At 36.5% G+C, this 72,089-nt stretch overlaps 4 protein-coding genes across 4 annotated transcripts in view; 1 reads left to right on the top strand and 3 right to left on the bottom strand.

Moving 5' to 3' along the window:
• LOC113108115 (collagen alpha-1(VIII) chain-like) overlaps positions 1-899 on the bottom strand; it is a 9,400-nt gene extending 8,501 nt beyond the window's left edge. Inside the window, exon 1 of the mRNA XM_026270939.1 lies at positions 765-899. The gene's annotated coding sequence lies outside the window, so the exon portion shown is untranslated. The remainder of the gene's footprint in view (positions 1-764) is intronic.
• An 18,653-nt stretch (positions 900-19,552) lies between these two features.
• On the top strand, positions 19,553-37,242 carry LOC113108114 (discoidin, CUB and LCCL domain-containing protein 2-like). The gene is made up of 15 exons (XM_026270937.1): positions 19,553-19,869; positions 21,887-22,111; positions 22,602-22,739; positions 25,110-25,161; positions 25,253-25,325; positions 29,512-29,645; positions 30,629-30,669; positions 30,902-31,117; positions 31,204-31,325; positions 32,263-32,410; positions 32,492-32,620; positions 33,281-33,374; positions 33,944-33,990; positions 34,070-34,183; positions 34,273-37,242. The coding sequence occupies exons 1-15, from the start codon at positions 19,764-19,766 to the stop codon at positions 34,644-34,646; spliced, it is 2,013 nt and encodes a 670-aa protein (XP_026126722.1). The 5' UTR covers positions 19,553-19,763; the 3' UTR covers positions 34,647-37,242.
• A 2,934-nt stretch (positions 37,243-40,176) lies between these two features.
• LOC113108112 (cell cycle control protein 50C-like) lies at positions 40,177-44,133 on the bottom strand. The gene is made up of 7 exons (XM_026270935.1): positions 43,819-44,133; positions 42,848-42,964; positions 42,116-42,223; positions 41,857-41,947; positions 41,268-41,417; positions 40,975-41,187; positions 40,177-40,507 (listed from the first exon to the last, which is right to left on the bottom strand). Exons 1-7 carry the CDS (start codon positions 44,014-44,016, stop codon positions 40,320-40,322), a joined length of 1,065 nt encoding a protein of 354 aa, XP_026126720.1. The 5' UTR covers positions 44,017-44,133; the 3' UTR covers positions 40,177-40,319.
• Positions 44,134-44,476: 343 nt separating this feature from the next.
• On the bottom strand, positions 44,477-54,588 carry cmss1 (cms1 ribosomal small subunit homolog). The gene is made up of 9 exons (XM_026270936.1): positions 54,463-54,588; positions 48,242-48,375; positions 47,208-47,285; positions 46,736-46,871; positions 46,594-46,653; positions 45,510-45,612; positions 45,277-45,425; positions 45,077-45,165; positions 44,477-44,723 (listed from the first exon to the last, which is right to left on the bottom strand). Exons 1-9 carry the CDS (start codon positions 54,509-54,511, stop codon positions 44,640-44,642), a joined length of 882 nt encoding a protein of 293 aa, XP_026126721.1. The 5' UTR covers positions 54,512-54,588; the 3' UTR covers positions 44,477-44,639.
• Between the last annotated feature and the right edge of the window lie 17,501 nt (positions 54,589-72,089).

Here is a 72,089-nt window from a genome sequence, read left to right as displayed (position 1 = left end):
AGATTGTCATCACACAGTCTATTTCTGAAACAATGAAAGGCTGCCCTCCAGAAGTCAGATCTTATTGTGCATCTAATGGATGTCTGCTTTGTGTTCTTACAACTGAGGGTTAAGAGTCCACTATCAGGTACACATTATTACAATCACACTTATAACATGCAAAGAAGACTCCATATGGCTGCCACCAGGAGAGGGAGCTCACACATTAGCTTAGAAACTTCCCACCAAACTTGCTAAAGCTGCTCAGTATTTCTGTAATACATTTGATAAATAAAATATGGATGTAAACTGTCATGTATAACCACCCATAAATGATTGAGCAAGCTACAAGATTATATACATCACATTTCATGCAGTAAAATTCGTCAGCGTCATGTCACACAGAGATAAATAGTGTATTTCCCCAAAAAATGAAACACAATTTAATATCTTTGCCTGTTACGATCAGTGCAGTAGGGAGGCTTCTAAACTCCCTGACACTGATACAGAAATATGCTAAATAAAATGATCAAAAGACGTAATTTTCTGTGTGTGTGTATATATATATATATATATATATATATATATATATATATATATATATATATATATATATATATATATATATATATACTCATTAAACAACAGTTTCCCTTATTTGTCATTGCTTGTCTGCTTTATCATCATTTTGCAACAGTTTTGCAAATTATAGTGTGCATCAAAAAGCACTGAGACAAGCAGTTGCAGACAAATTAAATTATGAATATATAATTGTATTTCCTTACCTTTCCTTTGAACGGCCGTAGGAGGAGATATTCTCAAAGATTCTCAAGCTCACACTCAGAAAGACCCTGAAAAACACTCCTTGACCAACTGACCAATGCAAACTGGACTTAAACAAGAAACAGTCTGCAGACGGTGACCTTTTATCCACAGCAGGGTGGAGTCAGAGAGCAGGGGAGGGAGAAGAGAGGTTGATAGAGAGAGATTGCTACAGTATGGATGAACATATGTGACAGTATAAAGGTGCAGTGTTTCCAGGGTAGACACTCAGATTTGTTTGATTTTCCAGAATCGCTGTCTAGTGATGGGCAGCTTCACCCGTACTGTGGTGCAAGAAGTCTATAGACTTTCCTGCTCACTGATTAGTCACCACATTCTCAAATGAGGTAGGGCTGCACTGTTAGGGTTACAACTGGAAAGTGACTCGAAATGTGGAAAAAACATTTCCACTTGAGATAAGTGGAGTTAAATATTGGTGCATCAACAGTAGTAATTCACAAAAATAAATCTGAAGTTGTATTTAAACTTATTGAATATTTTCAAGTATCGAAATATGATATGATATGATATGATATGATATGATTTATGAGTTTTTGGAGTCTTTTAGTTTATTTTTGAAAGCCTCTTATGCGCACCACGGTTGCATTTATTTGATCAAAAATACAGTAAAAACAACAATATTGTGAAACATTATTGGTTTAAGACATCTGTTTTCTATTTTATCATATTTAAATGAAATTCATTCTTGTGATGGCAAAGCTGAATTTTCAGCCGCCATTTCTCCAGTCTTCTATGTCACATAATTCTTCAGAAATCATTTTAATATGCTGATTTAGTGCTCAAGAAATGATCAACTTTTGTATTTTATAATAATTTTTTAAACCAGTTCTGCAGCTTATAAATTTTGCAGAAACCATGATAGGTTTTTTTTTTTTTTTTCAGGATGCTTTCATGAATAGAAACTTCAAAAGAACAGCATTTATTACAAATAGAAAACATACTTAACCTTTAAGCTACCTTTATATATGTCTTTTCATCAATTGAATGCATCCTTGCTGAATAAAAGTATTAATTACAAAAACTATACTGAACACTAACACTGTACATAGTGTTATACAGTCTTCCATTTATTTATTTATTTTATTTTTTCATTCTGATTTTATGTATTGTGCTTTAATAGAATAAAAATGAAAATGGTTTCATGTCATTGTGATTTATCATTAAAATGAATACTGTACTTATGCTATACAAAAATCTCAAGTGAACAGAGCTCATTAGAGCAGATATGAGATCTGAAAGTTTGGTACATAACGGCACAAGCACATTAGTTTGAGAGGAGTATTGGGTCCCTATGGGGACAGGTACAATCAGTGTGCTTAGCCTTTGGTAATCAGTGTGGGAAATAGGCTGATATTGCCCTCAACCCTGTGTTAATGAACAGTCAATTACAGGGCTTTGCGGACTGAAGTGGGGGTAAAGTGTGTCCACAGTGACGCCAACATGTGAAACGAAAATGTTTTCCAAACCTTCTTCAGTCTGTTATAACAAAATCAACTGTGATTACCTTATGAGCATTTCATTCATGCCTGCATTTCCAGTGCCAAGAATGTGTTCAACTAACACGTCATTAACCTTTGCAACAACAGCTGTATAAAGCAAACCCACAGGGAAATGTGTTATTTAGTGCTGACATTGTGCACATGCAGAAGATCAGATATACAGATCATTTACAACCCTTTCAGAAATGGATGTTCAAGTCTGTTCAAGTGAATGACTTCAAAATCAAAACTGATTACAAATCTTAAATTATTACAAATCTTCATTATCTTAAAGTTTTATCACTACCACTTAGCTAAAATAGCACCCCAAGGTAGGACTCTTCCTAATACTGTGTGCATTCACACACTTTTTGACAAAGGCACAAAACTCAATTAGCCGTGAGCATGTTTGCTAATTCAACACACTGTCCTGGCATCTGTTGCAGGGTTCCCCCCCAAGAAAGAAAAAAGTTTTTGAAAGGGAACTTATACTGACATGAATTAGTGCTACTGTTGTGGCCTTTTGTTATTAAATACATATTTTGCTGACAAGCATCTGTCTGAACTCTTATGTGTCTAAAATTATAGACTAGAAATATATAAAAACTAAAACTGAAATAAAATCAAACAATAATGTTCTATTTGTTAACATTAATTCACTTCATTAGTTCAAATGAATTAACAACAAAACATACTTTTACACCTTATATTAGTATTAGTTAGCTCATTTCAAAATTGACAAATACATTATTTAAAATGTTCTGTCTGTTAATATCATTTATTGGACAAGAGCTAACATGAAGTAACATTATCAAACACATTAAACCTAAACAGTAACAAGGGCATAGAACACAATTACTAAAAACTAAAATAGTATATAAATATAATATAAGTAATATAAATAATATAACACTGCACTGCATTGACAAATATTTATATGATTTAATAAATACAATATTATTTAATTAAATATTTTCATGAATAAATGGAGATTCCTTGTTATGCTAAAGCATGTTATTAAGCATAATGTTCAATTATGCAAACAAACAAATTAACATTTTTAAAAGGTGTAGGTTGCCACTGCAGCTGGTTAGCGTCATACATATCTGTAAATATTTGTACAGTTTACGATTAGTGATGTTAAATGTGTTGGTTGTCTAGGTGACAGGGTCTTCGTAGATTGTGTAGTCAACAATGGCAGTAAAATTGCCACATTCCCACAGCTGCTGTTGTTCGGTATGAAGGCCTCGGAATGCAGGAAGCATGCAATCACTACCACGGAAACCTATCACAGGACGTCAACCCACAAAGGGCAAATCAAAAGAATCTCAAATCATTCTTGTAAATGTACCAACACCGAACACATCATCAAAATCACTCCAGCCCAGGTGGCTCCGCCAGTTTTTTTTAAAGGGAAAATCAAGCATCGGCACATTTTCAGTGTGTGTGTGTGTGGAAGTGTGTGTCTGAACGAGTGTGTGTGAGGTCTGAACCCCCCCGGTTCTAAGATGCTGACCTGACCGGAATCTGTTCTCGCTGTGGAGACCTGCGGCTGATTGGCTGTTCCTTCAGGGACTTGTAAATTCATCGCCATGGAGACCTAAACCCGTCACCGGTAAGATTTAGGGGTCCCAGAGGTTGTTTTAAAAGTTTCAGTCTGACAGCAGGCAGCAAAAGTCTGTTTCTCTGAAATAACTTGTTATTGAATTGTACACATGTTGTCATCAGATTAGATACTAAGATATTATTAGGTACTAGGTTTGTGAGCTGTACGGCTAAAAAATAATACATTTTAATGCTTTTTTGATCCACTTGCAGTCTTTGAATATTGTCAAAATGACTTCAGTTTACTGATTTTCCTAAATCTGCGATCACAGTGACTTCCAGATCCAAAGTTCAAAATTGCAAAGTGCACAATTGAAAAAGTGAAAATTGCATTAGCATACAAATAACAAAAAAATGTAATACAGGAAGAGTGCATTAAATTGACCAAAAGTGACATTAAAGGTTTTTTTTGTTTGTTTGTTTTTTACATTGTTATAATAAATGACTGTTTCTGTTCTTTTGAACTTACTATTCAACAAAAATTATCATAGCTTCCACAGAAGTATTAGCAACTGTTGAAACATTGATACACTTTTAAAAATAAGCATTCTTTATTTGTATCTTTCTACAGTTCCATGAAGTACCTTTAACATCCATGGAACATTTCAATTGCACAAAAGGTTCCTTATCATGGAAAAGGCTTCTTCACACTAAGGAAAATTGGTTCTTTTAAGAACTGTTCACTGAAAGGTTCTTTTGAAAACCAAAAATGGTTGTTCTATGACATCACTGGAAAGCCCATTCTGGAACCTTTACTTTAAGACTGATTTCTGAAGGAACACGTGACACTGAAAACTGGATGAATAATTAATAAAAAATAAAATAGAAAATAGTTATTTTAAATTGTACAATATTGTCTGCAATATTGTTTTACTGTGTTTTTGATTAATTTCGGAGAAAATAAGAGACTTCGTATGAAAACATTGAAAAAAATACTTACTGAGCTGAAACTGTTGAACGGTATATAATATAAGAAATAGAAGGAGAAGAAGATGAAGACGAAAAAGAAAAAGAAAGGCAAAAAATCTGCACATGTTATATGGAAGCCCATATTAAATAAAATAAAAAAAAGACAAAATGTCTGTGGTTGACTGTGTACATTCACTGTAAATGATCACATTATAACGGATAACATTTTTGGATTTAAATAATTTGTTTAAATTTTCCCAACACCAATATATCCATAATCAGTTTATTTGATATAAATATAGCGCTAACACCCACAAATAATGTTTTGTGTGTGTTGAGTCTGAAAGAGCTACGAGAAAAGGTCACTGTGGAGGATTAATGTTGTAATAATGTGTCTGCGTGACTGTGTGTATTTGTGCATGTGTGCAGTGTACTTCACATTACTGTGTTACTGTCTCCCATCATGCACACATACTCACTGTCTGTCTATCTCGGGACTCGCAGTGGACATACAGTCAGTTTAGTACCAGCATACCTTCTTGTCAGTAAGTTATCGCAAAACTATCTGACTCTGTGTGTGTGAACTTGTCTAAATGTCCTGCATACAGTATTGCCAGTGCCATCGTGTTTGACCTGCTGTGCGTGAGTGTGTGTGCAGTGGGTGGGTGGCTTGTGTGTTTAGCTGTATGAGTTTACTGTGAGTGTGTGAGGCAGATGGCTCACCCCTTACACCTCCATGTTCCTCCGTACACAATACCCACAATCCTTTGCCTCGGTCAACAGCCTGTAACATTCCAGCGCCATGAACAGTCGTGGGGTAGGTGACATCATCGTTCTGCAAAAGTCAGATGGCATTATGACTATTGGCATTTCTGCGTTTATAAAAAAAAAGCTTTAATACAGTGGCTCTAAAATGGAGTAAAAATAAACCACCTGGTGGGAATTTTTCGGCTGATGTATGACAGTCTGTCACCTTTGCCTCTGAGACATTACTGTCTATGTGTCTGTGCTCACACATGTGTGAAAACCTATTACTAATAGTGCTGGAGCCATTTCGATCTACACAAGATAAATGACAAAGTCATCAGAATATATTTTGACAAAGAAATTCAGAAAGGCAAATACCATGTTCATGTTAAAAGCAGCACACACCTCCTAAGCTTGTGACTTTGTGTTTGCATGCATGTGTGTGTGTGGCCTGACGGTTCTCAGGGAACCGTGGAAATGGCTGCAAGCTTCATTTAAGGTGGACAGGCAAACCCTCTCTATAAGGGCCCCGACCCCACACGCCTCCCCAAATACAGACAAAAACTGCAATTTGTGAAGTTGCAACACTGCCAGACGTTGTATTCAATCTCAACCAGTGAATACAGAATGACAAGACGAAAGATAACAAATGACATCTACTGTACCTAAAGACAAAACACCATTCTCTCAATTATTGTTAATTTATTATGCTTTTTCATTTATGTAATATATTTAATATATTTCCATTATATGTTATATAAAAGTCACAAAGATTTAAATTCAAAATAAAAGAACTTTGAACTTTCTATTCATGAAAGAATCCTGAACATTTCACATTTCAGCGTTTCACTGATTAAGAATAAATATTTCTTGAGAACCAAATCAGCATTTTCTTCTGATCGTGACACCGAAGACAATTCAACTTTGTCATCACAGGAATAAATTATATTTTATAAGAATTTAATAAAATTGTTATTTTAAATTGTAATAGTTCACAATATTACTGTTTTCACTGAACCCAAACTTTTGAACACTAGTGTATATATATATATTAGTATGAAAACGGATATGTTCATTATAATCTACAGTATATTTATTTATATTATACAATCTAACATTAAAATAATACATTTAGACATTTTTTAACAGCTTAAATCGTACTTTTCTGCTAAAATACAGAGCAAAACAAATCATATATGTCATTATTTTAAAGCGTAGATCCAGGAATATAATATTTAACTTTGTCAGTGATGCATTTTCATGTATGTTAAAAGAAGCAGCTGAGTTTAAAACTATATGGTGTTACCTTTTGATTGTGGATGTTAAATATGGCTCAAAACACTCTGCTGTACTTTCACACCCTAAAGCCATTTGTGACAACATAAATGACCTCTCCCACGCTGAACTGTACCTGCACCTTGGGCTCCTTGTCGTCTGTCTACATGTGTATATTATGTCTGTACTGTGGGGTGTTATGGTCTCTGAGAACATGGTTGATGTCAGATTTAAAATGTGAAATGTTTGCTCAACTCTTCTGATTCACTGTTTTGGTAAGCGTGTGCCAGATCTGCCATTTTGACATGACGGGGGAGTTTTACCTTCATGAACTCTTAGTCTTAACTAAAACGCATTTGACTTTTAAATGTGCTCAGAATGTTTTTTTTTTTTTTTTCTCAGGCCCAGTTTACACATAATGTGTTTCACACATGAACACTCCCATTACACGCTTAAAAATAAAAGTTACAGTCTAAAGAAGGCCTTTTAAAGTTGATGCTTTAAATAACACACAACCAAATCACTGATCAGAAGAACTCAATTTCATATCAATAATCTCAAAAGAACCAACTGAAGAACTGAAAAACGGTTAATGAACAAATCTGTCTGTAATGCAAGTTTGTGATACACAGCTTTGTTGATGACAATGAGAGCATTCTAGGCTGGCTTCCTTGTGTACAGTAACTTTCTCTCAGTATAGACAGATTAATTTTGAATATGCAGAAACACCCAGTTTAAGACTTCAGAAAGTCTCATAAAGCGGAGAGGACTGGTTACTGTCTTTTATAGGTCTAATATTTATGAACAGGTTTGCAAACTGATTTTAAATACTGCAAAAGTAAAAATTTATTTTCATTATATTTTGTATTATATTCTTGCAAGATAACTTCATTTTTTCAGTTCAAGTTTAGTTTATTCACTATTTATTTTTCAAGAAAAAAAAAAAGGAAATAAACCGAACAAAGAAATGCATATACAGTCAGGTCCGGAAGTGTTTCAAGTTTTTGTGCTTTTGCCTTTATACATCACTACAATGGATTTGAAATAAAGCAATCAAGAAGTGACTGAAGTGCAGACTTTAAGCTTTAGTTCAAGGGGTTGAACAAACATGTAACATAAAAAGCTTAGGAATTACAAAAAAATTTAAACACAACCCCCCCCATTTTCAGGGGCTCAAGTGTAATTGTACAAAGTTTTTTATATTTTGTTGAGAATCCTTTGTATGGGAATATATTTCAGAATATATTTTTTCTGTTTTGCTTTACTTTGTAAATGCAGGCTTGGTGAACAGAAGAGACTTATTTAAAAAATATTAACAAGCTTACTGGTCAAAATCTTTTGACTGGTAGTGGATAGTATAGGCAACTTTAATTTTTCTCAAATTTCTAGCTTTTAAATGGCTTAGAAATCTATAACTGCTGGACAATAACAAATAATAATGATTTGTTTATATGCTACAAACATTTTTTTTTTTATCACATAATAAGGCAGAATAGTTTATATTCTGTAATAAATGCTATAACAATTGGTACTGCATTGTTCATTCTTTATTTATCACCTGCAGGAGACAGGAGACTTGAAAAACCATATATTGTTGCAATCGTATGTTTAATGTCTTCGTGTTTTTGCAAAAGTTTCTGGGTTTTTTTTTTCAGTGTAAAAAATGTTTTCATACAGCGATAGCTGGACGCTTTTGCCCATATTAGGATCTTCCTGAAATGAATTTCTGCGAGAGACCGCCCTCCGGCTTCGAGTATGAATGAAACGCACACTATAGGAGTGTTTTCTGCTCCGAATTAAATATCAAATCATATGCAGACTATCCCGTCTCTTTGAGTTCAAATCTATGTTTATTCACACCAGCTCTTGAAAACCTCTTTGAGAATAACTTGACCGAAAAAGTGCTGGGGACGAATTTCCATGATATTAAAAGTGTGTGTGTGTGTGGGGGGGGGGGGGGGGGGGGGGGGGGGGCACGTCCCCCGCGTCCCCCGCGAAATCTACGCCCTGGCACAGGTGTTCAGAATTCTGGTGATTGGGGACGTAAGTGTCTGATTCCGGGAGTGTAGAAGGTGTGGCTGTGACAATTATATATAATAATGTTTGAATTTTTCAAATAAAAAAAAATTAACAATAACATCTAAAACACCACAAACAAGATTAATAGTACCAATAATAAGAATTAGGTAACATTTTAATAGAAATATTAAAATCCAAACTTGTGTATTTGTGTGCGCGCACATGCATACATGTTCTCCTTGGAAAAAAGTAATTTGCTAAAAAACAAAAAATTGAATTAAAGGTTGTATCAGCGATTTCAGGCCCAAAAAAGGCCCAACCATAAATGATCACATTCATCTAATCTTTCCTAACGATCCGCTAGCTGCCTGCCCCATAAGCAGGCCTTCAAGAAAACGCATCTCTGCGCTCATGCACGGCTGCACGCGAAGTCGGAGAACACAAGCACAAAACCTCACAACGCCCTCCCCCTGTCGGTGATTGGTTGGAACACTATTTGTTTTGGTTTTGAGTGGTGGTGAAAGCAACTGTTTTTTGCGTGCAGATCTCAGGGCCTAGGCTGCCAACAGAGACATGTTTTTTTGACGGCCTGCTTATGGGGCGGGCAGCTAACGGATTCATAATAAAGAACTAAATAAAAAACAACTGTGCTTATCATGATGCCTGATAAAGAGCGCTGTAGGCCCATTTCTTTTTATTTATTTATTTTACGTTACTTTTGATGTATGATTTTTTTCACCCACTATATAGCAGTGACTCAAGGGGGCCCTCTGCTGGCCACGCAGCTCTTTGCAATTGCAAGGGGCGGTTAGTGGCTTGGCCGGCTCTGGATCAGGAGATTGACTTGGTCACTGCAGAATAATCCACTTCTTTAACTTTAAATTCCTGGGTTGCTTTCTCTGTATGTTTTGGGTCTTTGTTTCTTTGTATTATAAAGTGCCATTTGATTGAATCTGGGCAGACAGTACCGTATTTTCCGGACTATAAGGCACACTTTTTTTCATAGTTTGGCTGGTCCTGCGACTTATATTTAGGTGCGACTTATTTATCAAAATTAATTTGACATGAACCAAGAGAAAATATTACCGTCTATAGCCACCAGAGGTCACTCTATGCTGCTCAGTGCTCCTGTGTCTACACTGAGCAGCATAGAGCGCCCTCTGGCGGCTGTAGACGGTAAAGTTTTATCTTGGTTCTTGGTTCTAAATAAATGCGACTTATAGTTTAGTGCGACTTATATATGTATTTTTGGACTGATGCAACTTATATTCAGGTGCGACTTATAGTCCGAAAAATACAGTATTTCCCTATACACTTCAGAATTCTTCCTGCTGCTTCTGTCCTCTGTCACGTCATCAGTAAACACCAGTAACTCAGTGCCACTGGAGCCATGCACGCTCATGCCATCACACCGCTCCACCATGTGTGAAACATGATGTTGATTATGTTGTATGCTTTGGATCATGAGCTGTTCCAAGCCTTCTCCATACTTTTTTCTTCTCATCATTCTGGTAAACGTTGGATCTTAATTTCAGCCATCTAAAAAATGCTTTTCCAGAAGTCGTCTAGCTGTTTTCGTTGTTTTTTTGTTTTTTTTTTGTTTTTTTTTTACAAAGTCTAATCTGGCCTTGTTTGCACCTTGTGGTGAACCCTCTGTATTTGCTCTCGTGAAGTCTTCTCTTGATTGTAGACTTTGACAGTGACATGTCTACCTCCTGGAGAGTGTTCTTCACTTGGCTGGATGTTGTGAAATGGTTTATCTTTACCGTGGATATGATTCTCCGATCCTCCACCACTGTTGTCCTCCGTGGACGTCCAGACCTTTTTATGTTGCTCACCAGTCCATTCTTTTTTTCTCAAGATGCACTAAACTGCTGATTTGGCTGCTCCTAATGTTCCTGCTATGTCTCTATTGGGTTTGTTTTGTTTCTGAATCCTAACAATTCTCTGTTTTACGTGTATGGAGAGATCATTTGACCGCATGATGTGGGTTCACAGAAACAGCTTCCAAATGAAAATTTCACACTTTGAATCAACTTTTCAGTGTCACACGATCCTTCGGAAATCATTCTAATAGGCTGATTTAGCGCTGAAGAAACATTTCTTATTATTATGATTAATGCAGAAATTAATGTTAATTAATGTTAATGCTTAATATTTTTGTGGAAATGGTGATCTTTTTTCGTAACAATGTATAAGTTATTAAAAGCATTAATGTCTTTCAGAAAACAAAATCTCACTGACACAAAACTTGAATGGCACTTGAACTGAATTGTAGTGTATTGATATATCTATGTATTAATACGTATACATCTATATGTATGTCTTGATTAATTTAATCCAACTTTACCTTAATTTTTACTGCAGAAAGTAGAAATTAAACAGAATGGTCCAATTGGTCCAAGAACATGATGCGATCTAGCAAAACATATAAGAAACATAAAAAAGTAAAATATTATTTTATAAATAATATTTATAAAATAAACTAAAAATAAAATATGCATGTCTACTATTTCAGGAATTTTAAAAGTACATTAATAAATATGTGACCTAATTAAACTAATATATGTAGTTTTGAAAATTGAATATATATATATATATATTGTAAGAAATTACCGTAGTTTAGTAAATTATATGTTTCTGTATATTTGCATTCTCAATGACACACTTATTAAATAATTTAAATTTACACATACACATAACCACCAACCCACGTGCCACACACACACAGTGGATAATAAACATGTTCACTTGGAAAAAAAGGAAGATTGCGAGTAACACTGAGGTGCAGAAATGTGGAGAATGTCTAGCATGTTTACCTGGGACAAACATGCACACATACACACAATCACCCTATCTGTGGGATTATTATACACTCAGAGATTAGTGACTGACAGAATATTTCACCAAAATACTGGACTGCAATAGCAACATAACCACAAATCAAAATACAGTACCTGTTACGAACATTGTAATACTGAAACTGGTTTATAAGTTGTGTGGGTGTGTGCGTTTAAAGAATATTAAGCACAGTGGCATGTGTTTGGTCTTATCAGCCCTCTTTGTTAGTGTTTATATGACGGGGTTAAGAGTTATCTTTGTCTCTAGTTCTTGAGAATGTTGCCCAGAAAATAATATTTGCTCAGATGTTGCTCTTTCAAAGACTTCTCAGTATTTCATTTACAGCACATATCAACTTTCTCTCATAAAATTAATGAAAACACACACAAAAAAACAGACACAAAAGAGACAACTGTGGACCTACTTCACATTAAAAGCGGTAAGAACTATAAAACTAAAGTTGATAAAATCGTTTTTAGATCACCAGGGAATTTTGTCAGTTATATATGAAACAATACATGTTTAGAAGATTTTGTCTCACCTTTATGTATCTACTTCATATAATCCTACACTGGATGAAAGCATGTAGACACAGTGTTAATGTAACATGAAAACATCCTAAACTCCAGTTGGTCATTTTCCAGTCATGACCAGACTTTTGCTGATGATACACGGGGCAACTTTTTGAGCAATGTTGCCGGGCATCACTGTGAGACTAGAGGATACTGTGCTGCAGAGAAACAACCTTTGACCTTTTTGTACAGTTTAGTTTCAGCCTTTAATTTAATCACCCTGAAAACGGCTGTTGGATACACACTTTTATATATGCATATCCTTATAAACAGTCAGAAATAACCTCTGTGACCGCTATAAACCATAGACCACCAGACAAGTGCTCTCTCGATCATAATTCATGTTACACACTCAAATACACATTTAAGCAAACTACTTTCAGCAAATTGATAAACTATAAAATAAATCTTACATTTTAAATGATACATAGTGGACACATTGTGGTTGACAAACAAGAGTGAAAAATCAAGTTCTGAGAAAATGTGTTTGCAGACACCACTTAGTCTGATAAGTTGTTACTACATGATATAATATAATATAATATAATATAATATAATATAATATAATATAATATAATATAATATAATATAATATAATATAATATAATATAATATAATATAATATAATATAATATAATATAATATAATATAATATAATATAATATAAAGTTCCTAACTGTGGTCTGCTTAGACCTCAGCATTCAGGAAATGTTACAGCATGGTGGTCAGACTTTTCTCTTCTGCAACCCATAAAGTCTGAATCCAACCAAATCTCCCCACAAATTAAACAAATGCTTCCACAGTGAAAGTGACTGACAGGTGGACACTCTCTGACCTTAAGGTTAAACAGGCATACTGTTTATTGGAATGAAGGGATGTGTGTGTATAGATGTGTATATGTGAGTTAAGGTTGACTGAATCAAGGAAGACATGTGTGTTCAGAGGGCTGCGTTTACAGTGGGAATCCATGCTTGCTGGAAAGGAAAATACACATGAAGTAGGAATGAAAGAGTACTGAGAAAATCATACAGAGAAAGAGAGAAGAAGAGAAACCAGATGGACCAAGGGGACAACTGGTCTATCTGCTTCAACCAAGTCTATACAGAATTCTTATTAGGAATTTCAGATGTTCAAGCAGGACTGGCGTTCAGAGTAAACGTGACCCTGGACCACAAAACACAAAAACAACAATACATTGCATGAGTAAAAATTATTGGATGTTCTTTTATGCCAAACATCATTAGGAAATTAAATAAAGATCATGTTCCATGAGTATATTTTTTTAATTTACAACCTTTAATTTATCAATAATACATTTTTTATTAGTGATACACATTGCTAAGAAATTCATTTGGACAACTTTAAAGGCGATTTTCTCAATATTGTGATCAGATTCTGACTGGTTTTGTGGTCCAGGGTCACAATGGTCTATTTCTCAACTCAACCTGTAAATCCACAGATACATGTACAGTAATTGGAGTATGTTCCCAGATTTTTCTACAATGTTTTAATACTTTAACATGGTTTTCCCATCAGCCCAGAAGCAAAACTAAATAAATAAATTACCACTTTGTTCTCTTATATAGAATATCTTAAATTTGCTCCAAACCTGTTTTTTGAAAGTTTGTGCCATTTTCTGAGCAGATCTTCAGTTCAGCTATTTAATTTTGACATTTCTCCATCAATCCTGCAAAGTTGACGGGTAGAAAAAAATCAACCTGTTATTCTGTCAAATCTGTCACAAACAGTCTGGATAAAATAAAATTATTTTACACACTTTTAATTCATATATTAACCATGGCATCTAACTCCACACATGGTGTCTTATCTATACCACCGGAGTTAGATTAATATCTACAGAAGGGTTTTAGACATCATCTGAACTTATGCTGCAGTTTATCCTCCAGAAAAGACAGAATCAATAAATATTCTCCTCAAGTGAACAGGAAGATACTGTGACACATGAACTTATGAGATGGACCACTGGACCACACTCTGTGAGTAAGTGACAGTTGAGGAGTCATTTTTAGCTGTGAGTGACAGGGACACATACAGGTGGGACACACACACACACACACACACAACTGTGCCTTGACCTTGGGAGTAAATCTGTTCCATATACCTCACACATTCAGCTGGAAAATAAAAATATCATCATAGAATATTGCTTGTTATTTACGAGGTGTGTGTGTGTGGGTGTGTGTGCGCGCATATTTTTCTATTTATATGAGTGTCCTATATGTTCTCTATATCTGCAGTAAAAAACTTTATCCCTTGCCCTCACCCGACAGGTGTGTGTAGAGTGGGGGAATTAGTTGCCTGGGGGTGGCGGCTGATGCATTTCATTTCATTTTGTCCCTCATGACATGGCCTCATGACACGACCCACTGTTTAAATGGCTTATTAGTGGAATTATCAAGAGCTCACCTAAATGCTCCTTTCTTTCATATGGAGTCGAAAAATCACTGGGATGTTGGTTTATGTTGGACCTTTTGTTGGTTTATGCTGGTCATGTGCTGGCAAAGGACCAGCACAAACCAGCAAAAGGACCAGTATAAACCAACAAAGGACCAGCATAAACCAGCAAAGGACCAGAATATACCAGCAAAGGACCAGCATGCACCAGCAAAGGACCTTTATAAACCAGAAAAAGGACCATCATAAACCATCAAAGGACCAGCATAAACCAGCAAAGGATCAGCAAAAAGACCATCATAAACCAGGCAAAGGACCAGAATAAACCAGCAAAGGACCATCATAAACCAGCAAAGGACCAGCATAAACCAGCAAAGGACCAGAATAAACCAGCAAAGGACCAGCATAAACCAGCAAAGGACCAGAATAAACCAACAAAGGACCAGCATAAATCAGCAAAAGGACCATCATAAACCAGCAAAGGACCATCTTAAACCAGCAAGGGACCAGCATAAACCAGCAAAGGACCAGCATAAACCAGCAAATGACCAAAATAAACCAGCAAAGGACCAGCATAAACCAGCAAAGGACCAGAATAAACCAGCAAAGGACCAGAATAAACCAGCAAAGGACCAGCAAAGGACCATCATAAACCAGCAAAAGGACCATCATAAACCAGCAAAGGACCAGAATAAACCAGCAAAGGACCAGCATAAACCAGCAAAGGACCAGAATAAACCAGCAAAGGATCAGCAAAAGGACCATCATAAACCAGCATAAACAAGCGAAGGACCATCATAAACCAGCAAAAGTCCAGCATAAACCAGCAAAGGACCAGCATAAACCAGCAAAAGGACCATGATAAACCAGCAAAAGTCCAGCATAAACCAGCAAAGGACCAGCATAAACCAGCAAAAGGACCAGCATAAACCAGCAAAAGGACCAGCATAAACCAGAAAAAAGGACCATGATAAACCAGCAAAAGTCCAGCATAAACCAGCAAAGGACCAGCATAAACCAGCAGAAGGACCATCATAAACCAGCAAAAGTCCAGCATAAACCAGCAAAGGACCAGCATTAACCAACAAAAGGACCTCGGCAGGGATGACTAGCCTACATAAAAAATGTTTTTTAAAAATGTCATAAAACCATTAACTATTAAATGTTTTTAAAAATCTTTTTCTAAAAGAAAGGGTTATTTCCTTCCAAACTCAGCAGGCCTACGTATGCATTGAAAGCTCATAGTTTTATTGTAGGTTGCAATTTAAACTTCACTGAAAATTTGCATATAATGTAAGATATGAACTGCAATTAGTACTTCATAAATAAATATGTAGCAATTAAACAGCCAAAATGGTCCATCCACCTCCGCATACTGTTAGATGAGTTAAACCTGCAGTCTACATGCAGAAATAAATCATTACACAGCTAATAACTTGTGTCAAGCATCAGAAATGAAGAAGCAGTATTACCACAAAATTCCTTGTTGCTGGGACCTATTTATTTTATTTTTTAATAGAAACCTCACTCATTTTTTAAACAAAATTATTAATATAGGGTTTAAAAGGCAAACTGTCATCTAGAATATGACCTAAATATTTAAAGGTGGGCAAAAAGTGAACTGTATTGAACAGACAGGAGCCCATTAAATATTCTGGGTCCTCTGTCTACTGTTTGATGAAACGCTCAAAGCTCTGAGTATTGTGACTGATGTGCTCGTGTCTCCCAGCTGCAGAGCAGTGCTGAAACACAGACAGTGTGATCTACGTCTTCTGGGCTGCTCTGCTGAGCTCTTTGTTTTGATAGACTGTCTGAATTGGCCACCGTGGTGCTGATGATCAATGTCGGCTCTCAGAGGTCAGGGAGCCAGAGGAGATTCACTCTGTCTCTTCTTTGCTAATGAGCTGGAGTGCCTTAAACAGATCTGAAAGCAGTTTATCAAGTCTTGTGCTTTAAGGCTGAAAGTGTATTGTGGTAACACGGTATCTTTTAATTCCGCTTGAGTTACATGTAATAAGGTATATATGGTATTACACATGCATATAGATATCAGAGTTAGAGATCCAGACCAAGCACAAAAAAAATAAAAATAAAAATAATAATAATAATAATAATAATATTCAATGTCAAAATCCATGACAAGTCTGTTTAAACAGATTAATAAAGCCAATAGAACCATTTGGATTAATTAGCAGGTTTATTTTCAGTTTTTACAATAAACATACATGATTCTCATAAGATCTTTCATAGAATACCATAGTATAAATACAGCATGACTTCCAAAATGTTATGTAAAAGTGCCATTGTACTTTTGGAGCTACTGAAGTGTGAAGTCAAAGAATGGCAGAAATATCTAGTAGGCTAGAAAAAGTAAAAAAATGATGGAATGAACAAAAGAAAAAAATGAGATGTGAAGTTTGTTCATCTGTGTTTGACAAGCACGGCAGGACAGAATAGTGTGAGACGAGAACAGAGACTCAAGCACAAGATTTTTAGTCCAACAATATGCCTCCAACAGACTACTGAACAGCACAAAGATTATAGCACCAATCTGTCAATGTATATGATTGTGGATTTGTCTTTGATACAGTGTCCAAAAAAAGTATATTTAAGCCACACTTAGATTCAAACTATTTTAAAATGTAATTTATCCCAATGGCAAAGCTGATTTTTTTAGCAGCCATTACTCTAGTCTCCAGTATCACATGATCCTTCATTCTAATATAATTTGATGCTAATGAAATTACCGTACGTATTATTATCAATATTGCATATTATTATTATTTTTTTTTTTTTTTTTTTTTTTTTTATACAACGATATACATAACTGCGTGGGTTCTAATTAGCTAAAAATAAATAAGTAATTTGGGGCATTGCATTACCTCGTATTACCACGGTGTGGCAGTCGTGTTCCTAATTTAACAAGCAGCACTTTACCACTAGGTGGAGACATAGCGTCAGAATGAACGATTCTCTGCTATTTCTAATGTCCTTCACAGAGAGAATGTGGACGTGCAGAGCAGACCTTGCTGTAAAATAAAAGATAACAGCCTTGGCTGAAGGACTCTGATTCACCACTGAGTTATCCCAAGGACAGAAAGAAAGGAAATTAGATATAGCGACAAACAATGAGACAGACAGAGAGAGGGAGAGAGAAGAATCTGAGAAAAACAAATACAACCTAAAACCTTCTTAGATATTTCGACCAAAATAAGCAAACTTGTTTACTCTGAGGCATCAAAAAGAGAGAGAGAGAGAGAAAATATTTACATCAAAATAGAAGCCCTACTTATTATTATTATTAATGTTATTATTATTATTATTATTATTATAAAAATATTAATTGTCAGCAAATACTCAGAAGAGATTTTGCATACATTTTTAACTCGTCTTTGTAGAAACATATGCTTCTTTATGGTATCTGTGCTGTTTGACAGTTTTTATATTAAAGTTGAAAGTAACTTAGAATTTGAACTAAATGTATGCTAGTGATAACAATCAAAGTCCATGTTTATGTATTGGCTCTTTGATTCGTAGAAACTAAAAGCTTGAAATGTAGTGTAGCCTATGATTTTCACTCAGTTAAACTCTATAACATCTACGTTTTCATCTGCAATAGAATGTGACATAAAACCTCCAAACCACTGACTTCATACATAATTGATCTTATAATAATTTTAGTCAAATTTCATATTCACAGTTGTGAGCTTCAGTAACACTTTTTTTTCTGTGGTTCTTTGAGAAATCAGACTTTATAAAGCTACCAGCCAAGTGAGCGAGTTCAGTGCTTCAACAGACCTGCATTAAACAGAAGTATAAACAAGTATCTTTGAAAGAAAAAAATATATAATTAAATATCTAACAAATACAAACTCGTTAAAAAACAACAACAGCTCATTCAAAGGTCTACTCAATCTGTATTTTACCAACGAGTTCAACAAGGTCACACAGGGTTTTTTTTTTTTTTTTTTTTTTAATAAATTGGTTTATCATCTTATATCATACAAACATTATATGTCAACCAGAAAAACAAAATAGCTACTCCCACATGAAAAAAAGTAATTTATAGTTAATACTATATTGTTTTTGAACCATACTATAGTAAAGTGTATATTATACAGTATATACTATCGTATTTACAAAACGTTGTTAATGAATTCCACAGCATAGTCTACTGTAGTATTAACTATAGTGAACTAATAAACTGTAATAAATAATGTAATATACTTTAGTTTTTACTAGTAAAATCCGTAGTGTGCCGTAGTACAATAAACCGTATAGTTGTAGAAAACTTAGTACAGTACTGGGTAAAGTAATCTATTTATAGCCTATTACAATTTGTTATATTACCTAATTACCAGTAAAATAAAAAATAATTCTAGAACTTTCTTATCGTATGGTTCAACAACACTATAGTAGGACCTATTTAGCTACTAACTATTGTATTTTTTATTTATTTGTTTTCATTTGGGCTGTGTTATATTCACAGTATGTTAAGACATATTTTCTGTCTGATATATTTATAAGATATATTTTAGGGGAATTCAATTATTTTCTTCATTAGTTTATTTACAAAGAATAGCTTATTTGCAGTTTCTCCTAAGAAGAAGAAGAAGAAGAAGAAAATGTATTACATGTAATTATAATGCACAGCTTTTACAGTCTTAATAGCCTATACAACGTCAGCTAGGCTAATAATAATAATAATTAAATATTTTGACTCGAGTCGTGTTTACATTTTGTTTCGCAACATGTCTTCCCGTAAGGCAAAATCAAATAGCTGATTTCTCCTTATCCCTTCCACAACAATGTATGGAATACCACAGAATTCCCATCTAGGGGCCGCTGTGTGGTGGGAGGAGCGGAAGTTGAGGAAGTCGTGTAATAGATCGGGGAATGAAGAGCCCGTGTTTGTTCCAGCGGTGTGACGCTCCAGAGTTCGGGAAGCGTCAATAAAACCGTCCTGACACTAAACACACACACACACACACACACTCACTGGCGCACTCTTATCAGGACTGTGGCTCAAGACTGGATCAGGACTCTTCTGCATTATGCACTCGGACTGCAGGCTGCTGGGATGGACGCGTCGGTAAAGGAGGGCAGAGGGACCGGAGGGGCTGCGGTCTTCATCCTGATCGTCTTCATCCTTCTCCTCGGTGCCAGAAGCTCGCGGGCGCAGAAGGGTACGTGATCTTCAGAGGGGGTTCAAGTTTTAGTAGTTGCTCAACTTCTCTTAAACTGCCTACCCACCATTGGGTTTAGGACTGATTGCGGTTTCACAACAAACTCTTGGGGTGGTGTGGTGTAGCGGTTAAAGACACAGACTGGCAATTTGACCGTTTATTGGTTCAAACCCGGGCTCGGTTCATTAATATCACACATCGTTTGTTTGATCGGGATACCAGTAGCTAACCAGCACACGGAACGAGAACCGAACCTGTGATTATTTCACTGTGTAAACAGCTCAGCTCAGTAACGGAGTGTGTGTTGTATAGTTACACTGTTGCTGTGCTACAGCTGGGTCAACAGAAGAACGTGATGACGCAACGCGCTGCCCCCGCTGCTCTCCCAAATATGTAGTGAGTTCATGTGCTGTCCAGTGTCAAGCTGTTGTATTTAAAACAGAGAAACTAACAGCACACGTATTGCAGATATAGTCCTTCTCAAGCAATCTGAGCTTAACTCGAGAAGTAGTTTTACATGTAAGGAAACAGCACCTTTGAGAAATATTATAAATTATGCCCTCTCACATGAGATGAAAAAAAAAACTGATTCTGATTCTGCATGAAGTGAGGTGCCACAAAAGGGTGCAGCCACGTTGATGACCAAGGAGTTCAAAATCATCATGAGTACTTATTGTGAATTTTATCCTCCAAGCAAATAATACAAATTCCAGTAGAATTTGTATAGGGGCATGTTGTCACTAAAGGTTTAAGTGTCATTATTATTGGGCAATAATGGTGAAAAAAATAAAATAAAAATGTTGTAGTCAAGTCTTTCAGGTTTTTATTTATACAGAAACTGGATTCTACATATATACCTACCCTGAGAAATGTAGTCAGGAATACATGTGACCACTAGCCTAATTTCAGTCCCTCTTTATGTTAGGTGACCTTAACTACTGTACTTACATTTAAATGAATTATTTGGTACAATGCATTTATTGTGTACATTGTGTTATTGTGTAAATAAAAAAAATACATGTTTTTACATTGTATTTATATTTTTACAAAATACCTATTACATCTGTATTTAAATTTTGTAATTACATTTATAATTACACTGTTGACCCATCGCTTAAACCTTAACCGATCCTTAAAGCTACTCATACCACCAAACCTGTCTCTAACCTCACCCGCATCCCACCTCAAAAGCAGCAAAAGTGTATTGTTTTGCAATACAATACGAAACACAATAAGTATTTTGCACTTATTTTTAATGCGAGTACATAGTAGTTAAGGCCACCGAATATAAAATGTGACCCCAGTTTCTTATACAGATCATTATCTGAAATATATAGTTGACTGTGTCTGAATTAGTCTTTTCGGTGTGACTGTGACAGCTGACAGTACTCTCTGTGCATAAAACTTTGGAAATGTAAGGTTTGTGTGGGTGTAGTAAAGCTAGGGGAAACATTGAGAATAGAGGTGTGTGTGTGTGTGTGTGTGTGGATGGGGCTGTTGTTTTTTGCTCTGGGGGTCTGAATAGTGTCCAGCAAGGATTATGTAACAACATCGCAAGCTGAGTTTCATTCGGTCTGTAAACGTGTGACAGGCAGCGCAAGCAGCTGCAATGCAATGCGATCTCATCACTCTGTCCTCTCTCTCTCTCTCTCTCTCTCTCTCTCTTTCTCCATCTCTAAAGATTCAACGAGGAGCTCAACTTTCAAGCAAAACCTTTTACCAAATGAAATTTTAGTTTTAAGTGGCAAAACATTCTGTGCATAATTAAGACAAAATTCGGAACAGGATTAATAGAGAGTTACAGGCAAGTGAGTCTGATCAAGGTTGGAGATAATCTCTGCAGGAAAGTGGACATCGATGGCCAGAGTTCAGATCCCCTGCCTTAGTGGGTTATGCAAATTTAATCAAATTATGGTGATTGAACCGAATCCAGATTATACTGTAATTTCCATTAAACTAACAAAGAATTCCATGCTGTTATTTTGTTAAATGTATGATCATTTCTGATTGTTTTCAGGGGACGGCTGTGGACACACAGTGCTGGGTGTGGGCAGTGGGAGTCTGGCGTCTCTGGGGTACCCTCTGTCCTATCCCTCAAACTCTGTGTGTGAATGGGAGATCAGCGTGAACACCACACACACAATCCTTGTGCGCATTGCGGATCTTGACATAGACACAAACAACTGCCAAGTTTCTTACCTGCGACTCTATAATGGCCACGGACTGGGGAGAACGGAAATTGGTGAATGCAATGTGCATTTGTTGTTGTTTTTTTTCTAGTCTTCAGTCACATTTATACTTCTAATATAAAATGAGGAAACTTAGTTTGCAATATATATATAGACTTTATATCTCGCAATTCTGACTTTATAACTCTCAACTGGGTGTTTATATCTCACATTTCTGAGAAAAAAGGTCAGAATATATATATATATATATATATATATATATATATATATATATATATATATATATATATATATATATATATATATATATATATATATATATATAACGTTGATGTTACCTTAATGTTAAAATAATATATAAGTTATAAATATAGAAATAATAAAGTAAATACATGTAAATTACTGTATATATGTTGCAATAAAAATACAAGTTTCTGTTTTATACTGTTTTATGGCCTGTTTTAAAACCACCCACTAATGCACACTAGTGCTGATGAGTAAATGGAAAAGAATTTAAAATGATTTCCATTTCTCTTTCTGCAGTGAAGTATTGTGGAGGGATAAAATGGAGAGACGCTGTCATACAGTCGGAGGGGCATCAGGTCACAGTGCAGTTCATGAGTGGACCACACAACAACGGCCGTGGCCTCTTCCTCTCCTACACCAGTAGTCAGCAAACAGGTAAGCAGTCAAGAAACACTTCTCACTATTATCAGTGCTGAAAACAGCTGCTTTATATTCTTTTAGTGGAATCTGTGTATAGACAGTTCAAAGGAACAGCATTTATTTAAAATAGAAGTATTTTGGGACATTATGAATGTCTTTTACTGTCATTGTGGATCAGTTGAACACATCCTTACTGAACAAAAGTATTGATTTCATAGAAGAACGTTTAAATGGTGGTGTACTTATTGTGCTGTATGTGTGAAAGCTTGTGTTTGTATGAATTAGTGTTGAAGCAGGCTTGGATGTGTCTCAAGATCCATAAAGAAGCTGCTATGGTAACTGTGTGTGTTTGTTCAGATGAGACTGAGGGACGACATGTGAACCTGATTACAAAGATTATTTCGGGAGTATGTTTCTGACAGTAAGGGTGTTAGGGTTTTTCCTGGTTCCAGGGTGCGTCCGGAGAGCTTAATGCATGACAGGCAGTTAATTTAACAGTTGAGTCAATAGTTTAAATTAATTTAAAATGAGAGGAAATTATGTAATGGCTGTTGGTTCTTGTGCCATTCAGTACAAAAATGTCACAGAGTTCAAAATGCGTCATGTTGCTAGAGGGTTGTGGGCTTATGCTGGGTGATCACTTATTTGGCCAAATCTATTTTCTTGTCCCAAGTTGTAGCTCAGGCCACTTTTCAATATCAGTTGGATTTACATAGCAAGTCTGATTGCTTAGAACGTCAAGTCAAAGTTATTTATATAGCGCTTTATTAAAAACAAATTGCTTCCAACCAAACAGCTTTACAGTAAAAATCAGTGTGACTATTTCAAAAAATGACTTGTAGACGTTTATTCATAATAGCAATTAAGTAATAGTATACCTGGTCTAAATATGCTGCATGATTAAAAATGATCATCCATGTCCATAAGATAAACATGGGATTGTTATATACTTAGAGACACCTAAAGTGTACTTCAGTTTTGACACTTATGAATGCATACGTGTGTTCATGGCATGCAAAATGACCATAATTACAAGATAATTAATCCTTGTGGAACTTGTCATTATAACTTGTGAAAACTTGAATTTTCTGAAAGCTCTGACTCTCACTCACCTGACCTCTGCGTCACTGTGTGCTGACACTCAAAATGACAGCATCTTCAATGGTTAAATGTAGATTTAATGTTTAATGTTTTTATATTGCTGTTATATAATTAATATAATTGAGTGTCCAATGTCTTAATAATGCAAAAGTATGCAAAAGACCTACCGTAAAATTTCATGTAGCTAGTACAGAGTTCGATAACTATCTAATGTCCCTCTAAAATTAAACACAAGTTTATTATTAATACATTTGCATTGCTTTTTTAGTTGTAGTTATGTCTGGTTACTCAGATGACATGGTTTGTTAAACAGATTTTAATTATCTAGATGTTCCATTTCTCTTTCTACAGTGAAACAACAAACCAGGACGGTTTCGGTCCTAATTAGTACAAAAGTTTTTTTGGAAAAAATGTATCTGCGTGTATATAATATTGCTTCTTGTGTCCGGTATAGACATGGTGTTGGCGGTTTGCTCAAATAGTTCTAGTTCTAATGCCCAATGCATATGCAAAAGTGCTAGTTATTTTTTTAATAATGTCAAATGCTACAGGAAAGTTTCAAACTGCAGTTTAAGCACATTTGTGAATGTGCTTCGTACGCCATGGTACATCCTGAGCCTCCAAATCTGTGGAATCACAGCTGTGCACTTCTGTGTTTGATGTGTCTTAACAATGACATTTGGCCTTTGACCTCTGGGGCTGTCTGAGGTCAGGAGTTCACTCTGCCATGTGGGAGCTGCACCTGTTTACCCCAGTACTGCGAGACTGTGTGTGTGTGTGTGTGTGTGTGTGTGTGTGTGAGAGAGAGAGATCATATTTCCCATGAGTCAGGAAAGAGACAGATGAATCCATGCTGTGGGTGTGAGTAATGGGTACAATAACACCACAAAATACCTTGAACCAGAAAAGCGCACACACACTCATACACATTCCAGCATTGTGGCAGGAAGTTTTGCACGGGCCAGCACCACTCATATTTACTAAGGGAAAAAGTAACGGATGTAAATCTAATAGGTATTGATCTGTTCATTCAGATGGAGGCTTTTATCCACAAAAATGAAACGCAATACACCACTCTGTTACATCACTTACTTACTGAATGGCCAGTGCGCACATAACACAAACACACACACACACACATGCTTGTGTATTATCTTTGTGTGGAAGGATGACATTAATCAATAGTGTCACCATGGCAACCATCAGACGTGCTGCTTTATCTGACCCAGGTAAATATGTTTCAAGAGGGTTCAAAGAAAATGTGCCTCTTTTCTCATCCTTCAGATCTCATCACCTGTCTGGAAAAAGGAGAGCACTTCAGTGAAGCGGAGTTCAGGTACTCGCGGTTACAGCTGTCTGGAGTGTGTGTTTTCATGTTCTTGCATATATGTGTGTCTGTGTCTCATATTCCCGTCCTGCATTTGCAGTAAATTCTGTCCTGCTGGATGCCTGACTGATTTCGGAGAGGTTTCGGGAACCATACCGCATGGATACAGAGATGTAAGTATGCCACTATTGAGTGGATGTTAGATTGAAGGGTTAGTTTAGTCATAAATGAAAATTATTTTATTATTCACTCACCCTCGTGTTGATCCAAACTTGTATGACTTTATAAAAAAAAAGCAAAAGGAGACGTTGTTCCTAATTTCTTATGCTCAAGGTATACTTAGATTTTTTTTTAATGTGAATGTCAGTGCAAGCATTAAGCCGAACACACATGCTGCATCTCCATTTACATATTTACATGTTAGAATGATTGTGTCCTAAATAGTAGAAATTTATGTTGAAATCTCGTCTTGGTTTACTGTTTCTGGTGGAAAGATGAAGTGCAGATCCATAGACACTCTAAAGGCTAAGATTCCACACAACCGATTGTGTGTCAGAGAACTACAAACATGATGAATAAAAAGTGTTAAAAATGACAAACATGACACATATGCTAGACATATGGTTAAGGAGAGATGTTTAGATAGTGATTTGAGTGATTTATACTCATTATCTAACCTAATGAAAATAATATTTATTTAATGTCATCAACAGCAATGGAAACATCTCTAAATATATGTTTGTTAATGAACTTTAAAAATCATGATTGTCCAAACACCTTTTCTTTTTTTTTCATCTGTGAAACAATGGCAAGGTCCAAGGTCTTGACACCTTGTAGATTAACCATTAGTGCAAAAATTTCTAGGTATACATGCAAACTAAGGAACATGAGTATGTGCAATTATAAAAAATCAGGCTGCGCATATCATGCTGGTAATAACATTTACATAACTTGGATTGTAAACATACCCTAATGTCCAGATAAAACTGAAGCATTTCAGTTGTTCTGTTCCATGCATTTACAATTGAACAGGGACTGAAGCTTTCAAGCTTAAAAAACGAAGCAAAACATCTTAAAAGTGGTCAGTATGACTCATACATTTCAAGTCGTTTTATCCTGTATGAAGAACATGAGCAACATTTAAGTCATTATTCACTGATTATCTTCTTCTCCAGTGAGCTCTCAGCTTGAGAACCACTGTGACCACATTGAATGCCTGAGATCACTGAAAAGATCTGACTCCAAACAAACCAGACATACTCAGGGACACAAGAAGTGCGGATGCTGTTGCTTCTGCATTGTATGATTTGTTTATCCTCTTTAACTGCAGTGATTCAGCTCTTCAAAGGAAGATATTCTCTTATGGTTTCATGTTTGAAATGTTCAGTCATTCCTAAGAACTGTTTATAAAAACTGTCCTTCATTCCATACATAATATATATGTATTGATGTAATGAGTGAGGAGGCATTCACTCAGAAATAATTTTTTCAATGAATAGCATCTTTTTTGAAAGTTGGTTATTAAGAAACAAAGAAAACTATCTTACAGGCACAGGTTCACAAATAAATGATTATATCACACAGCTATAATATTGTTTACCACGTGTTATTTACATTACATTAACATTTACATTTATTCATTTAGCAGACGCTTTTATCCAAAGCGACTTACAGATGAGCACAGTGGAAGCAATCAAAAACAACAAAAAGAGCAATGATATATAAGTGCTATAACAAGTCTCAGTTAGGTTAACACAGTACACCTAGCATGGGATTTTAAATAATATAATATAAAGAAAACAGAATAAAAATTAAGAAAATTATAGATTGTTTTTTTGTAAAGAATAGAATTAGAATAGTGAGTGTTAAAGTTAGAGGGTCAAATAAAGATGGAAGAGATGTGTTTTAAGCCGATTCTTGAAGATGGCTAAGGAATCCTGTTCCAGGAGGGAACATTTAATTTAAAAGTCCATAAAAGTGACTTTGTGCTTCTTTGGGATGGCACAATCAAGCGACGTTCACTTGCAGAACGCAAGCTTCTAGAGGGCACATAAGTCTGAAGTAACAAATTTAGGTAAATGGGTTGTTTTTTCAAAGCAGTAGCGTATTTAAAACACTGTATAAGTGCATCGACTAATGTTTTTCCAGATAAAGGGACGAGTCAAAATGATGAAAAGCATGTCACAGATGCTGTCAGCTGTATTTTTCTTTCAGCACGACCGCACACTGTCTTGGCTGTACATTAGGTCATTGCTGATGACCTCATCACCCCTTTAATGCTTCCTGCTTGCTTTCGGATGATTTCGTTTAGTCTGTTTGAACGCAATAGGCAGTTTTCTACTTAAGAGCCCGTTTCAAAACTTAAGACAAAAGACAGAGTGTGAAGGAGACGTTCTTCTGAAGTTGAGTCATTGTAAATGATTCTGCGTGTCAGTTTTAAAGCTCTTGGTCTCCTAGGGGTGTGTTGGTATGCGTGTCTGTGTGTTTGGATGTATGTGTGCATGTTTTTATGTGTGTATGACAGTGTGTTTCATGGGGAGATGTTAGATCAGGTTTGGCTGAATGGTTTTCTAATGCAGACCAGCTGACAACAGTCTTGTTTCTCAGTTCAGATACACCCCTCAGAATTAGTGAGGGGCCCATATGAAGCCTTTACGATTGTGTGTGTGTGTGCGTGCATGGGCATGTTTGTGGCAAGAGTGCTGTTTTATTTTGCCCGGAGGAAGTGGTGTATGTTTGCGGTGTCGGTGTGTGTGGGTGTTGAGAGTTTGTCTAGTGCTTGTGGTCTCTTTTTGGTTTGGAGTCCCAACTGTGTGTGTATGTCTAATCAGAACTGTAATTTTTTTCTTTTTAAACTAGCAATTTTACTATTATTCCAGTGTTGGGCAGCTAGTGGCTCTGGCCATGTACACACTGTAGTTAGATGTGGTTGTTATTTTCTCCTGAGTGCTTGAAGTCCTTCTGGGAAGTTTGGAAGTCATCATTTCAGCATAATGTGCATTCGAGTGCCACTGCAAATATGAGTGCACTGTAAAACACGCATCTGTGGATCAGATTGTTTAAAACTTCTTTATTAGGACTGTTTTTCTTGCTGACAGGCTTATAAGACTGATTTAAATGCTAAATCTGATTTTGTTGCGTTCACATGCACTGCAGACATATTTGTTGTAAACATAATCTTGATTTGTTTATTTGATTAATTGTGCAGCTCTTGGACACATTAGGGAACCTATTAAGAAAGACAAGAAGCTTTTTAAGGCCCTAATTCAACAAAATAGAGGCTAGGATGCACATTATGTGTGTAAATGATACTTGCGTTTCGTCCTTTATGTGCTGCCATAGCAGATGGCAGATGTGGTACATTTCCTGTCACCCCATAAGCTGCTAAATGAGTTGTATTTTCTGGCAAGCTTTATCGCTACTCTACATCAGTAGTCCACAGAATGCATGCGGAATAGCATTGTATAGTCAACATTCACTAATGAAAACGAATCAAAACCAAGTTGCATCTGACCTGATTCTTTTAATGGACACAAACAGATTTGGTTATTTATTTGAATGGCAACTGCAACTGACAGCTGAATTCACTGAGAATTCATGCTGACTGGCTGCCAATTTTTCAGTTGGTTTCAAATATTCAAAAGTAGAGCATGAAAAAAGCACTGTATACAGTATGTGTGTGTGTGTATATATATATATATATATATTTTTTTTTTTTTTTTACCCTTTTGACATTCATTCTATGGCAAAAACCGTTGAAACATTCAAGGGGAAAAAAACAAGGTTTGGAGTAACATGGGGGTGATTAAAGGTTAATGGTTTTGAAAAAAAAAAAAAAAAAAAAAATATATATATATATATATATATATATATATATATATATATATATATATATATATATATATATATATATATATATATTTTTTTTTTTTTTTTTTTTTTTTTTTTTTTTTTTTTTGTGGAAAAAACAGCACTTATTTAAAATAAAAAATCATTTGTAACATTACCGATATCTAATGGGTCCTTGCTGAATAAAAGCTGAATATTTTTTTTATCTTACTGAGGTCAAACTTTTGAATAGTGTTGTAGACCCATTTGTGTTTCCTGAAAATGTGCAATGTGTATGTGGCCTGTGAGAACTAAATGTGTGTGTGTGTGTGTGTGTGTGTGTGTCTAAGTCTAAACCCTGGAAGAAGTTAGCCAAATGAATCATCCATCATTCTTTATCACAGTGGCATAAATGATACCACTGCAATTCTTCTTCAAGGATGTGACCTCAGCATGCCAAGTCACAGCTTGTGGGTTTTAGGTGAGTGAGTCAGTGTCAGCTGTCTTAATGTCTCACGTCTCTTTCTGCAGTCTTCTCCTCTCTGTCTGGCCGGTGTTCATGCGGGTGTGGTCTCCAACACACTGGGGGGGCAAATCAGTGTGGTCAGCAGCAAAGGCATCCCACACTACGAAAGCTCGCTGGCCAACAATGTGACATCTGTGCCGTGAGTAACCCATTTACATTCTTGCTTGCTTTCTTCATGGGAAAATCAATTTCATTTGATTACAGGGCTTGCAAGGCAGTGAAGTTCTGAAATTCCTCTTAATAAAATTTTCTTAGTCTTTTCTGCAAATTAATTCCCTTTAACTGTGCTATGCAGTGATTTTCAAAATTTTACACAAATAAAATTTGACCCTCCAAATATTGTAAGGAACCCCCTTTCTACAATGTGTATATATATATATATATATATATATATATATATATATATATTCATTATAGTTTTTAGCAAGTATAGAATTAGTCTAATAGCAAGTTTTCAAACAAGTAAAAACCATGTCTATTTTTCTTAAATTTGTAATTATAAGTTGGAAAGTAAATTTGATCAAAGCTTTGACTTAAGTATATTATTGTTATTATAGTAATTTTTGTTCTTCAGTATTTCACAAGAGCATACAGAGGTGAGTTAATGTGGTGAATGAAGTACTGTCATAAACAACAAAGCAAGCACATGGATCTGTCTTTTCATTATGAATCGTGTGTTACCATAGAAACGGGACCTGAACTGCTCTAAATTGTCATCTGGTAATTATGGTAATTCCGACATGACGTGAACACAGCTTAAGCAACAGCTTAACATTTGCATACTGGATGCATTTATTTGCAGCTATCCATGAGTGTCTACAGCGTGAAGATGATCTTGCGTTGTGTGTTGATTCTCATGCACAGCTGGTGGAAAACGAGATGCATGCTGTGTGCAAAACATCTCTGATGCTGCATTTCATTAACTCCGAATCAAAGCCCAAAACTTCAGCTTATTAAAGCACTTTGCTGCCTTGCAAGCACTGATATTTCTTTCTGGGAATGCAAATCTAGTTAGATTCGATTCCGCTCTTTGGTTGAATTGTTTTTTTTTTTCTCTTCTATGTAATAAACTGATTGATTAGTAGACACAATGATAACTCTGCTTCTCTCTCCCTCTTACAGTGGAAATCTCTCCCCAAGCCTCTTTACCTTCAAGACTAGTGGTAAGTGAATCAGTAATGTGTCGAACCTATTGACTATTTGGAGTATTTCTTGGTTGTGTAGTATCTGATAGAATGCTTTGTTTTTCCCAAATTGTAAAAAAATAAAATAAAATCTGTTAAAATAACTTGAAGATTTAATGAAGACGTTTGTTCTTTATTCCTGTCAGTTCTACAGAAATGCTCAACACCTTGATGATCTAATAATAGAAGCTTTCATTTTCTCTCTCTCAAGGTTGCTATGGCACTTTGGGTTTGGAGTCGGGGGTGGTCAGTGACTCTCAGATCACAGCCTCCTCAGAATGGGAATGGGGCGGTCATGGGAAGGAGCCCTCTGTCTGGGGCCCCACAGGGGCTCGCCTCAAAACATCAGGACGTCCGTGGGCTGCAGCCAACAGTGACATAAAAGAATGGATTCAAGTGGACTTAAAGAAGGAGAAAAAAATAACAGGTAGAGTTTGTGTGTGAGAGAGAAAGAGGCATCAGTGTGTTTGCGTCTGTAATTTGATTGGTCAGTCAGTCGACTCTGCTTCTCAGGTATAACCACCACTGGCTCCACCCTCCAAGAATATCAGTTTTACGTTTCGGCCTATGAGGTGTTATATAGCCATGACGGACAGCAGTGGAAACCCTATCAAGGTGGATCAGATAAAAATAAGGTATGGAGGATTGTTTGTATAATGTTTGCTTTGATCTGTTCCATAATCTTTTAAGACAGCATTCTAACCAGCATTAACTTTATTCATGACTGATTTAGAATGCTCTACATTGGAAGCAACATTAAAAAAAAAAAAAAAAAAAAAAAAAAGATGTTTAATGTTAACCTGATGCTAAGACCTAAAAATACAAATATTGGGTAAAATTTTGGATTGGATTGGAAGTGTTAAATGAAATCTAGGTTTACAATTTTTTTGCCCTATCCTTTTATTTTATTTTTATGCACTTATATTCTATGCAATTTTATAAAATTTTAATGATGTTCTATTCGGGAGGAGCACATCAGAAACTTAGCCTAAATCAACACAGGTGGACCACAATCAAGTAATCAATACCACAGTATACATATAGCTGACTTACCTCTGTCCATTGACGATTTATCAGCATCCTTCCTTCACCTCATCTCCTCCCAAGCTCTGAGCCCTTCCCCGAACAGCACGCCAAATACGCATACTATACCTCAGCTAATTATATTGTAAGCGTGAACTCGTGAATTTATTGCAATTGAATTAAGCCAAAACAAGACAATCATTAGAGGCACCATACATTGACTAGCAGATCCGGTTCTGTAGGTTTTGAAGCAGAGCATATTTTGTTTTGTTGTCTGTTCTTCTTTTGTGTTTGGTGGGTTTTTGGCGCTGGTGTTGGAACTGCTGCAGAATGACATCAAGCTTTGCATATTTCCAGAAAAATTGGTTTTACATTCCTGAGGTTTAAGGAGCCTGAAATTAAAGTGCACTCTGTGGTCATTAATAATGAATGTCCATCGACTGTCAGGGAGCTTAAGGAGAAGAGCATTGATTAGGCGTAAATAAGATGGGCCTTGGTCTGAGGCCAAATGTTCTTTGTTGCTAATGTGTCCTTGTTTCTCTGTAACAGATTTTCCAAGGCAACACCAACTATCTCCAGGAAGTGCGGAACAACTTTATTCCTCCAATTGAAGCGCGCTTCATCCGAATATGTCCCTTGCAGTGGCACCAAAGGATCGCCCTTAAAATGGAGCTGCTGGGCTGCCAACCTTATGCAGGTGAGACTAATCAGAGAAATCAGACTCCGATTCGGCAAGTTAGCCATGCTAAACATGATTGAATCTCTTTCTGTTGGTCAGCGTGGCCAGGAACCTTCCATCCAGCCCCTCCTCCCCCTCGCAGAAAAAGCACAGTGCCCCCACTACAGGAGAGGACGACACACACACCCAACATCCGAAACACCACCATGCCTCCACACTCTCACGATGGTAAGAACACACTTCATTCAGTTATTTAACAAATGAGCTTTGGTATAAACTTTAGTAAGCTGCCTTGGCGTCTATATAGGCATCTTCTTTCTTAGGGGCCTTTTGTTCACACCAATTGCACTTTTTTGTTTAAAAATGTAAGGCAATGGAATTACCTTTTTTTTTTTCTTTTAAATTGACCACCAGGTTATTAGAATCCTGTGATAAGCAAGCAGTGAATGCAATAGTCAAGCACTTCTGTCTAGCACTTTTACATAAAAAAGCAGCACACTTGAAGGCTTAAGCATATTCTGTGTGAACAGCCCCTTAGGCAGCATTCTTTGTGAAATGTAACCTCATAAATAACTTATTTTAATTCGTTTTATGTAGGCGGCAAACTCTCTTTTCATTTGATTCTCATATGAAGTGCACTCATTTAGGTTTCTCATTTAAGCATGTTGCTAGGTTTAGAATTATAAAAAAATACAAATCAAAATGCAAAAATTGGGTGAAATAGCCAAATTTTTATTAGTTGAATCCATCTTTCATTACTGTTTAGTGCTGAATACAGTATTTATTATTATTATTATTTACAACATTTTTTATTTCGTATTTAATTAGGCAAAACAGTATTCATTGACACTAGATTAATGTTATTAATGTGCTGTGTGAATGTAAAAGAGGTGGCGCTGGTGGCAGTGTTGGTTCCTGTATTGGTGGTGGTTCTGACAACGCTTGTGTTAGTCATGGTCTGCTCGTGGCTGTGGAAGAACAGGTTGGTAAAAACATTTCCATATCTCAATAAATAGTTTGATCCAAATAGTTGAAAAAATCCCCAATAGATCATTAAGCTATGATACAGAAGTCCACATTTGAAGTGGATCAGAAAAGTTAATCAGAGTTGTCCTAAGGAAAGAACGGGTGTTGATTTGGTTTTTGTTGATTTTGACAACTTTGAAAGGTTTTGATCCACTTCAAACATTGACTACTTTATTTTAGCCTAATATTAAAACCATGTCATTCATGAAAATGTAAACTAAAGGTCATTGCGCACTGAGCCTGAAATTTTTGTACGTGTTTTTTCAGTTTGTTTGTTTGTTTTTTTTCAAATTCATCATCCTTTTCTATCAAAATTCTTGCTACCGATGCGTAACCCAGAAAATCAAACCTGGTCCCAATTTTTATTTTTATTAGTATTACGGACGCAAGCTTTGGAGGCAGTGTGTAAACGTGATTGACACAACGTGAGGTCATATTTATTTTTTAAAATGCGAAAATTTCAACGCAGTGTGCAAAGACCGTTTTAATGCAAATAGCCTTAAAGGACACCATCTGTACTTACAGGAAAAGCCCAGAGGTGACTTATGACCTTCCACACTGGGAGCGCACAGGTGCGTCTGTTCTCAATTGTTTAGTCTTTTGCATTTACACCTACATGAATTATTAAATGTGCTTTAATGTGTGTTTTAGTGTGGTGGAAGAGTATGAAACAGTTGCTGCCCTCAAAGTTGGATGGAGAAGACTGTGTTCGTTACAGTTCCACAGCAAGAGTAGACCACCAGAGACCCCAGGTGGAGCTTGCAGGTACACATACAAACACACTGTTCAAATTAGTTTTATGTTCTCAAACAAACACTTGAACAATCTATTTTCTGCTTTTCCTATCTGTGTAGAATACGCCCAACCACTTGTCACTGGTACAATGGCCTCTCTTGGACAAAGGTCAACGTTTAAGCCCGAAGAAGCTGATGCCCCTGAGTATGATGCTCCTATCCCCCCTGAACATTACCATGCTTACGCTGAGCCCCTTCCTGCGTCTGGCACTGAATATGCCATGCCAATCATGATTGACAGGGCTAACCACCTATCAGGAGGCACTCTACCATTCAGGGGGCGTGGTTTAGTGGCTCGGACAGACAGCAGCCAATCGGCAAGCTCAGCCTATGACACACCCAAGAGCACATCTGATCAAGCCACACTCACAGATGGACAGTTGTACCAAGTGCCACAGAATACCCACAATGCACCGTGTCAGAAAAAAGACTGACCAATCGCAGAAGAGCAGACCCTTTTGGAAGCCCACGGCTGAACACTACCTTTCCAAGAAATCAGCAGATCAGATCAGCATTTGCCGTCTCAAATTGTACGCCGCGCAAGTCCTATCACTGAAATAACACACAGGAATGTCAGGAGAGAGAGACAAGCAGCGATCTCGTTACACTACTGTGTTTTGTGTGTTCATACGTCTTAATGTGTGTGTACGAGTGCATATACGTGACTGTGCTCTGCTATCAAACTGTGAGTCCTTAGATATCTGTGCATTTTTCTGAGAGCGGAGATGTATTCGACTCGATCGCTCGTTGTAAGGCACATTTTTCCCTTTAGGCAAAGATAGTTTAAACAAAACCGCCCTCACGCAGAATAGCAAATGATCGCATTTCAAATGAATAGACACTCTCATAACACTGTGATTCACTGTCATTTTGCACTGTTGTATTGTATTCTGCTGTTACATAGGTGCCTTCTTTGTGACAAAGCAACACAAGCCTTTGCTGGTTTCTCTAGTTCTGCTCCAAAACCTGATGAGTTAACTTGCTATCTAAACTGCCTACATAGACTCCTGCCTTAGCTTTGCAGCATACTAACTTATTGGGGTGCACATCTGACTGGTTTTATTAGCCAAATTAGCCAACATTAGCCAGATACAATATTTTCGATCTAGTTACAGTTTAACAGATTCAGGTAGCTGTGGATGATCTATCAAGAGAATGATATTATGTGCCAGTTTTACTTTTTTTATTTAACTCACAAATGCAGCCAAAATATAATAATTGAAATGGCAAATTCTGTAATCAAGTCACACCGGAGATCTTCAGTCATCTGATGACAGTTCATCATTGGCTTGTGAAATTATATAAACCCTGAAAACTGTCAAGAAAGTCTTTCAGTCTTCTGTGTAAATCTAGTGTTCAAAATTCTAGATTAGGTACTCAGTTGTTGAAACAATGGAAAAAAAGTCAAAAATACAGTTTTATAACAGTCAAAACAAGTTTTCTAGTATATCTTATAGATATATACAAATATTTTTTTTTCTGTGTTGCATCAATGCACCATATCATTATTCACTGACTTAAAGCTTGAATACAACACTTTTGTCTAAATTTTTGCCCTAATTTACAGTCTTGACAAATCTGTGCTAGTTGCTGAAAGTCAGTCAGTCTGCAGATTTAAGGTGACTGATTTCACTTAAAATCATAGTTTACAATGACCATAGACTGGCAGGGATGCCCAGTTTTTCCTCTGTAACCAAGTTAGCAAATGTATGATGCCTAGTGTTTAAAAATCTGTTTAGATTTGAAAAGTCTTGTAGTCGTACCCAGCTAGCATGTTACTAGATAATGTTTAGCATGTTGCTAAGCTAACACCTAAGCACAAAAATCAATTTTACACAAATACTGGGCAAAACAGTCAGTTTTTTAATGTATATTTAACATAACATTATTGAATGAATGGGTTATTTATTATCATCAAAGTATTTCTCTCCTCTTGGATGATTTTTTCACTAAACTCATTGCAATGCAGTCTGCTTTTTGGGGGAGATCATTTGATGCCTTAAAATGCTGTCTTGCTAGGTAGCTCACAAGGTTTTGGAACAGATGATGGTTGTGTGCATTGTTCAGTTAAGTCTCAATAAATTTAAGTAGGACAGACTGACAGACATTTATTAAGTGCAGGAACTAGCAAGGCCTTTCTTACAAATAACGTTACAACAATGGTGCTGGTGCTGCATTTTCAATTTCCATGGAAAAGTCATCCGTGCATGACTGCACATAGACGTTCATGCCAAATATATTATTAGTCATGCACGTCAAAACCTGTGCCACGCAAAAATCCATTTTATTTTTCCTGCTGATGTGTCTTAATACTAATATTAATACTCCCAAACCACTAACAGGTCGAGTTTAAGCTACCAAGCATGCACTGCTCACATAGTTGCACTGTCCTAATGGATACTTTACCAAATGTGACCCTTTAGTGGTCAAAGGTTAAAGAGCAAAACAGGATGCCGACATTCTTGCCTATAACAGGATTCACTCTGTGCCAAGTCTTTTCTTTATTATTATTGTTGACTTGAAGACCAAATAACCTGATGGATAATCAATCCTATTATCCATTTGATTTAATGTTATCAGACCAAACATTGCCTCACGCTATGGATTTTGGATACCAGGATGTTGCATGTTCAAAGTTAAAATAGTACACTGTTATGTTTGTCATTTACAATAACATTATAAGACGTATTTCGGTACTTGCATTAGTTTACTGGCTTAAAGCAAAGAAATGTCCACAGTGGCGGTGCTATGGACATGCCTGTATGTTTCAGTGTCTTTGTGTGCTTTAAAGTGTACCAGATTCAGTCGTGTATGTTTATATCTGCTTGTAGTTCTTGAAATCTGTTCTATCTAATGTGTTTCTGTGCACTGTATCCACAAGCCTGTGTGTGTGTGTTCATGTGTGTCTGCTGATCACTGTGCATCTGTCTCTAAATGATGATTGGTACTGTAGATTGATTATAAAGAAAAACAATTTAAAAATGTTCAACTGAAGTTTTATTAAAAATAAAATGTGATTTAAAAAAATCAGACAGCTGGATTAATTCATAGCTTTGTATCATCGCCTTCAAATTTATTCAGCATGGGATTTCTCATTTTATTTTCACATTGACATATTAAAATATAAACACACATCTATTAATGTGACCCAAGCAGCTGAAATCCCAAAGCAAATGAACAGATTTGAGCTTCAAAATTTCTTTTTTTTTAAACATGAAAATTTAATTTAAAAATGTACATAAAGATATACGCTGAAAATTATATGTTAAAAGACATGTTATTTTTCAATATTTTAAATACACTGTATACTTCATTCAAAGTGTCTTGCACTGACAAAAGATCTTTAAATGATAAATTCCACATAGTCCCTCCCTCAATAGTATATATATAATATTGGTAATAATTATAAATTAGAAAACACTTATGTCACACTTTGCTACTAAATAAATTTAGCATTAACAATTATTAAACAATCACAAATAATTTAGACTGACAAAAGACCTAAAATTTCCTGAAAGTAGGATTCTAGCGTCTGAGTGACACTGCATACTGACAAAAGAGTCACTTTAAACTACTTAGCGCATAAGAAATACATAAGCCAAGTGTGCAAACTATGGTATTCTTCTACAACTTTTAAATGAAAAATAACTATGCACTGTTGTATGTTGTACAGTATATAGTCCTAGCAAGTAAATGCAGAGTTCAGTAAACACAGGTGGTAATTGTGTGTTCACAGATCAAGATTTCGTAAATTGTCAAAGACGCCCCCTGCTGGTAGTTAGGACAAATTACTAGTACACTCCTTACTGCATATATAGCACTTTATGCTATTATTATATATAATGTATTTTAATAAATTGTTTTTAAACAGTATACAGTTGCTGTTGGCTCATCCATCTCACTGTAACTAGATCAAGTCAAGTGTACCCTTTGTCTACTGCACATTTTAAACATAAGTCATATGGTTATGTGCAGTAGAAAGTAAATTTGCATACTATGCACAATATACAGTATTGTTCAAAATAATAGCAGTACAATGTGACTAACCAGAATAATCAAGGTTTTTCGTATATTTTTTTATTGCTACGTGGCAAACAAGTTAAGTTAAGGCTGTGCAATTGGGCAATTAGTTGAATTAGTTGAAAGGGGTGTGTTCAAAAAAATAGCAGTGTGGCATTCAATCACTGAGGTCATCAATTTTGTGAAGAAACAGGTGTGAATCAGGTGGCCCCTATTTAAGGATGAAGCCAACACTTGTTGAACATGCATTTGAAAGCTGAGGAAAATGGGTCGTTCAAGACATTGTTCAGAAGAACAGCGTACTTTGATTAAAAAGTTGATTAGAGAGGGGAAAACCTATAAAGAGGTGCAAAAAATGATAGGCTGTTCAGCTAAAATGATCTCCAATGCCTTAAAATGGAGAGCAAAACCAGAGAGACGTGGAAGAAAACGGAAGACAACCATCAAAATGGATAGAAGAATAACCAGAATGGCAAAGGCTCAGCCAATGATCACCTCCAGGATGATCAAAGACAGTCTGGAGTTACCTGTAAGTACTGTGACAGTTAGAAGACGTCTGTGTGAAGCTAATCTATTTTCAAGAATCCCCCGCAAAGTCCCTCTGTTAAAAAAAGGCATGTGCAGAAGAGGTTACAATTTGCCAAAGAACACATCAACTGGCCTAAAGAGAAATGGAGGAACATTTTGTGGACTGATGAGAGTAAAATTGTTCTTTTTGGGTCCAAGGGCCACAGGCAGTTTGTGAGACGACCCCCAAACTCTGAATTCAAGCCACAGTACACAGTGAAGACAGTGAAGCATGGAGGTGCAAGCATCATGATATGGGCATGTTTCTCCTACTATGGTGTTGGGCCTATTTATCGCATACCAGGGATCATGGATCAGTTTGCATATGTTAAAATACTTGAAGAGGTCATGTTGCCCTATGCTGAAGAGGACATGCCCTTGAAATGGTTGTTTCAAAAAGACAATGACCCAAAACACACTAGTAAACGGGCAAAGTCTTGCTTCCAAACCAACAAAATTAATGTTATGGAGTGGCCAGCCCAATCTCCAGACCTTAATCCAATTGAGAACTTGTGGGGTGATATCAAAAATGCTGTTCCTGAAGCAAAACCAAGAAATGTGAATGAATTGTGGAATGTTGTTAAAGAATCATGGAGTGGAATAACAGCTGAGAGGTGCCACAAGTTGGTTGACTCCATGCCACACAGATGTCAAGCAGTTTTAAAAAACTGTGGTCATACAACTAAATATTAGTTTAGTGATTCACAGGATTGCTAAATCCCAGAAAAAAAAAAATGTTTGTACAAAATAGTTTTGAGTTTGTACAGTCAAAGGTAGACACTGCTATTTTTTTGAACACACCCCTTTCAACTAATTGCCCAATTGCACAGCCTTAAGAGCGTGCATGTCATGAATGCTGGGTCTTGTTTGTTTTCTGACAATCTACTGAACCTACTGGTAACTTGTTTGCCGCGTAGCAATAAAAAATATACTAAAAACCTTGATTATTCTGGTTAGTCACATTGTACTGCTATTATTTTGAACAATACTGTACATATAACATACATAAATTAGTAGTATGCTATTCCAAACTTAGAATGTGTCAAATGTGAGAAAAGACCCCAGTGCAATGATTCAAGACAGCTGGAAATGATAATTATCCATTACTCATTTCCTGTCTGGAAATACAGGCCAGTTTTTACACGTCATCAGGATATAAATATGTAGCGTACAGTGGGGTTCAAAAGTCCACTTGTGAAAATGTTTCTGTTTTGCAATGTTCTGCTTTTATACAGGTTTGTTTGTTTCAATTACAAAGTATATTTTAAGCAAAACAATTTTAGTACAAATTGACAAACAGCGCACATGATTTCACTGAATATTTTTCACTATATATCCAACTATATATTTTATTATACAATCGTATCAAATAGGTTTTGTTAAGCTATTTATTCTCAAAATTAGAAAACCCAATATAAAGTTAAATTAAATAATACATTTGTACTGCTTTCGTGTGCTTAATAATGGCTCGAGTGCAATTTTTCATCATTGTTTTCTGATGGACATTTCCATCTTTTGGTCTATTCCTCCATGTTCTTGCCCCTTTTGCCCACTTTCACATACACCGTTGTGAGTACGACAGCCATCACCAAGATCAGTCCACTGGTGACCAGGTATGCTATGGGCAGGAAGTAATTCTGCCCACCAAACCAGGTCACTGTCGAGATCACCAGCTCCTTCCGACCTCTAAAGGGCTCGACAGGAAAATCTGGAGTTATTAGTCAAGGCAAAACCTTGTTACAGGAAAAACAAATGTAACTGATAAATATAATCTCCTAAAGAGATAGTTCACCTAAAAATACATATTCTGTTTCAACCGTGTGTCTTACTTTCTCTGCGATATGTAAAGAAGATCTTTTAAGAAATGTTTTTTTTTTTATTATTATTAGTCATTGGTCACCAAAACTGTTTGGTAACCATAACAATATACTTCAAAACATTTTGTGTTTTTCCGAGTAAGTCATAGATGTTTCAAATTACATGAAAGTTAGTAAATGATAACAGAATTGTTATTTTTGGAGGAACCATCTCTTTTAACAAAAAAAGTCACATTGTGACTAAGTAAATTTGTCAGCTATTTAAATAGGTTTTTTCACCGAACTGAAAGCCTGTCGGTGCTGCTGAACAATTTCCTTCCATTTACAACCAATTCTGTTCTCCATCAAGCAAGGATACTGTAATTTATAGAGAGGGTGTAGTTGCCAGCAGGCAGGCCTTCAGTGAAAGGCCCTTGAGCACGATTGAGAACCCCATAAAGCTTTTTGAAATTAGGGAAGGCCGCCTCTCTCATCCAAACAATCAGGTCGTCATTTATAAAGCCATTGTTGTTGGAGTCTGTGTCATCCAGCTCATAAACCGGACGCTGCCAATACAAGGGCCGAGTCGTGCCTGAGAACAAACAGAGAGACAGCAATGAGAAAAACTGACACATATGTTCATAAACATGTGGTCTATGGTGTGTAGCCTACCTTCAAAGGCTTGTTGGAGAGGGAATGTGTTGTTGGTTGAAGGGTTACGGAACTTGACGTTTTTGTCCGTGTACCAAGCAATGCCCTTCCTGTAGAGTGGGACTTGTATTTTTGACCCATCCATTAGATTATACATCACTGTTAATGAGTCTGAAAAAAAAAATTTGTATATATATATGTATATATATACTATATTGCATTTATGTAAGTGACTATAGCAAAATAAACTGACATATTATACTAAAAAATCCGTCATACAGTGGACTAGCAATCAAATTTATACAATTATTCAGTCATTTTGACCTGACCATGTTTTGCTTAACAGTCCTTTCTTTAATTGCTCAATGCGACCTTTTTACAGAACAGGCTGAACAAAATCTGATAGCTATTAAACCTAATTCATTACTTCTATCAAAGTTTTCTGAAATTATCCAAATTAATTTGTCCTGACACAATTTAACTGACTTCATGTCGCATTTTCTAAACCATAGCAAATAAACTGTGATAATGTAAAAAATGTGTCTATATATAAGCATAAACATGGATAAAAATGGAAGGCTTATTGGCATAATTGTAACATGGGTCTTACCATTGAACATACTGTTGGCCACGGCACCGCAGGGGGCTATGGGGTTTCTGTCTGCATCGTAATCGAAGGGAGCGCAGTATGAACTCGGTGTCTACGTGAGCAGTAACAGCAGATTGAATGAGACAGCAGCGCTACTAATGTGAAGCGTAGTGATAGATCAAATAAAGACAGACGTTATTTTAATCAGTGAGTGGGAGGGATGAGGAAAGAGCGTGAAAAAGAGTGCAAACAGAAGGGGAGTGAAAGAGACGTCGAGCACCTTCAGGTTGTTCTTCCTCCCCACCATCTGTGCATCATCGCGGGAGTCCATGTACCTCCGCAGGTTCTGATGAAAGTTCCTCAGACCGTAGTAAAAGAAAACATCGCCCTGAGGGAGACAGCGCGCGCTCAGACCAACTACTACATGTTGAAAGGAAACACGCTGATGACAAATTATGATGTTCATAATAAGGTTGTCTTGTTTAAATTAGACAACATACTTTTTTAATTACTTTAATCTAGGACGTCTTCTCATTTTATATTAAGCTGTGTGTGTGGGAATGGTTTAAAAACTGAAGCATACAAACTTGCCATAGAAATGTATTGGTGTAAATCGTGTAGGCTATACGAAAATAATTTATTCCTCTGAAGACAAAGCTGAATTTGCAGCACTATTACTCCAGTCTTCAATGTTGCATGATCCTTCAGAAATTATTCAAATTTTCTCTGATTTAATGCTCAAGAGACATTATTATTAAAGTTAAAAAAGAAAAGCTGTGCTGCTTAATGTTTTTGTGGAAACCATGATAGCTACACGTGTTTTCAAAATGATTTCATGAATGGAAAGTTTTGGGGGGAAATGAAACTTTTAATTAAACATTTTAAAATAAATGTTCAGTAATTATAAATGTCTTTACTGTCACTTTTGGAAATTAAATTTATCTTTCCTGAATAAAAGTATTAATTTCTTTTAAAAAAAACTTTGAAAGGTATTGTATACAGTCAGACAAACCGGAAAGGTTGTCGGTACGTGGAAGCTGACTGTGCACGTGCAGGCTGTTGTGGAGTCGTTGGGACTCTTCCTCAAATTGAAGCATTCTTCACATGTTCCAGCATTGGTGTAGTCCACCTATGCAACAATAAATAAAAAAATAAATGTATGTTCCATACAATATGAATGTAAAATGTGGCTTGTTGAAGTCGTGGCAATACATACTTCAGCATGTTGAGCTGCAGCCCTCAGTCATTCTAGAATTCACATGAGTCATTCTAGAATTTAGGATATTTCACATCCAGAATAAAGTGTAAAAACAATATTTCTCAATAAAACAACTACTGGTTACAATTTAGGCCTACATTTCACTATAAAAAGTAAAATATTGTATATTGTACAATATTGTATTGTAAATTATATTGCTATGCATTTGCTAAACTGTAGCTAGGTGGGGTTCTTTATGATTGTTTATCTACTTATTTAGATTTTCTTGTTATCTTTTGTATTTTTATAGACTCATAAATTATTTTTAGCATATTTTTATAGTTCATAAAACGTTCACCCTAAAGTTATGACATTATGGTCCCTACATATGGCTTCCTAAGCAAGCAGTGCTAAGAACAATACAAATAACTCATGGTCCATCGTCGTGAGTCAGCTACTTAAATTAAACAAATAATTCAAATTAAGTTGCAATGGCTTCGGTCATTATCAGTGTATTATTAAGTTTGGCTTTTTACCACCAGCCTTGATGAGAAATATAATCGTAGCGAAACCAAGATGTTAAATGTATCAAATTACACATGTTAAGGCCTATTACAAGTAAAAAAAAATAGCAAAATGACTTGACCAACACACAATAAGAACATACTCTCTGATGGAGTTGTGTGTTGCTTTGAGTTGGTTTCCACAAAGGAACACATCTTTCTCGTCTAGTTCTCCACTTCCTGCTTTCTTGCAAACTGGCAGATGATAAAAACATGTCTAACCTTCAGTTCGTGTGTGTTCTCAACAGTGATGAGGAGCCATATGCCCAGTAACAAGCACACAAGAGAGAGGATATAGAAGGTAGGCAGCACGGTGTTTGCCGTGAGAGATGGAGACCAGGCGGGTAACCTCTGCTGTTTAAACGCTGAGTTATCCGGACGCCTCGACAGTGGCCCTGTACCTGCCTGCTTCTTTCCCATGTCAGATTCTCTAGAACTACTAATAACACAGCTACAAATAAGCAAGTGTTTTCTTTAACTGCCACCGAAGTAAGTTTTCGCAGTTCCCAGTGTGACCGAACCTTTGAACCTGAAGTGACTGTTACTTATTAACTGCAACCACTCCACCTTACACACACACACACGCGCACACACGCACACACACACACACACACAGAGCTGTTCTCCCTGTCCTTAGCTCTGACTGTTAAACTTCCCCAGCACTCCACACATTCTTTTCCATCAGAACGTCTCTCCTCATTCCTGGACTTTGGTGTAATGTGTGGGAGCAGCATATGGGTGAATGTGTGTGTGCTTGGTGCCTGAGTTTGTGTGTTGCAACAGAATATTGCAAAAATCAGTAGGCCTTTATTGTGAATGAAGGATGAACAGTCTATCATGGGAGGGGCTCATGGTTTACAAGTAAAAAAAAAAAGGATATTTTTTTTGACCAATCATATTTTCTTTTAATTTATAATCATAAAAAACATTTTCATGCAGCAGACATATGGCACTACAATACACCGCAATAGCTCTATTACACATTTTGAACAAATAAATGAACGTGTAATGTATGTGTAAATAACAGAGGGCAGAGTATCAGTTTAAAAGAGTCCTATTTTAACTGTTCCTTCCCTGCAGCTCTGAATTAGACCATGGTCCATCATTTTCAGCAAGTCTCCTTTCACCTGAAACAACAACAGATTAGATTTTTTTTCAGTTATCACAAAATAGATACAATTTAAGGAGAATTAAATCAAAATAAAGTTTAGTTTTTCAGATATTAACATTTAAAAGTTAGTCTTTCTTTTCCTGGATAATTAAAAAAATATATTTAAAAAATATATTATTGTGGACGACTAACAACAGCAAATAGCAAAACATTTCTTGCATAAAAAAAGACAAAAGTTCAAGTCATTTAATATGTTATTATGTTATCATTACACATTCATTGCTATCAGGATTACAACTCTTTAAAAATATCTTTGTAATTCAATTATGAACAAGTCTGTCCCATCTGAAAGAAGCACATGAGTGTTACCTCTGGTATATCCACCATTCTCCTGTGCTTCTGGTCTCTGTAGTTCCAGTCCAGAACCAGATATTTTAGTCCTTGTGTAGTCAAACCCTCTAGAGCACAAGGATCACAAGTCAAGTCAAGCAATAAAAAATAATAATAAAAAAAACCTTTTAAAGTTGGTTAAAATAACAGATTTTCAAGAAATGTGCATCAAAGCAAACCTTTCTCTAACAGAGCACAAATTCTCCCAGGAGTTCCAACAGCAATATGGGTCACCCCTTTACTCAGTAACTTTATCTGTTCATCCACCTTGATGTGTTTTGCGAACAGCTTCAGCACTTTAGCTTGTCCTTTGAACGCTATCAGATGCCTTAAACACAAAGAGAAGGGAAAAAAAGTCTTAACGTTGAGAAAGCAACGCTGTATTATTTAAAATAGGAAATCGGAGACTCACTTAATGAGATCAATTGTCCTTAGAGCAGATCCGCAAACGATGAGCAACACCACTGAACGGGTCTGGCTGTGCTGCTTCTGTATTTTTGCCCACTTTGGACAAACTAAAAAAAAAATAGTAGTAATATATATAAATAAACTAATTGTTCAAAAAGCTGTTGATTACTGTGTTAGTTAATGAAGAAAAAAAAACACTTACACAATAATAAAGCCCTTTGAATTGTCTATACAATATCATTTAGAAGACTGGGACTTCACAGTTACCACAAAAATATTAAATGTATAGTTCATTCAAAACTGAAAATTCGGTCATCCTTTACTCACACTCAAGATGCCACAAACCTGTCTAGGTCTTTTTTGTCGGCTGAAAGTAAAATAAGATGAGAAATAAAATCTATGGAATTCAATGGCTAAACAGAAACAGTTTGAAAACATTCATCAAAATATCTTCTTTTGTGTTCAACAGAGTGAGTAAATATAGATTTTTCAGATTTGTGTGAACTATCCCATCTACAACACTGAAAATGATAAGAAATGTTTGTCACACTTTATTTACAGGTGTCCTTGTTACAGTGTAATTATATATTTAAGTACTGAATAATATGAATTAATTACATGTATTTAATATATGGTTAGGGTTACTTTCATGTAGTAAAGCATAATAAATTGTTATTATAATAGTAGGCACACATAACGTGTAACAAGGACACCTTACAATAAAGAGTTAATCAAAATGTTCCTTGAGCTCAAGCAGCTTATTATAATGATTTCTGAAGAATCATATGACATGGAGGACTGGATTATTAACTGCTGAAAATTCGGTTTTGTCAATACAGGAATAAATTACATTTAAAACATTTCATAATTATTACTTTTTTTTCTTTTCTTCTTTTTTTTTTTTTTTACAATATTTTCTTTCAAAACCTCCAAACTTTTACTTAATGTAAGTGTAAATTCTGCAATATGGAAATCTCTGTACATATTCAAAATTACAGTCAAGATACTCCTGGTTGGAAATCTTTTTTTTTGGGGCTGGGGGTCATAAACTGAAACATAAAATAAAAGTGCATAAAAAGGCACTTCACCTTCTTTGAGGTAAGAAGACAAGCTATGTGTAAGGTCATTAGAGCTGAGGAAACAAGACTCTGAAACAGAAAAGAACACAAACAAAATCAACTTCCTTATCCAGACCCAAATGAAACCACAAACATGCATTAATGGACTCACCGCTTAGCATCAGTTCCTCCTGCTCAATAACAGAGCGGGTCTGGCTGTGGTGACTCTTTAAAAGGCTCACAAGGTCAGCTGGAGAGCCCGGCACCGGCTCGGCGCTCGTCAGAACATCTGTGATGGTTTTCTTCTTCTAAATACAAAGGAGAATTATGCAACAATAGCATGTTTTACATCACATACATCAGGGACAGAAACAGTGACTAGAAAAGGAATGAATGAATTAAGATAAACCTTGTCCTCTAATATAATTTAAAAGGAGAGTTTCTCTGTCTGCATACAAACCAAAATGGGAAATGAGAAGTCAAATTATGTTTAGTGAAATCAAAGCATTTCTGTAGAAAGTTTGCTCTTTTTATCATGTCTTTTTATCCCTTTTTATCAAGCATGAAGTGAAAACTATTGCAAAGCAGCAGAAGAGTTTGACATCTACAGTAACATTAACCGACGTGTGAATCATAATCCTTACCTTTCTTCTCTTCTTGTTTTTGTTGGACTCCTTATCGTCTTTCTCCTCTGATCTCTCCTGTGTGATGAAACATTCTTTCTGCAGGGAAAGTAATACACTCTTTACTTAAAGATGCCCTGGTTCTGTTTTTGCTCACAAGACCTTTTGTCTCAAAGACATCTCTTTGATGAAAAACTTAAATGCCTCAACCCAAGAAAAAAAAAATTACTCACAAAGTTGAGGTTTCTACATGTTCTGAAGTGCCAGTGTATGTTCATTTACAACTTAATAACTTTATTTTGGGGGTCTGATTGAATACATTTACATGATTTAAAGTTAAAATAACACATTGTTTTTCTCTGTTTCTGTCTCTTTAAAGCCTGCCTTTCTAAAATACCCAGTCTGCTCTAATTGGTCAGCTGGCCCATTTTGTTGTGCTTGGTCAACTGAATAGAGCTTTGGTGCTTGACAAAGTGAACACTTTTTATTTGAACATATTTTGGGGACTTTTCATTTGGCAATAAGCTCCATTTCAGCCTAAAGGCAAAACCATTTTAAGCAAGCTTTAATTTTGAATCTTTAACTCACGTGTCATTTCTGTAATTCTAGTATCACTAAACAGAATTGCAAAACCAACGGCATTGGTTAAGCCATGGTTTAAGTCACTGTTAAAGGGGTTATAAGCCATAAACTATACCAACCAACTAAGAGGTGAGCACATACAAACTTAGCTGAAAATAAGTGTACATAACAGCTATAATAAGGGAATTAACTACAATTGCAAGCGACAGTCAAATACAAAATATAAAATTTAAGTTTGATGCAAAATATGCATATATACAAATATTTAAGAAGTCTGAGAACACAAGAAAACATGGTATGATAATGTAATTCAGAGTGCTTCAAATGAGTGGCTTTCTTTTGGCTAAGTTATTGTTCATAATTAATTCTCCTATGGATAACATGAATGGAACCCAACTTCCACACACTATTCTGACAGAAAATATTTTTAATGGCTTCACAAGCATCACCACCAGAAATTTTGTTTGTGTTACCTTAACTGTTTTCTTCCTCTTCTTTTTCTTGGTGTTGTCTTGAACCTGTTTTTCACCCTTCCTTTTCTTTGAGGTAGATTTCTTCGGTTGTTCTTCTTCAAGTGGCTGTGTGTCCTCCTCTACCTCTGACACATCTGTGAGTAAGCAAAGTTTGCAAGGGAAATGAAAACTGATTGAAGACCACAACAACATCACAATGCACATAACACCAAATTAATATTAAAAACTAAACAGAGCTGGGTAATGTAATCAGATTTTTTTTTTTACCTGTTAACTGTCAATCACGTTTTTTAAGATAGACTTGAATGTGCATGATACAAACCTAAATTTTTATAATTCATGACTGAAAACATTTTGTAACATGATTTTGATGTGCCATTTACATGGTAATGCAATGTCTGATGGGTTTTAAAGGATGAATTTTGAGATTTTATGTTTTCAAGTGATATATAACTTCTGATGATTTCTAAAATGTGATAGAGAAAAAGGCAACGAGGAAGTCTTTTTTTTTAACAAAGGTCAAAACTCCTTTTGTAATGTAGATTTCTGAGGGTGCACTCTTGCCAAATTAATCTATTACTTTTCCTACATAATTTTTAACAAAAAATATTGGTAAAATATATATTTGGGAGTCTTAGACCTTTCCAACGATATATAGTTTGTCAAGATTAGATTAGATTTGATTGTAATATAGTATAGTCAATGTAGGCGTCCCATATTCGGGACAGGGTGACAGTTAACAGGTTAAATTAAGTACTTGAACAAACCCGATTCCAAAAAAGTTGGGACACTGTACAAATTGTAAGTAAAAAAGGAATGGAATAATTTACAAATCTCAAAACTTAGAATAGAATATAGATAAATCAAATGTGTTCAATATCAAATGTTGAAAGTGAGACATTTTGAAATGTCGTGCCAAATATTGGCTCATTTGGATTTCATGAGAGCTACACATTACAAAAACGTTGGGACAGGTAGCAATAAGAGGCCGGAAAAGTTAAATGTGCATATAAGGAACAGCTGGAGGACCAATTTGCAACATATTAGGTCAACTGGGTTGGGTAAACATTATTGGGTATAAAAAGAGCCTCTCAGAGTGGCAGTGTATCTCAGAAGTCAAGATGGGCAGAGGATCATCAATTCCTCAAATACTGCGGGGAAAAATTGTGAAGCGATATCAGAAAGGAGTTTCTCAGATAATTTTTTTTTAAAGATTTTTAAGTTATCATCATCTACAGTGCATAATATAATCCAAAGATTCAGAGAATCTGGAACAATCTTGGTGCGTAAGGCTCAAGGCCGGAAAACCATACTGGATGCCTGCAATCTCCGGGCCCTTAGACGGCACTGCATCACATACAGGAATGCTACTGTAATGGAAATCACAACATGGGCTCAGGAATACTTCCAGAAAACATTGTCAGTAAATCCACCGTGCCATTTGCCGTTGCCGGCTAAAACTCTATAGGTCAAAAAAGAAGCCATATCGAAACATGATTCAGAAGCGCAGACTTTTTTCTGGGCCAAGGCTCATTTCAAATTGTGGCAAAGTGGAAAACTGTTCTGTGGTCAGACGAATCAAAATTTTAAGTTCTTTTTGGAAAACTGGGACACCATGGCATCCGGACTAAAGAGGACAAGGACAACCCAAGTTGTTATCAGTGCTCAGTTCAGAAGCCTGCATCTCTGATGGTATATGGGGTTTGCTTGAGTGCATGTGGCATGGGCAGCTACACATATGGAAAGGCACCATCAATGCTGAAAGGTATATCCAAGTTCTAGATATCCTCGTCTCTTTCAGGGAAGACCTTGCATTTTCCAACATGACCATGTCAGACCACATACTGGATCAATTACAACATCATGACTGCGTAGAAGGAGGATCCGGGGACTAGGGCTGTGAGATATGGACAAAAAAAACCTATCACGATTTTTGATCAATTTTGCGATTTCGATTTTAATCACGATTTTGACAAACATAAACATGCTTTACAGTCATAAATGCATTCAGTACAAATTTTAAACATATTTCCAAAAGAAAACCAATTAGAGCTTTATCAAATGTCTCTAGAACAGACATAAGTCAAAATTCTTTTTTTTTCTCCATGCATTGCTCATAGAGCTCACTGTAGCGGTACCTCAGATGTTATATGTTTTGCCCAATATATGTATTGCCCAAGGGTCACTTACTCCATCTGCAGTGCGTATACAGTAAGTTATGTGTACGCGGTTCAGAAGCAGCAACGAGAATGCATTATTGTAACACGAAAGCACATTAAAATAATGCGCGAGGGCGAATCTTTCCACTCGCACCAGTGATGCGTGGGTCAATGTATTAATAACCCACCCACAACTCCGACCGCAAAAAATATATATATATATATATATATATATATATATTGTACCCGACTCGCATTTTTAAAAAGCACTAAATTCTCATCGTAGCGTCATTGGGCCATAGGAACGTAGGCAAAACTAACTAGGCAAAAAAAAAAAAAACAAGACTTAATATATCATAATTTTGTCAAGAATTATAAAAAAAATGTCAGTAAACTCATAATTTGTACTAAAATAATCTAGTCTGGATATGTCTATTTGTATGTTTCTGCAAGGTCAGCAGCAGACATTGAGGCTCAAGTGATCGTGCTGGCGCCTCATTACATTGTCTGCTAGGCTATAAATTTGCTTCTTATTTATTAAATACAAGCAACTGATTTATAAAACATTGATCAAAATTAAGATACAATTTATACAAAACGAAAATCTTTTAAAAATAGTTTTCTATAAAACAAAACTTAATGAAGTCATCAAAATAATGTTTTACCAAAAACAGCGACGTTGCTCCCCATGCAGTCTTCTTTGCCGCCTCCATCTCTACCTGCAGACCGAGCTCGTGCCTCATCTTCATGCCAGTTATTCAGCCAATAAATTGTAGGACTATGTATTTCAAAAATGTGTCTAGTACTATATAAATGACAAAGGTTTAACTGGCATTTTTATTTCAAAGGATCCGACCGACAGCGAGCCGAATATCATTAAAAATATTTTTGGATGACGCATCACTGACTCGAACGCAGATTTCCTTTGCTCTGTTAACAAAACCAGACGCGCGTTCTCAGATCATAGACTGTATATGCTGCCTTACAACGTGTCTCCTCTCATTCAACCTGTGTCCTGTGCACTCACAACTCTCTCTGTGCTCACGCGCAAGATATTAAATCTTTTCGCACCTTTTATTTATAACCTTTTCTTTTCTCATCTTTTACTGCATGCATTGTGAACGTTATGATCCGTTAAGTTGGCTCGAAAAACAAAAAGGCTGCGCATCACAGACAGTGTGTGAACCTGGAGTTAGGCATATGCCCAGTCTGCTCCGTTCTCGCGTTCCACTTAGGTGCGCTGCATCCTGATTGGTTCAGATAACATAGCCTACTGCAGGAGGTCAGGGCCGCGGAAAATTGTGCTATAAAGCGATTTAGAAATCGCGCACACACAAATCGCGATTTTATTTCGATTCTGATTAATCACACAGCCCTACCAGGGACTAGGCTTGTTGCGATAGTCGGTGTTACCGGTGATACACGGTGTTTAACCCACCTACCGGTCATAGCACTTGACCACCGGCACCGTCCCCAAGTTTTAACCTATAGCAATAAAGCACTTAATTCAGTTAGTGACTACGTGCCTTCGTAATTTAGCGTGAGCAGAACGAGCGCCGCAGTAAAGCAGCAGGTGTCCGATTTCATTTATCATTTGAGGAGAGTGAGGCAAGCTTAAGGATGGCGGAAGATCTGGTTTCAAAGCGAAATGCAAAAGCACCTATTTCGAAATATTTTGGATTCAAACCAAATGCCAACAGGGATGTGTTTGATTTTTGTTCGTTGCATATTCGATGGATGTGCGGTGGTTTTTTTTTTGCTGAAAAAGCCAAGGCAGGCACTTTATTTAACGAATAGTGAATTTTATATAATTTATATTATTATAGTAATATTTTATATAATTTCTTGTTTGATACCTCCACGATGTGTGCAGTGGTTTGTTTTGTTAATAAATGCACTTTAAAGGCGTTTCATAAGTATTTTTGTTTAGTTTTTGCACGGTGTGTTAAGTTATTATTCATTTTGCAATATGTAATACAAGCGAGTGTCTTATTGTTTTGTGTATTTTTATTAAGAAAAAAATGTATGAACCCATGGTTAATTCAAACAAATGCTACTGAATTGCCGCTAATTAAAGTGAAAGTAAATTGAGACGTGTGCACGTCTGCACGACCGCATTTTTGGCCACCCGAAATCCCCGACACGCAACCCCGGTGACACCGGGATTACCGGTTTTTTCACACGTCGATTAACCGGTGGAAAAAATCTGTCACCGCAACATCCCTACCGGGGACTGAAATGGCCAACCTGCAGTCCAGATCTTTCACCCATAGAAAACATTTGGCTCATCTCAAAGAGGAAGATGCGTCCAAGAAGACCTAAGACAGTTGAGCAACTAGAAGCCTGTAGTAGACAAGAATGGGACAACATTCCTATTCTTAAACTTGAGCAACTTGTCTCCTCAGTCCTCAGATGTTTGCGGACTGTTATAAAAAGAAGAGGGGACGCCACACAGTGGTAAACATGGTCTTGTCTTGTCAACTTATTTTTCCCTTAAAATGATACATTTCCACAGTTTAAACATTTGATATGTCATCCATGTTGTATTCTAAATAAAATATTTACATTTGAAACTTCCACATCATTGCATTCTGATTTTATTCACAATTTGTAATTTGGGTTTGTAATTAGATTAAATTACAACATACTCATAATCAGAATACAGTTATTTTTTATTGATTAGCCTACATATTATTCATATTGTTATCTATTATTTATTGATTCTCCCTAATACCTCGGTTTCATCTTTTAAATGTTCCTTCCTAAAATAGCCTGATGCTTATACATTGAATCAAGTAGTGATAAACACATTACTTTTTATTTAAATGATCACTCAGTGGGTTATTTAACCATGCATCGCTTTGTCTTCAGAAGGCTTTAGGCTGATTATACATGGGGCAACTTTGGGTAATGTTGCTGTAAACGGGCAACCAGGTGAGACACAACCAATCTAAAGTACTCAGAATCCCAGGATAAAATTTGTTACCCATTCTCAATGGTAAAGTGCCCGAGCAACATTACTCAGAGAAAGTTGCCCCATGTATTATCAGCCTTAGTCTTTCAAACACATTAAATAGCACAAATGTACATTATTTCTTATTTATATGCAATGCAGGTATTCCCAAACTTTTTGGTCATCTGAACCTCTTTCAACTAATATATTTACTTGAAGCCCTGCCTGAGATTTTAAAATAAATAATTCAATAATTAAGTATCATATCTGCATGTTCACGGTTCTCTGACACTGGTTAATGGTCACAAGAAATTAAACAAATAAAATATTATATGTTTTTACTAAGTGGTGTGATTTGTTATTTTTAAATTATTTATTGTAATTTAATATTTTTACAATTTAATTATTAGCTTTTCATTAAACGTAACAAACCCCATTTTGGGAAACCTTGATGTAATGTAGTTTACTGTACTTCATGTTGTTAATAACAGTCAAAGGAACATATTTCCTTACTCTTTGTATTTTTATATGAATATGGTACAAGATTATTAATTAAATCCATGTGAAAAATGAGAAGTTAAAAGTCATCAAAAAGTAGTCTGATTATACATCACCTAAAATGCTTAATGTAACGGATTACTTTACTAACTAGGCTACAAATTTTAAAATATAATTTGAAATTAGCAACGGACTACAATTTGTAAGTAATCTACCCAGTTCTGGAACGAAGAAACAAAAATTTGGAACTGCAATTATTTACATGAAAGAAAACTACATATCCCAAGATGCACTGTTGGCCGTGTAAACACGTGTTTTGAGCAGTCTGATTCTAGCAAGAGATGATTAGCCATAGATCTGTGAATACACAACTAACCAAGTTTCAAATGATGCCCGTTTACTCACAGGAGTTTCGTGTAAGTTCCAGCTGAATTTTTAAAGATCTAACGGAGCCTTGTCAGGGAGAATACTTAGGAGCGCACTGGCACAGCAGGGAGTTACAAAACGACACGCGCAGAGCAAAAAAATACATTATACAAATAGTACGCTACAAAGTATAGCTGAAATAATCAAAAGACTATGTAGTTTCACATAGTAAACATGTTTGCTACCTGAATTGTCGCCCTGGGTCCACCACTCGTCTCCCAAATCATCAGCCATGTCTCAAACGGTCAAACCGCAATCGCATGCCTGCAGTTTGCGCACGGCAGATTCGCCTTGACAGAAAAACGTCGCGAATCTACCAACAAACACAAGAGTATTGAAAAAAACGACCGTCAAATAAAATGGTTTTCTTAATACGACTTTTTTTTATAATTTGAAACAAACAAACAAAAAACCTACTAAAATTACTACTCAAAATTTATATTATTATTTTCATTTATTTGATTGAATGTTGACTTGATTTGGGATTTAAATTTTTAACCCAGAATAGGTCTACGTGTAAAAGAAACCGAGACAGTGTGGTTTTTATTTTTTATTTATTTATTTGTTAAGTTCCATGCGGTATTCAGATTAATTAAATCTGAACCACTAGGCGGCGCTGAGTCCTATACAATTATAATTAACACTGCAGGATGCTTACACTCTCTCTCTCTCTCTCTCTCTCTCTCTCTCTCTGAGTATGAATGTGTGTGTGAATATTGGACGGGGAAGGATCATTTAAAATGTGTTTGTGTTTCTTTGTGTGTGTGTGTGTGTTCGTTTGTTCCACTTTCCCCGCTTGTTTGACGGGTCATAACTCTATAATTCCTTCTTTCTCATTCCGTGCCATTCCAAGCGCTCGCACGCACACGCACACACACACACACACACACACACACACAAGAACGCGCACGCAATTATTAATTCATCACAAACATGAATTAAAAATCTGTTTCCCTTCAGCGTACAGCACTGAGAGCAACTTCACAGGCTGTTCGTCTAACACAGAGATCACTTGTAGTTGACCAAAGATGGAAATGATTTTGCAGAAATCCTCTAAAGCCATATCTAATTATTCAACAGCATTTGGCAACAGAGAGAAGGTTGCCTAGCAAGTTTGTTGTAATGCTGTTGTCCCAGATACTGCTGAAGAGTCTTTGAATTTTACAGTAAAGATCAAGTTGTTATCATGAACTGCAGTTTTGAAGCTGCATTTTATGTGACTGAATTACGATTATGCAATTTCAACTTGGTCCATGAAACGAGGAGGAATATTTTACAGCCTTGGACTTTCAAGTGCAACCTTTAAATACACATTTACATGCACAATCACACACAAAAAGGAAGAGAGAAAAAGACCCTCAACATTGTAATTTGCCCTTAATTACAACCATTCTCTCCCATTGTCTCCTATCTTTCTTTCTTTCTTTTTTTCTTTCTTTCTTTTTTCCTCCTTTTCTTCTCTTCCTGAGTGATCCTTAGTAACAAGTAGGTTCTCGTCATGGCAACATGCTCTGAAATAGACAGTGAAGCTGCGTTGGATTCGAGCCGCGGTGGTCAAAAGACTGATGGAGTGTGGAATGCGTTCAGTGCATTATGGGATTCATTGTTTCAGTAGATTTTCTGTGTTATTAAGAGCTATCCTTTGGGTAACAGCACTTAAGGTCCACGGGAATGCAATTGAGTAATGCAGCAATCAAATAAATTCTCAAAACTGAGTGCAGATTGTAGTGACTGGCATGTTACATTTTGTAATTTAGCTGATACTTTGATCCAAACTGACTCTGTACCTAACCTTATTACTGGGTCAGTCCCTCTTGAGTAACCTGTGGTGGAGTGCTTATATGCTTATAGTTCATAAGTCACCCCAATATTTAAGAAAAGTAACTGACATTTCAGGCATAATTGACATAATCAGGCATCATTTTTTTTTTTTTTTTTTGTAAGTCTCTTATGTTGACCAAGCTGCATTTATTGTGGCATAACTTAAGTAGCAACAGTAATACTGAGTAATATTATTAAAATTAAAAATAACTGTTTTCTATTTTAATATATTTTAAGCTTATTTCTGTGATGTCATCACTGAATTTCCAGTCTTCTGTGTCACATGATCCTTAAGAAATCATTCTTATATGCTTATTTCGTGCTCAAGAAACATTGCGTATTATTATCAATGTTAGAAAGCAGTTGAGATGCTTAATATTTTTATAAAACCGTGATACTTTTTTTTCAAGATTCTTTGATGCACATAGCGTTCAAAGGAATAACATTTATTTAAAATCACAAACTTTAGTAACATTTTAAATGTCTTTACTGCCACTTTTTTGCTGACCCCACATTTGAATATATACAACCTAAGCAACTTTGAATACATACTCACGTCACTTTTTTATTGACTTTCATTTGTACCATTTTTTCTTTTTTGTTACATACTAAACCTCAGTAGTTCAAAATAATTTTACCTTAAAATAAATAAATAAACAAAAGCCTACAGGTTTCTTCAAGGGATAGTTTGTCCAAAAGTGAAACTTCTGCCATCATCAAAATTCTTTAGATATTTTGAGAAATGTCTCATGACCCATTTACATTAATATGCGTTTCCATAGATCTGATTGCAAGTGTACAACACTAAATATGCTTGTCCACATCTGACCACTTGCATTCGACCGGACTGCTTTCAAAATTATTATGTGGTCAAATGTCTTCAAATAGCCTGTTGAAAGAATGTCTCTGCTCTCCACCTAGTCCTACTTAACTAACATGTAATCATTATGAAAAACACACTGAAATGGCAAGTTTGGTTTGAAGATGAAAAATGTAGGAAGCACAATGTTATTCACACGTTCCTGATTTCTTGCATATCTACAGCATTTGTGTGGTTTTGTGGCTATCAGATCAGAATAGAAAGCTGCTGCTTGGCTTATTTTTCCTGTCATCACGTTCATATGTAAATTGTGCAAGCGTATTTCGTCCATAAGGTCCAAATCCTGAAAAAGGCCCATACATTTATCTGTCCCTCAAAAAATGAGGACAGAAATCATTGAAAGTGAACGAAAGAGATGAATTAAAACACTAGGGGTTGCACCAACAAGGGTTAATTTAAGCAAAGTTTAGAGCTAATCAAGGATTTGTTGATCTGGGTTTTATTTTAAAAGTTGTTTTGCAACACTTCATTTTAAACAGAGATTAACAAATCAGGGATTAGAATTCTAACCTGCGATTAAAACCTCCATCTATGATTAATTTTCTCCGCCATTATGGATTCACCATTGCAATTAAACAGGAACAATGTTTATATTCCTTATCCTTCTTTGCTGACTACCAAACTCTCTTTCTGACATAAGTTTCTTATGTCGATGAAGGAAATAAACTTGTAAAATATCTGCCTTTTTAACTATACAGAGAGACCGTTATTCAAACGGCTGATCAAGCAAGCACTGAATAGACTACATTTGGACAGTGCATATGAATTTCATAATCCTGGAAATATATTTATAGAATTAATTCATGGAGAATATCTTATAACAAAACACTACAACCGAGATAAGAGAAAACAAAACAACAGAGAAAACAGCGCCCTGTCCATTTGATTGCCACCCATAAGCGTGGAGCGGGTGTATGAAACAAGAGGTGCAGCCACGATAACTGGTGCTCACTTCATCATCACTGTTACCGTTAAATGCCACAGTCAATTTCTGTTTTCTTTGCCTTACGCTGAGATGAGTGACGTATTAACATACTGGACTCGATAGCAGATGGAGGTTTACTACTGGCTACCAAGACCCTCATGATCAGGCGGCTCAGTGCGCTTTAATTGTAATTTTTATATGTAATAAACACCTCATGACACACCCTCTTGCCATGACTTGCTGGAGTAAGGGGACAAGGAGACTAAATAAGGGAACACTGAAACGGGCAAAATTGGTCCATAATCCTGACATATCGCCTCCTTCCCAGAAGGTGCGTCCTCGCCCCATAGAACAACAAAGGGGGGAGCAGTTGGGAACTAAGGAGGAGGCTCGGTAGGAGTAAGGGCACTCGGGAGGGGGCCAGCAAACAGAGACCAGGGAGTCGACGAAGGAGGGAGCAGCCAGGGAGAAGACAGGAGGGGCCCAGAGCAGGAGAACAACAGCAGGATCCAGGCCAAAGCCATAACGGTGGCCCATGGTGGAGCTGACGGAGAGAGGAGCCATGGAGGAGGACTTACCGCAGACTCCAATGGCAGTGTAGCAGGTTGTTTTGGACCCCGAAGCGGAGATCCATAGACAATGAGCCAGGGCAACGGGGAATCCAGAGGTCCTAGGTGGAGCAGATGGTGCCGGCAACCTACAGCACAGGATGGTAAATGCCAGACCAAGTCGGAGCCGGAGGAATGAGGGAGCCCAGCGGAGCTCGCTAACTGCTGGACCACGGCAGAGAGGAGGGAGCTAGAAGCCATAGTGGAGCCGACAGATCAACGGGCCGAAGAACCCAACTAATAATGAGACAACGAGAACAGGAACATGACCAAATAAGGGCACACTGAAACAGAAACAGTGGAAAAACAGCTCCATAATCCTGACACCTCTATTGTTTTCTTTGTTTAATTAGCTACATAATTGTAACTGTAGGTACACTTTATTTCATTTAAACCTGCTCACCTGTAAATTTAAAACTGATCCCTAACTGAGATTTAAATCTGAGTTCAAAAGTTATGGAGCAACTAAGTCTTAAATATAAATTAAATCCAGGATCAAGATGATGGTTTAAATGTAAACCTGTTTATTTTTAAACAAGATTTAAAGCTTGGTGCAACAGAATTATTAGATAAACTTTTATTTAATCTAGATTTAAAATTGATCCTTATTGGTGCAACCCACCCTAAGTGTAAACAGAAATGATTATTGACGATTTATAATCTGAAGCTCAAATGTTGTTATGTTCCCAACGTTCCACAAAATATCTTATTTTGTGTTCCACAGATGAAAGAAGGTCAAACTTGTATGGAACAAAATTATGGTAATTAGGTGATGACTGAATTTTTAGGGTAGACTATTTTTTGGTAGACTATCCTTTTAAGAATACAATAAACCTTGTTGGCTCCATGATATTCTACCACTTATATTGCCTATTATGTGCTCCATGTATACGCCCTTCCTTCAATCCAGGCACCTCATTCAATACATTCCATGGTATGGCACCAATCTGTGTTTGAGTATGGGTTAAATATGCATAACAACTCCCAGTTCGGCTGTGAACTTTACATTGCAGTGGCCTATTTAATATCAGCATGGCATATGATGCATCTCTTATATATGTGCGCCATATGTAACATTACAAGAGACAGGGCTGTTAAGTTGGCTGGAAGTTGCAGACGGATGGTGCAGAGGGGTTCATCAAAGGTTGAGGAATAACAGGAATAGTTCATGCTAGAGTATCTAAGAGAGCTTTGAGAGCCCCAATTTAAGCAGCACAAAAGAATGTGGTTTATGTTCAGAGCTGAGAGTCCTTACTTAAACACAGTGCTGACAAATCCAGGTCAGCGCTTCTCACTTCAAAATTATAAGAGTTTATTGTGGCTGGAGATTCGAGCGCTGCAGAAAATTAGGAACCAACGGCCGCAATTGCATTCACGAGGCACAGAATCTCCTCTGCATTTTTTGAATTGTCATTGTCACTGCTTGTCCTCCTCCCTGTGATGATGATTTGAAGATTAGAGGCCAATTTGAAAGAAGAAAGGCAACAATCTAATCTCTTTCTAATCATCCTCGCTTATTTTGCTCATCTTTTTCCAAGAATTTGACCTCACTATTGTGGCAAGGCAGTGTGCACTGATACCGACGCAAACACATACTCAAACGCATCTGCAATATAGACTGTGTGGGAGCTCAAATGGTGGCAATTTGTGCGGCTATAAGCGATTGGTTGACACGGAGATGCTGATTATGGGGTATAAGTGTTAGGTTCCGATGGACCCATCCACACTGATGCCCTGATTATGGATAATTTACCCCTACTGTGGCAGCATGGGACTCTACCCACGCTCCCATTCTCTATCTTTCTTTCTCTCTTTCTTTACGTCTTCGTCTGTTATCAAAGAGAGATGGAAAGAAAGGTTGTCACCGATTCTTTCGATTCCGCTACCATGCCAGTCATTTCTAGGGTAATCCAGAAACTCATAAAGCCACTTTTGAATTGAATATCTGTAGTCTAATATTTCTTGACAGACCCATGAGGTTTTTCTCCATCCTTCCATCCTTATGACTCGTAATAGCAAATAACCGTAAATGACGATAGTCAAATCTCTCTGGTATACTAGATGCCACAGGCCTTTTTCTTTTGCCTTTCTGCATCTAATAAATAGCATCCAAAGTATGTCTAGAAATTACTCGGTGTGTATAATATATAATCTAACCTAAGTGTGTATGAAATAGCCTACAGATCAAGCACAGAATGTAGCGCTTCACATTAAATCATTTATGGAATCTGCATTCAAACAGGCCGTGTGGAGGAAACCGGCTCTAAGTGCATATATCATATAGTGAAGCTTATGCACACGGTATAGTAAAATTTCCTTTATATGTGCATTTGAACACATCTTGAACTCAATTCAAATATAACGTATAGTATTTCACCAGGAAAGGCCAATGGATACGCCCACGCCGTCTTGCGTGTTACTCGCACGGGAATGATCCGCCCACAGTGACACATGCTGCCGTTAGTGTGTGGTCGAATGCAAGGACACAGATTTCTGCCATATGGACTGTGAGGCTTAAGCTACGACTGGGTTAAAGATGATTCTTGATGTCCTGGAAGAAATGACTGGCAAAACAATACAACTCGTATGACGAAAAGACCAGTTTAAACTGGAATTAATTTCCAGTGCTGGTCTAGATTGTGGAAATCAGCCCACCAGCCTCAAAAAAGACAGTGCTGGTCTCTTTCTTTTCTCTCCCTTCAGCATTCCCTTTATCTTTTTATCTCTCCCCCGAGTGCTTCCAGCGTCATTCAATAAAATTTGTCAGTCCTGCATTCTCCCAGATGCAATAAGTCCTTGATACTCCTTCCTTTCCATTAAAGTGAATTCCTGTTTATCAATACTGCATTTAAATGCTGCAATCAATAAACAAATTATTCACTGAGTGTGGCATCTCTTCCCTGCTGGCTCACGCCGAATAGTTCATTAGTCCATGCCAATGCACTCTGTGGTGAGGAAATATTCATACATGCACACACAGTATTGACTAAACATGAGGCCAAAAGGCACTGCTAGTTTTGACGTAAGTGCTGTATGCAATAATTGCGTACATAGTTAAAAAGAATTTCATCACTCTACAACTCAATAGTACCAGTGTTCATAAAGCAGCATGTGGCATGAGTGATGACAGGATCTGTCTTATTTAAATATCATTGTAAGATTTGACTGTACCAGCCATGCCAACAAGTTGATTTATATATATATATATATATATATATATATATTATATATAATTTATTACATCTCAGATAATTTGATCTTGGACAAGTTTGATGAAAAATATTTGAATGAATTTTGATATCTCTGGCTTTTGATTGCAGACTTCAGTATCCTGGCACATCTGAGTGCAGCTTGAGCTCTTTAGAGAAGACATGTGAGATTACCCGGGTCTTTTTACCCAGCAGAAGTATCTGAGAAGCAGAAGACCTCTGAAAATCTCCATTTGCTCTCCATTTAATCTCACAGCTGTTTAAACAAACGAGAAGTTAAACTGATCCCATTTGTGAGAATTATTTTCCTACAGAAAGCTGCTTCTTCACATATTGTAGGAAGATTTCGTCTGGATACAGAACAGTTATTATATAAAATGGAAACTATATCCATATCCTGGCAGTACAACATGTCCTCAATATGCTAAACGGCTGAAATGCTCACCATGCTGTAAAATAGAGTGACAGTATGGTACAGTTATGTATTCCCAGGTGATGCTGCTCACTTGCCTGCACAGATTTTACATACCCAACAGCTCAGCAGAACCCGGGAGAGCATGACTCAGAGAAGCGCTCATACTGCCAAATGAGGATGAAAGAGACATTGGTTTAATCCACACAGTAGATATAAGAAGGGGTTGAGAAAGAGAGAGAGAGGTAAGTCCTTACAAACTGTTTCCTATTCTCCCTTGAAAAGCTGCAGGGTAATTCACTCTTCTGAATAGTGAACTGTCCACTCAAATAACTCAAGACTCATAGTGATGTACCGAGATCCTCTCTCTGGAGGATTAGGGGCAATATGATGTGCATTTTTATGTGAAGGTGGATTTGTGTGTGCGTGCGTGTGTGTGGAGGTGCGTTTCACTGTGTTTAAACGTGTGTGCATAGCAGATCTGGTCTTAGTCTTGAGGCGAGCCGAGTGTGACCCACTTTTCCTCTGAGCTTCTCTGCTAGAGATGCACTCAGGCAGGCACACACACACGCTAAACGCCAACATCAGAAGACAGAGAGGAGGGGAGATAGAGAGAGGGAAGGAGCAGGGAGATGATGATACATAGCCACTGCTGCACTCTTCAATTCAAAAATCAATCCCTGTTCCAAACCCGCCCCTCCAGCACTTTGTCATGTGCAAAAACACAGTGCCCATTTTGCTGGGGGATTTTCATCCAACAAGTAAGCACAGCTGCACCCCTGTGTGTGTACTTGTGTGTGGGTGTGCATACATTGCATATGCATGCACAGAGCAACCTCGGCTATGTGCCAGCGTGTGAATTCTCCATATAAAATGGCCTGTACATTAATAGTTCATCTAATATTAATGAGTCCCAAGTGTAATTGTATCACCGGGGAAGACCTGCATGGAGATTACCCATCGAACTCTCACCGCAGAGCGATGCAAGCTGCTAATGTGTATTTATTACCAGGTCAGCACTCGTAATGTTGCATGCTATTAATGTGTGTTTCACAAATTCTGTAACGAAAGAACTGTTAAGATGATGGTGTACAAGGTTAATTAACATTTTATTTAATCAAGTTTAAAGTCACAGTGTATCAGGACATGTCCACACTTAAAAGGGTATTTTTAGAAACTGAGTTTCTCCTTCCGTTTTAAAAAGAATCTCTGTCCACATGAAAACGCACGGTATGAAGCACTGTCTAGACTCTAGAGCACCTGAAACAGTTTCCAGTAGGTGGAGATAACAGCACATGCTGTGACGTCACAAGCCCAGAACTCCAGATTCGCTGTCTACACAATCTGCAACACTGCAAAGAGTTTTTAAAAATCTTCACCCTGGCAGGCGTTTAAAAAAAAATTCAGTTTTAGTGACCTGGTGCTGTATTTGCATGTGGACGAACAGCCAAACTGTGTAGAAAAAGATGTGTTTTTTTTTTTTAATAACCAGGGCGTGTGGACAGGGCCTCAGACTCTGTTCTGTGTCTGTAAGTGTTTCTTCCCCCACATGCTCCATGTTATGTTTATGTCCTTATATGGTCTTCCTGTTCCTGTTCCCTGATTAGGTTCATTTGTCCCAGGTGTTTCCCATGTTCATTATGTCATTGATTTCAGGTGTTCCTCATTGTGTCCCTCCTCTAGTCCTGTGTATTTAATGGTTTCCTGTTTTGAGTTCGCTGTCCGGTATTGTATACATGTGTTTCATTATAAATGATTTATCCATACACATAATTTTTTTTATTCATGTCAAAAACATTAACATTAGTGGTAACACTTTACTGTAAGGTATCATTTGTTAACATCAGTTATACAATGGGCTGCTGAATGCTGGATTCTGATTAGTAAATTAACAGTCTAAGGTGTGCAATTATTTCCTAGTAAAAGCATAGCTACAAAATGAAGTAGTTACAGGTCTCTCAACTGCATTACAGTTCCACATTGCTTTGCCAAATTATATGTTATTTTAAAGATCCTTACAGCGTATAAAGGCAAATAAATCGAAACTCACAAAAGATTGATCAAGCAAACACATACTGTATGACTAATAATAGGATAAAAACGACAGTTTCCATGTTATTCTAATTCAGTTACTTTTTATTATTATTATTTTCATTTCTCAGTAACGAGGTGGTAACATTGCTGTTTTTGAATCAGTTTAACTTACAGTTTCGCTATTAGTAGATATGCTATAGCCGAACACTGGCTGAGAGATGCAAAGAAGCAGTTAATTCACAAACATTTAATCTCTCCTTCTCTCTGTCTCTCTCCCAATAACTCCAAGCCGCCGTATAGCTCTAAAATTATGTTTTGGATTTAGCACCAGAGGCTTGGGGTAAGATGGGAAAGAAATTAGTTCTACACAAAAGAGCGTTTGAAGGACAAATTCCTGACAAATGTATTGGATTAACACATCTGAACAGTGTCTTGAGGTGTTGTGTCCGTGGTATAAGAGGAATAATTGAATTCCATCACTCTCAGAGAAAACGATACAGAGCTGTCACTGGGGAAGTACGCTAAGGTACAAAAGTGAAAACTTCTAGAAATTAGTTAATATAGATAATAATATGTTACTTATGGTCACTTATGGTTAGTAATATGTACTCTTAAAGTACTAATATTATTAAGGTACTAATATGCACTATTTAGGGAAAAATATATTTTTTTTTAAGCTTTTGTACTTTAGGGCATTGCCCCAGTGACAGCTCTGTACCTTTTTTTTTACTGACTGCAATTGAATTATTTAAGAAAAATGCACATTGTCATCAGTTATTTCTAACTTAATGCATTAGCTAACATGAACTGACATTGTGCAATATATTTATAATGACATTTATTAACTTTTGTTCATGTAAGTTAATAAAAAAAATATATTTTTATGAAATGTCATTTTTGGGTGGACTATCTCTTTAATGTTTTTATGTCAACAGCTGTCTCATAGAGTGGTGTAGGTATAACATCAGCGCCTAGAAGGCTAATTTGGACCGGCTCCGTTTCTCTCCGTTTTATAATTTATTTATTTATTTGTTTTGTTTTTTGTTTACAAGTAAAACAATATCTTTGTAAAACATAACTTGATGATACTTCGATGAACTTATTGAGCAATTATTATCAATACCACGACTGAGGTGCCCTTGAGCAAGGCACCGACCCCCCCAACTGCTCCCCGGGCGCCGCAGCATAAATGGCTGCCCACTGCTGTGTGTGTGTGTGTGTGTGTGTGTGTGTGTTCATGTTGTTTGTGTGTTCTCTGCTGTGTGTGTGCACTTTGGATGGGTTAGATGCAGAGCACAAATTCCGAGTATGGGCACCATACTTGGCTGTATGACACGTAACCTTCACTTTCACTTTCACACTAATGTTTTTTGTGTGTTACAGACACTATCACATTTTTTATTGTGTTAGAACAGCACTGTCAGTGGCAACTGGTTTAATATTGTCCATGTATTTGCAATATTTCTAATTCTTTCAGTATAGAATCACACCTGCAAGCTACATACTGTACAAGTGGAAAATATGCTAAACCAGTGATTATTTGAATGTAATACCAGTGAAATCATAAAAGTGACTGAGTGTTTTGGCACTGTGCTATACAGATGATTATACATTATTGGAAATTACTATTTATAAATATGGGTTGGTTAAAAAAGAACCATATGACGCCTATCATTTAAGTGGCAGAGGTAAGTGTTATCAGTTTTCCAAGTGAATGTATTTTGGTTTGCATATGAAAAGCAATTTCTGAAAGTTAGGAGTCTAGCCTCAACAGCATCATAACTTCTCATAAAGTATTTGGACACTGAAGCCACATTTAAAAATGCATGAATGTCATTGCATTAAGTGAAATATGAAACCAAGTGGCATTTATTCAAAAGAATGATTGCAGAAGCACACTTTTCAAGCAAAACATTTCACAAGATGAAATTGTAAATTTATTTTTATGTTTGAAGATTCCACTAGGTTTGTTATGTTGCTATCTACAGCAAGTGGCATTCATAAATTTTTCAAGTGTGGCTTAAGTATCAAAATACTTTCTGGGGCCAATACTTTGTGTAATTCTCAAGAAAGACAAGGCAGTCAAAGTCCCACTGAAGAAAATAATTAGCCTGGCACAATCAACTCTTTTCATGTAGTCGTCTTGTGATTAGTTTTCAGATGCAGTTCTTAGCGACTGCCACCTTAACGTAAACACTGCTAATTAGCAGATAGGCAGATGTGCGCTTGTGAAGAAAAAAAGTCAGAAATGAGCAACTCCTTGTGTGGCGTCAACTCATGTCAGTGAATATGGAGAGAGAACAGGAAGCAGTCTCTAAGCTCTTTTTGGAGCGCATTAGCAGTACTTGATGAGTGGTAAAATGCTGCATTTGTCATTGTGACACACTCCTGGCCCCCACAGAGACAGACTGCAGTTAAAACTCAGCCCTGATAGATTACAGAGAAGACTACATTCATAACCCAGCTGTATACCTCTACACTGAGACATCGCACATGTTCGTCGCGCCTGCGGGTGTTCAGGTATTTATTGATGGATGCCTTTGGATCTGCATGAAAATGGCCTGTTATTGCTTTGTTTGCTTATTTATTGTGTCTGTCCTTTTGACAGCAATCCATCTTGGTCATACAGCAGGGTCAGTGTGTGTGGCAAGGGAGGAAAAAGAGAAATTGCGTGTCTTTCAAAGTGTAGTTCATCTTGTCACCAAGGAACAGATTTATCATATTGATGCGCCACTGTACACAAAGAATCATAACAAAAGCATAATGTCTGTAATGCAGGTCAAACTAAACAAAAGATGCATACACATACACACTTGGCCTTTAATGCTATGCAAAGACCATCAATAACAGTGATCTGAGCTTCTATTACAGTCATAAACAAGCTTTTTATTCCTCCCTCTCTCTCTCGGTAGTATCAATATGCCTAATGAAGAAAGTTACAGGACATGCATACTAGATGTCCCAAATGATCTACTGAAATTTCCATTTCCATAAGAAACCCCAAAGCGGTGAAAAATACTCAATGCCGACATGTGCAAATATTTTTTACCAGGGGCGTTTAATGTAAAGCCTGTGTTGTGATTCTATGAATAGTTATACATGCAGCTTAGCTCTAGTTTAACTCACTTTTATATTGCAGAGGGTTCTGCCCTGATTATGGAAGTCACTGCGCTTCAGTAATAAGGGATCATATATTCATGTTCTGTGAATTTAATATGCATTTAATAAAAACGTCTACCCTGACTGTGCTTAGATGTTGCTCTTTCATATCTCAAGAGATTTAATGGAGTTTTATTTAAGCATCAACTGTCTCAGATCGTTCTTTTTTTATATTTCTCCTTTGGTATGGAGACAAAATGATAAAGTTGTTGATACTAGAATATAGAGCTATGGATATTTTATAATATGAGTAATTAAATGAAAAATATTCTAATTATTGAATTATTATGATTGAACTATTACAGTTATTGAGTAATAATTCAAAAGTGTTGTTTAAATAATAAATACTTTTGAGTTATTAGTTGCTAATAATTGTTAAAAAAATTATTTAGTCTTGGGAGATTTAAAGATAAAAATTAACTGAAATAATGTGATGCAACTCATTTGATCCTGCATGCAAAATGAGAAGAAGCCCTTATATTTTTCATTGAGGTCAAAGGTCGTGCATCTAATTATCTGTACAGAAAGAGGTTAGGCAGATGTCAGCATGAACACATTGCTTGAGATCCACTCATCCTTGAAAACCACGACCAGAACTACACACTTTACAACATAATAAAAAATCTGACCCAGACAAACTTAGAGTTCACTTGCCGCATGGATAAATGAGGCTTGTGCTGAACACAGTTTGTTTTGTGCTGTGATTTACTGACTGCCAAAAGTATGAAAACAATGAAATTCAAGAGAAATTTAGAAAGCAAAACTGACAATTATCCAGTTCGACCTATGTCTTGTCAAACTTCTGGACTATGTAGTTCACAGTAATAATAATCCTGATATTAATTATATTTTAATGTTTAAGTTTAAATTAATCATGGTCATTTTAATACTACAAAAATTATCATCATTTATATTTGTTATATTTGTAACATTCATTTCGATGTTTGATTTTAGTGCTAATTTCAATCATTTTTCATACTGTGTTGAGTTGTCACTTAATGTCCAATGGAAAATCTGCATCCCAAAGCAAAAGTGGTTGAGAGCCTGGAGTCTTTCTCTCAGGGGAAAAATCTGAGAAGCAGAAGACTTAAGCAAACGTCTCTATTCACTCTCCCATTAATTTCATTGCTGTCTAGCAGAAACGCCTGCCTTTTTAGAGAGATCTCATTTGTGACTTTCTTTCCTATGGGATCTCACTTCAGCATGAGGGGATTTTTGCTTAAGTGCTGTGCTGAATCTGTCCCGTGGAACAAGATGAGGTTTGCCTGCGAACATCTTGGGATGTCAGTGCCTATCTGGACTGAGCACTTCGTGAGGTCATAAAATGTTGACGTTCATTGTGTATTTTTGTCTGCTGCCATCATCCCACATTCAGGGCATCCATTTTTAGAACAAAAGCCATGATTTCATATCCCAAAATAACAGCAACTGTACACAGGAGGAACTGTCTTCTGCACACACATCACAAAGTCGCTCAACCAAAGAAATGCAGGTTACAACAAACTGCTTCATCATTATCTCTCACTCTCTGTTCCGCTTTCTTGTTTTCTCAAGCGCCCTTTTTCTCCTCTTCATCCTTCTGTTTTGCTCTTTTTCTGTCTCCTCACTCTCTCCATCCATCCCTTCCTTTTTCTCTGTCAATGAGTGGGCTTTGATTAAAATATAACTCTTCTTGTCCATGAAACCTGACTCGGTGCGCTTGCACTGTACCAGCTCACATCATTATGCGACGAGCACCAAACAAAATCTGCTCCTCTTTGTCTTATTCTCGTCTGTGACTCATTCATTACCATGTGAAAGATCAAACTCGAGCACTATAGCTCTCACAAAAGAGAAGCATGTTAAAGCGAGTTTTCCAAGCCAGATTTAAACAAACAAACAAACAAGCAAGCGTACGAGCAAACAAACACATCACGTCCTCGTTTAACTCTACGGCGTCTTTGATTCGCACTGCAGGCTCCTCACAAGTTGCCTTATGAAACCGACTAGCTTATCTAGAGCATCTTGAGGAAAAGCTGGAGGAAATATTGTTATTATTTCATTTTTTTTTTTTTTTTTTTTTTTTAAAACGAGTTGAGCCAATATACCCAGGCAGGCCTTGTCCTCTCCAGATGGATTCTAGGCAGCCTCATCTTCTTCATCCATTATTGATGAGTGGGGCAAAAAGAAATAGGTCAGAAGAGAATGAACTACATTCTCTTTGTTCACTCGGCTTGTTACATAAATGATTGAGATTTATTGCTTCCACTGTCATTTTTAGTCACTGGCCTCTGATCGCCTTACAAGATGGTGATTGTTTGCAATATTAATATATACACTGCCCTGCTTAGCCTTGTTCCCAGGTGTAAACAAGTCATTCTTTTCATGTACATGATAGGCAGAAGTGGAGGAAGACATAGATGCTGACTTAAGTGTGAACTCAATACAATACCAGTTGGCCGCCAGTTGACAGCAAAGATGGATGCATTATGCCCCAGGCCAATAGGGCCAGTGTTTTGGGACCTGTGACGGTCAGAGTGCTCCCACACCTGGAGATAAGCCCTCTGAATGTAAAATTGATACAGGCATAGACAGACGAAGACGTGACTTAAATGAATAAATGGGCTTAAGGAGTTTTGAAACTGTACATTAGTGTCACTGTTGAAATTAGATTACACAAATAAGAGCTACAACTGTAATTGTACCTTAAGTTCTCAGAATTGCTACTTCTTGTTATTTGGACAGTGCATCTCCCAGTTTCGATATTCATTAATTTTTTATTTTACTGCAGGCTACACATTTCTGTTTTGAAACTTTGAAACTGGCAATGAATATAAACATGTCAACAAATTATCTTAAATCTGACTATAAATGCAGCATGTGCTCTTCACAGACAACAAAAGTATATGGACTGAGTACCAGAATTGGACATATCTATCTATCTATCTATATATATATCTTTCTGTCCATCCATCCATCCATTCAGATCTGTTTTTATTTGGATTTTTCAGCATGGCACAGATATAAAGGACTGGACTGTGCTATCAGGGACTATAGAAAAGTATCTCTTCAATGCCGGTCAACAAGACAGCGCACTACAGGTCAACAAAAGAGTGTCAGTGTGTGTAATTGTTTGGAGAGCTTCTACATGACTGTGTGTTTGAACATCTTTGCCCTGAACCTTTTAGATATCACGCCAATTTTAGTATGTTATTGTCAGTATGAGAAATGGGTTATTGTTCTGTATTCTGGAACAAAGTGCAATAATTCATTACAATGCTAATTCTGCTGATGACCTTTCTCTGGGTACTCTTACCCATTTACACACGAACACACAAGCATTCATCTTCCTCCCTAAATTAACCTTTATTAGAACAGTGTTGGTGTTCAGAGGGCTAAAACATCAATACATTAATTAGAATAAATGTAATTAGGAGTTGGTGATTATGATTAAAGGTTTGTTAGAAAAGTCTGTCAGAGTGTTTAGTTTTTCACATTGTGTCGTGAAGAGTGCCTAGAGAATGCCCGCAGCTAGAGAGAAACTAAATGATGACTTGATTTCCTACGAAAACCACTATCACAATGCCATCTGAACCCAAGGCATTTGCTCTTAGGCTAAAAACAAAACTTGTCAAACTAAATTGAAAAACGGCTGCAGCGTCATCGTTTATGAGCACCTGATCTGCACTGTGACAGCTACAGTAAACATAGAGCTTACACTGTTAAAAAAACATACAAAAATGATTGAGATGCATGCATTTAATATCATTTATGAAATAATGTTATTAAAATAATATGGATTCTTCCGCCAAGAATTCTTTATTTTTGTATTACTAATGCAACTATTTTCATAACCAGTAATAATATGTGCAAAGGTATAAGTAGAATTGTGTGGATATTTGAGTATCCCTTTAAATATTTAAAAAGTTGTAGCAAAAGCACCTGCAGCAAATTCTTCCATTTTGTTGAATCGGTTATCAATCATACTTCAAATCTAATAAATCTTATATTCTGACAATACAGAACTGAATAATACATTATGAAAACCCACCAATTATTTAAAATGCTCTCTAGCAGAATGTTTAATTTTATTTTTTGCATTATTTACTTTGATTTTTATTTGATTTCGTAAGCAACAGCCATAATTGTTCAGCTTTTTCATGATTAATTCAGTGTTTAAGTTTTTGACATAAATGTACAGCATGCATTATTTTCATATCGTTAAAATAAAATCATTTCCATAGAGTTAATACCGCCCCTAAGTAAAAGAGTTCATTTGTGCCATTTGACACAAGCATTCTCACTCCACTCTACATGCATTAACTTGAATCTGTTCAGCCCTGATGCACCTGAGCAGCTTTAATCAGGGCAAAGGTCAAAGCATATGAGCAGGGGTCAAATTCAGGATCACTCAAGTCAGGATTGTTAACCCATGAGGTTTATTCTGACAGGCATTCTCCTGCTATTTCTGCCCCAGTGATTCATGGGCCATTTAATGCAATCTGTCACACTCCAGCATCATCCTGAACTCTACACTAGCTGACACTTTAGAGACAGCTCTGATAAATGGGGCTATAGTCTCCAAGGAGGCCGTTTTGGATTCGAGTCATGGCTAATCTTAAAGCAAACATTGCAATAATTATGTCTTAATGATCTCAGTTTAGCTGCCATGTCATGTATAGATTAGCTTGTTTTATCAAGTGACAGTGTGTCAACCAACTTCACTGATATCTTATTAAATGAAATTAAGGAATTGTTTTTATTTATTTATTTTTTACTCAGTAA

The sequence above is a fragment of the Carassius auratus genome, chromosome 9 (assembly GCF_003368295.1).
Source record: "Carassius auratus strain Wakin chromosome 9, ASM336829v1, whole genome shotgun sequence".
Lineage (NCBI taxonomy): Eukaryota > Metazoa > Chordata > Actinopteri > Cypriniformes > Cyprinidae > Carassius > Carassius auratus.
The sequence above is the reverse complement of the archived record's forward strand: the minus strand, read 5'-3'. Positions and strand labels throughout refer to the sequence as shown.

What these genes read in the sequence shown, in the direction of transcription:
- LOC113108114 (XM_026270937.1), top strand. Translation starts at nt 19,764, where the DNA reads ATGGACGCGTCGGTAAAGGAGGGCAGAGGGACCGGAGGGGCTGCGGTC. An exon ending in CACCAGTAGTCAGCAAACAG is followed by an intron (nt 22,740 to 25,109) that starts GTAAGCAGTCAA and finishes CTCATCCTTCAG; the next exon opens with ATCTCATCACCTGTCTGGAA. An exon ending in TACCGCATGGATACAGAGAT is followed by an intron (nt 25,326 to 29,511) that starts GTAAGTATGCCA and finishes CTCTTTCTGCAG; the next exon opens with TCTTCTCCTCTCTGTCTGGC.
- LOC113108112 (XM_026270935.1), bottom strand. Translation starts at nt 44,016, where the DNA reads ATGGGAAAGAAGCAGGCAGGTACAGGGCCACTGTCGAGGCGTCCGGAT. An exon ending in AGAACACACACGAACTGAAG is followed by an intron (nt 42,965 to 43,818) that starts GTTAGACATGTT and finishes ATTGTTGCATAG; the next exon opens with GTGGACTACACCAATGCTGG. An exon ending in GGCCAACAGTATGTTCAATG is followed by an intron (nt 41,418 to 41,856) that starts GTAAGACCCATG and finishes TTTTTTTTTCAG; the next exon opens with ACTCATTAACAGTGATGTAT.
- cmss1 (XM_026270936.1), bottom strand. Translation starts at nt 54,511, where the DNA reads ATGGCTGATGATTTGGGAGACGAGTGGTGGACCCAGGGCGACAATTCA. An exon ending in GACCCAGGGCGACAATTCAG is followed by an intron (nt 48,376 to 54,462) that starts GTAGCAAACATG and finishes GCTTACTCACAG; the next exon opens with ATGTGTCAGAGGTAGAGGAG. An exon ending in GGAGGAACTGATGCTAAGCG is followed by an intron (nt 46,654 to 46,735) that starts GTGAGTCCATTA and finishes TTTCTGTTTCAG; the next exon opens with AGTCTTGTTTCCTCAGCTCT.